This window comes from Lynx canadensis, chromosome B3 (genome assembly GCF_007474595.2).
Source record: "Lynx canadensis isolate LIC74 chromosome B3, mLynCan4.pri.v2, whole genome shotgun sequence".
NCBI classification, from domain to species: domain Eukaryota; kingdom Metazoa; phylum Chordata; class Mammalia; order Carnivora; family Felidae; genus Lynx; species Lynx canadensis.
This window is the reverse complement of record NC_044308.2, coordinates 2,602,159-2,671,430: the sequence shown is the minus strand read 5'-3', so window position 1 is coordinate 2,671,430 and position 69,272 is coordinate 2,602,159. Positions and strand designations below refer to the sequence as shown.

The window sequence follows — 69,272 nt, the reverse complement described above, 5'->3', positions numbered from 1 at the left end:
ACATGCTCCCTTTTCCAAAGACATTTTCTCTCACTAACACAACTTCGCTTTTAGGGGCGCCCGGGTGTCCAACTCTTGGTTTCCGCTTGGGTCGTGATTTCCCGCTTTGTGGGTTCGGGCCCCGGGTCGGGATTCTCTCTCTCCCTCTCTCTCCGCCCCATCCCCTCCTTGCTCTCTCTCTGTCTCTCTCGAGGGTAAATAAATAAACTTGGAAAAAGTTGTTTAGGAAACTTCCCTTTTGAGAATGTCACTTGGAGGTGAAGTCATTTGGCCGCTTCACGGCGGCCTCGGAGTGTTTTTAAAATTGCCCCCCCACCAGATAAGCAGCATTTCTTAGCTCCCAGATGCGTAGCACTGAGCGTTTGGAAAGGGTTGGATCCAGATGGAAAAAGCGGTGCTTACCGGTCACATGGTTCTCCGAAGGAGGCAGAAGCCCCCGAGGTCTGAGACCACCCGCAGCCTCCTCTCTCCGAGAGCTGCTTCCCTTCCCCGGACAGGGCTGGCGTTTCTCAGGTGATGTGCACGGAGCCTTCCTCGCGGACCCGGCGTCTGCCCTGCCCGAAGGGAGCCCTGCGCCCACGGCCTGGTGGCCCGGGTCACACCGCGGCTTCCCCCTCGGGACCGCTGGCTCGGGGGGGGGGGGGGGGGGCGTGTCTCACCCGGGCCCGGGGTCAGATCCACGCTCTGCGTGGCGTGACCTCCTCGTCCTCTTCACCACTGCCCCCCCAGGCCCCTGCCGGCCGCCACTGTGTTCCCTGAGCCTCGCTCCCGCCAGAGCCGTCGAGCTGGATTTCGTTTCTTTCTTCTCTCTCCCTCTTGGTGTTGTCGGAGGGGCCTCGGGGCAGCGGGCCTTTACGTCCCGGGCTTTGTGGCGTCTTGAGCAAGTCAGCCCCTTGGCAACCCGCCTCCCACACAGACAGGTGCCCCCCGGCGTCCCCAGGCTTGGGGATGGATTCAAGCGGCCGTCACTAGCGCACTCGAGATTATTACCTCCTTCTGTGACTCAACCAACCGTGTCTGCTGCCTTCCTTTCACGGTATGTTTCCCTCCCAGAAGGTTGTTCAGAATCCCCTACGGATGGGGGCGGGGGGGGGCAGGGATGGCCAGCCCCTGGCAGCTGCGGGCCGGCCCGGACAAGCAGCTTTGAGTAGTGGTCTCTCCCCAGCTTGGCCGTGCGTGCTAGAATGTACGGTGGTCATACGTGCACCCTGGGCATCTTTCTAGAAACCTCTCCCACGGAAGCATCACACAAGCCCGCAGAGGTATCCGCACGGGGCCGTGTGGAACGGCCCCCACTGGGAAGGCTCCGAATGTCCATCCGGAAAGAGCTGCTGGCTCCGCGGCTGGTTGAGGGCCGGAAGCTCCTGAAGGGTACGAAATCCCAAGATGCTATACTTGGCCTGAATCCGTTTTTACCACGTACTTAAAACGTGCGTGTACGTCGTTATCACGCGCTCCGTAAAAACCCGGAGACCTGGCTACGGACCTGTGAAATTTCTTATTGACGGGGGCGTAATTAACAGAGCGGTTTCCTTTCTACATTGTTTTTCTGTAAAGTTTTCCTTTGCAAATCCAGCGTGTAGTACTTTGATGATCAGAAAAAGGCGATTCCCTGGGATGGAAAAGCTAACAAAGGGGTCCCGCACCGCCGCCTGGTTGCCGAGGGCCCGAGGGGCTCTGCGTCCGCAGTGAGGCGGGCGGTGGTGGGTGGGGACGTGCTTGGTGCCGCGCTGAGAGCCTCGCGGGCCGAGTCGAATGCACCAGACAGGCCAGCACGATGCCGGCCCTGACTTCGGGAGGGCCGGCGGATGCCCGGTCGCCCCCAGACAGGGCAGCCCCCGCGTCTGCACCCCCCACGCCCCCCATACAGCGTCTTCGGAGGGGAAGGGCACGGGATGCTCCTGTCCCAGGAGTGGGCGTGTTCTGAACCACGTGGCTACACCCACGGGTCAGAGATCCAGGCACACTGATGATGGGTCTCAGGAACTTGAATAGGCAATCGGGATCAAGAGCCAGCTGGGAGAGGAAGAGGAGGGGAAAGAGAAGACCCCCGAGGGGCACCTGGGGGGCTCAGCTGAGAGTTTTTGAGAGAGAGAAAGAGAGAGAGAGAATCCCAAGCAGGCTCCGTAACCGGATGAGCCACCCACCCAGGGTGAAATCTGACTCTCGATTTCAGCTCAGGTCATGATCTCAGAGTTTGTGGGGTCGAGCCCCACATTGGGCTCTGCACCGACAGTGTGGAGCCTGCTTGGGATTCTCTCTCTGCCTCCCTCTCCCCCGTCTCATGCTCTGTCTCGTTCTCTCAAAATACATACATAAACATTTAAAAGAAAAAAAGACAGAGGTGCCCGTGAGAGGCCTTGGAGGTGGCAGGGTGGTGAGTCACCAGAAGCCCTGTGCTCGGCTCCTGGGGCCGGGACCTCGGGCCGCTCAGACCCTAACCACACGTCCCCTCCGCCTCCCTGCGCGGTCCTGAGGCCTGGTCCCCTGGGGACCTCGGGACAGTCGCCCAGCTGATAACCTGTCTGGCTTCCCCGGCGAAGCCCTCCTCCGTAGGGAAACCCGAGGGGGGTCTGCTCCCCCCTAAAATGGGTGCACATGGAGTCCACCCACCCCTGGAGCCCCCAGAGTCCCTTCTGGCCAGAGTGCATTCTCCGCGAGAAACCCAGTGTGGAAGTTCCAGTGTAAAAACAATCCAAGTGCAGCCGCCCCGTTGGGAGCAGGGGGGAGGGGGGAGGGGAGCCTCAGACCTGGCCCCAGGTGCAGGTGGCAGCTCCCTGAGGCCCCATGGGAATTATGGGAATTCCCGGGGGTCTATAGAGCGCATCTGAACACCCACAGCTGTGGGTCCCGCTCCCGAGACGTGCCCGGCGTCCCTCTTTGCACGCCCACCCCTTCCCTGGGGCCCCAGAATCGCACATCCGTGCACCGTGGCCACGTCCACTGCCACCGGTTGTAGGGCACGGCGCCCAGATCAGGGGCCGCCGGCTGGTCACCAAGCTCTCAACATCTGCAAGCCCCAGGGGAATTTGGGCGATCAGGTGCACACGTCCCAGGGGTCAGTGGTTCTCAGAGAATTCGCCGCAGACCAGCAGCACCAACCTGACCCGAGAGCCGGTCGGAAATGCCAATTGTCAGGCCCACCCGACACCTACTGAATCAGAAGGAGGGGGTGGTAACCCCCTTCATCTTCCCGGCAGTCCTCACTTCACACGCCGGGGGGCCTGAGAACCGCCATCCCAGGCAGTGGTGGGAGAACAGCTCTGAGTTCACCTGCTCTGGAGATTTGTCTCCGTGGGAGGAAGCAAAGCAGAGCCCCCGCCCGGAACACACCTTGGTCTCAGCACACAGGGCTCCAGAGGACACGGCTTCCTTTCATACGTTGGGCGCCCCACCTCGGAGATGCTCCCAGGGAACTTCAGGGACAAAATCGGGGGCCCCTTTCCAAGGGGCAAAAGTCACTGCAGCAGACAGATTGCCCTGCATCTGTTTCTCCACACTGGTTTGGCTGGCAAAGCTCCCCTTGAACATAAATGGTACCTTTTCTGAGTCTTACAGGCTCTGGAAACACACACACACACACACACACACACACACACACACACGCTGATTACTAATTCTTTCATCGACTGGAGCGACCCCTGGTCACCTTCCCTCTGGGTTTTTACATTATTTATGTGCAAGAAATACAGGTCACAGGGCACAGACGCCCTCACACAGTTCTTGGCTCTGGACAGGGTCACTTAGCATCACAGGGATTCCTTCTGAGATGGGTGCTGGTCTCATACATCACATGCTTACACTGCCCATGACCATTCAGCATTTTTCTAACAACACCAGTCGTCATGATAACACTCTTTTGGAGCCCCCACCGTGTGCCAGGCTCCACCCCAGCAAGTTGTGTGATTACTCCCGGTAAACATCACCGTGATTCCCCGATAGCCCCTTCTGATAGATGAGAAAACCGAGCAGATTGGTTAGAGACCTTTTGCTCAACCATCACACAGCTGTTGGCACACGGTCCATTAAGTTGGGGATCAGAGGGATGTTTCCTCCGTTCTGCTCTTCTGTCAAGGAAGGCGCTGTGAGCTTCTCAGGTGCCTGATGCTAACTGTTGTCAAGCGGATTCTGCTCTCCTAGTGTCTCAAGTCACGGATGCGATGGGGAGCGGGGGCAGGGGGTGGGGACAGGTGTGGCACGAGTGGTCCAGGGCGGGGGGCCTCGGACACCCCCTTTCCTTGCGGGTCATGACTCGAGGGCCACCACGTTTCACCAAAGAGGAAAACGGTCCCAACCTGCCTGTAACTTCCAACTTCTCACTGTCAACTGAAAAGTACACTCCCGCTTTGAGCTGAGGACAGGCCAGCATTATTGACTATTGCACTACTGCTTTTCCTCCGTTTATCTCCAGCTGTGCGGTTGCACTTTTCAAACTGGAGTGAGAAATAGTAATTCCTGCGCAAACCCTGGGTCTCCCATTCGGCCGTCTCGAATCTTGCACGTACCTGTGGTGGAGGCAGCTAGATCAAGGGGCTGAGGAGGTGAAGACCGGATTGAGTGGGACCAAAAATTACACTACCACCCGTGGCACAAACAGGTTGACTCGGAGAGCCCCGGCTGCCCTAGCCCTCGGCAAATCAGAGAACTCGTTACAATAATAGCAGAGGCCGTGCGCTGAGCCCTTAGGTGCTGGGCGCCGTGCCCAGCAATTTACAATTAATCCTCCAGAAGCGTTAATAATTTACTCTGTACCAGGCATTCGCACGCCTCCTGACACTTGTCTAAGGCCCCTACTCATCTTACAGATGAGGAAACGAGATGCGGGGAGATGAAGCCAGCCTCCCAAGGCCCCGCAGCCAGCAGGGGGCGGCGCTGAGATTTGAACCGGGCACCAGACCCCAAGCTTCCAAACGCCAGGCGAGCCCGCCGCCTGATGGGACAAAGTACGTACTGGTTATATTTCCCATTTACAGACGCCGCCCGAAGCATCGGCGGAGCGTGGGGCTAATCCCTGAGCGGCTGTGCTCACCCGGCACCGCACGGGCGTCTGCGTGCGGTTTCCCTGGGGGGGTCAGGAGGGCCGGAAAATGCACAGAAGCACAGCTAGCCGGGCGCCTTCCGCCAGACCAGGAAGACCAGGCTGCGGAGAAACAGGACACTTTGTCCTCCTTCATCAGAAACACATTGCTTCCAGGAAACCCACCCAATCTGGTTTCGGCAGAAGGACGCGCTATACGCGCCCTGGGATCTGCCCCGGGCGGCCCCGGTGGCCACGGAGGCACCGGTGCCCGTTTCCACCGTGAGAGGCCAGCCGGGTGTGTGCTGAAGGGGACTGAGCTCCAAGGAGTCGCCTCTAAAGGACTCCAGGCCGTGGGCTGTGGGCGGAGAGGGAGAGGGAGGGGGTCCAGTGAGAGTGAAGGATCGGGAGGAGATCCCTTCAACAAAGAAACATTTTCTGAGCTCCAGCCCCGGGCCGGGTGCCTGGCAGCCAAACAGAACGTCCCCGGTCGGGGAGGAAGACGGTCCAGCCATCGAGGGTAAGTGCCTTTGAGGAAAAGACTTCAGGCCCAAGGCCCTGACCTACTGGGGGTCAGAAAAGCCTCTGCTGAGACTGGGGCCCTTGGGCATGTCCAGGCCTCTGCTCTGCAGGCCACCAGGGGCCTCTACCTGCTCCCCCAGCAGAGTGACCCGAGCTGCTTGCACTTGACCTCCTCAGAATTTCCCCTGGTCCCTCCAGCCTCGTCCTTTCATTGCCTCCCCTCCTCCTTCTCCTCCTCCTCCTTCTCCTTCTTCCTCTTCTTATTTTGAGAGAGAGAGAGAGAGAAAGAATCCCGAGCAGGCTCCGCTCTGTCAGCACAGAACCTGACGCAGGGCTCGAACTCATGAGCCCTGAGATCATGACGTGAGCCCAAATCAAAAGAGGGAGCCTTCACCAACTGAACCCCCCAGGTGCCCCACCACGCCTTCTTCTTACAGGTGGGCTGTCCGCCCCCCCCCCGCTCCCCCTGGTCCCTTAGTCACCACCCTGGGGGGGGTTGGTGAACAGGAAGGAGGAGGGGGAGATCCCACTGGGCCCCTCGAGGGCGCCTGCGGGCACCGGGCACCACACCCGCGCTGCCGGGAGGAAACGGCCCCGTCAGGCATCTCCGCGACGGTGTCCCTTCCCGCGGCCTGTGAGGCCAGGGTCTGGCGCAGCCTCCCCGGCACGATGGCGGGACACCGCGGGACACGGGAGGGACCTGGCCGCTGGGCGTCTCTCTCTGCACCCGCGGGCAGGCGCTCTCGCAGGCACCGCCGAAATGCCTGGTTTGAGGTTCTCCCCAAGCTTGAAACTCTTAGCGGGTGTACATGGTTCTGGAACTTTCCCGGCTTTTCAAACCAGTGTCTTGTGGGAGGACCTAGCACAGGACTGCACGGAGGATGATGGGGCCCAGTGCGTGGAGACGCTGCTGTCGTCTGGCAGGTGGAGGCTGGAGATCAGGGGGCAGGCCCCACAACAGTGAAGTGTGCGGACCCCAGTGGGGTCCTGTGATCCACGGTCCTATTTGTCCCAAGACAAGACAACGTGAAGACCACAACATTCCCATCGGGGAGCCCGCGCCCACAGGGCTATTCATTCCTGGACGCACGCGCCGTCCAGGGCGAGGCAGCTGTGGACAGGACCGAGGGTGCCCGGCGCGAACGGGAGGCGGCCGGCACTCCCCGCGCTCCCCGCGCTCCCCGTGGCTAAACACATGGTCTGAATGAGGCCGTTCGAGATGGTTTTCAAACCACGCCGCTCCGTGCGCAGACTCCGATTGGATCCTGGACCCAGGAGACCAAGCGCAGGACACGTGCTGGAGACGCCGGGGGAAGCCTGGGCACAGCCGGCGTAGAAGGGGATGAAGAAGTCGGCGCTCGTCTTGTGTGCTGTGGTGACAGGGTTTTGGCTCCAGCAGGGCCGTGGCCTTGTTTCCTAGACGTGCAAATCGCAGTGTCTGACTCGAGATCGGCGTGGCCAACTGTGGTGTATCCTCTCCGCAGTGTATTGTCCTGCCCTTCCTCGTCTGCTGAACATTTGCATGATGAAAACTAAAGAACCAGACCAAGGTCCCGTGAAAAAGGAAAAGAAAATGCTCCCGCGACGTTGAGGTCAAGGAAAAGCAAGTGTGATGTGGGGAGAGGTCCAGGTCCTTCAGGGAGGGCAGCGCCCGCTCCCCCGACCTTCGGGGCTGGACGCGGCTTCCTTCCTGCCTCGGACTCTTCTCCTGAACGTGGAGACCCTGTTGCCGCAGAGACAAACTCCGGCGGGTCCTCCCTCCATCCTCTCGTTGGGCAGTTGGTTCGTTTATCCAGTCACTCAAGTACGCTGGTTTGCTGCTGTCTGTGCCGGGTGCTGGGCGTGCGGTGACGGTGGAAACAGTCCCTTCCTCTCTGGAGCTCCTAATCTGTGCGGGAGGCAGGTGTCAGTCCGAAAGCTGCCAGGATGAGTGTAAAATGACAAGCAAACCAAATGACAAGTGCTATAAAGAAGAGTATGGAAGAGGGGCGGGTGGCCGAGCCAGGAAGACCCAACAAACCGAGTTTGAAGGGAAGAGAGGGGATGTGCAAAGGCCCTGTGGCTCGGCTGGAGGCAACATGGCCGCCGTGAGGGAGGACAGGGGTACCCGAGAATCGGAGAGGACGGTAGCGGCACAGGTGGGGATGCTTGGTCCGCGGGCTACTTCGGCTTCTGTCTCCCAGGTTTGGCGATTAACTTCAAGTTTGTCTTCTGTTTTGGTCGCCGACTTGCCCCTACCCCAACTCTCCGTGGTTCTGCACGGCTTCTGAGCATCAGACACACCCTCCACCTGGCCCCTACTAAGATGTGCGCTCTGTGGCCTCTGTGGTGGGGTCCCCTCGCCCCTTACCAGGCCAGGTTGCTGGGTCTCAACCCGAGGTTCTCATCCGCTGGCACTGTGGTCGTCTGTAGGCTGGGGGAGAGCCGGGCAGCCCCACCTCAGGCCTCGTCTCTACCTAACCCCACCGCCCTGCGTTTTCACTCGGCCTGACTGTTCCATGTAAACGTGACAGGTTCCCCGCGAGGGACACTGTCCCCAGAGCTGCACCCCCAAAGGAAGAGCGCGCCAGCCTCAGCCCATTTCAATGCCGACCCTGCCACACCCTGGGGTTGGGCTGGAGCCGGGAAGCCATGGCTTCTCCTCTGTCTCCCTTCCTTCCCGGGCCTATCGAGTGTCCTCTTCCTGTCTGGAAGTTTCCTGGCACACCATCTCCTCGTCCCTGCCCGGGTCCCACACCCCATGACTACTAGGGGTATCTTCCCCACGTTCCAGAACACATTCTGTGGACCTCAATCTACAGGTTTGGCTCTAGATATTTCCACAAATAAGAGAGTATTGGTTTGGGGCACCTGGGTGGCTCAGTCGGTTGAATGTCAGACTTCGGCTCAGGTCATGATCTTGCGGTTTGTGGGTTCGAGCCCCGCGTCGGGCTCTGTGCTGACAGCTCGGAGCCTGGAGCCTGCTTCGGATTGTGTGTCTCTCCATCTCTCGGCCCCTCCCCTGCTCATGCTCTGTGTCTGTCTCTCAATAATAAACGTTAAAAAATTAAAAAAAAAAAAGAGAGAGTATTGGTTTAAGGTCCCCCAAACCACATCTTCTTAATAGCAGCACATTCAGTGAGTAGCACTGGTTAGGATCAGGCCCCCTCTGGAAGGTTCCTTCTGGACTCCATAGAGCTACTTCCTTTTTGACCTTAGAGCCATCCTGGGCTCGTCCTCACCTAGATGTCTGCCTCTGGAGTCTTCAGTCTAGTGGCACCAGCTCCTGACTCGTGACGGAGCCCGGAAGGGTCTCGCAGAGCCTCTGTGTGCCCGTTGGGTGTTCCTGCTCGGGCGGGCAGGCATGCCGACCCATCCCAGGCCGGGCCCTGGATCCTGGCTCTCTGCCCCCCTCTGGTGGTGCCCTGCCATATTGCCCTGCCTGCCCTGGCTTGGCCCTTGCGGGCGGGGGGGGGGGGGGGCACCAGCGGCCAGCCCCAGCCATTTGGCCCCATGGGAGAGGCGTGAGAGCGGTTAAGACCCCATCAAGGTGGCCCTCGTCATATGAAACGGTGTTTCCCCCGCTAACTTGTTGCCAGGATAAAAATCAGGGAAGGGTAAAAGCCAAATTACTCACGGAGTCCCTGGCACCTGCCAGGCCTTTAGTGAACACGTGCGTGTGTTCCGCAGGAAGGCAACGAGGCCGGTGCTGGTGTGGACAGAGCCGAGCTGGGAAATGAGCGTTCCAGGGGCTTGTCTGAGTCAGAACGTGCGTGAGAGGCAGAGCCGGGATACAGGACCACGGCCCGGAGCAAAGAGATGACAGGGAGGGCGCGGACTTTTCCTGCTCTTCGTCCCGAAGGAGGCAGGACAGCAGAATGTCACAGGCTTCCTTCCGACGGGGCGGCCTCCTCCAGCTCGCCCCTCCCTCCACCTGCCGCACGCGCAGAAATCCGCATCCGTCCAGGCCCGGCCGCGCCAGGCCGGCGAGCTTGGCCAGCGAACAGTCACGGCTGTGCTTCCCTGTGTGGGTCCCACGTCCCGAGTCATACCATCCCAGGGCTTCAGTGGGACGCCACCTTGTCCCTCATCCAAGTGTTTTGACTTTTTACCATCTGTTTGCTAGTGAGAACTGGACTTAATGAGAGAGATCTGGAGTTCAATCCTGACTCTGCCTTTTACCAGCTACGGGAGCCCGGGACGCTTCACCCGACCTCCGAGCACTTCGGTTCGACATCTGTGCAAATGGAAATCACGAGCGTGTCGCTCACGTGCTGTTGTGGGGATTAAATGAGATAAAATATACCAAGGGCTTAGCACAGCTCCGGGCACATAGTAAGGGCCCGGTAAACGGTAGAAGGTAGTGTTAGAATAAAGACCACTTCTCTCTCTCTCTCTCTGGAGCTTCAGTTGTGTTTTTGTTTTGTTTTGTTTTGTTTTTCTGGTCATATTTGCAAGAATTGCATAGATTTGAACCCATAACCATTCCTTTTTCTTAAGTTATTTATTTATTTTGAGAGAGACAGGGTGCACACACAAGCAGGGGAGAGGCACAGACAGAGAGGAGAGAGAATCCCAAGCAGGTTCTACGCAGTCAACACAGAGCCCAACGTGGGGCTCAGTCTCATGAAGTGTGAGATCATGACCTGAGCTGAAATCAAAGGGTTGGAGGCTTCACCGACTGAGCCACCCAGGTTCCCTGAATCCAAAATCACTTCTAATGTAAATATGTTTTGCAATCAACTTTCTCCCTTTACATTTAGTTTGGTTAGATTTCGCTTCTAAAAGATTAACATCTCTGCTGTTAATTCTGTTCGTGTTTTCTTTGATTACTTGAAACCTGAGAAAATTCAGGGCACCTGGGTGGCTCAGTCGGTGAAGCCTCCAACCCTTTGAGCATCCAACTCTGGATTTTGGCTCAGGTCACGATCCCAGGGTCCTGGAATCCAGCCCCGGTTCGGGCTCCAGGCTGAGCACGGAGTCTGCTTAAGATTCTCTCTCTCCCTCTCCCCTGTTTGCATTCTCTCTCTCTCTTTCTCTGAAATTAAAATTAAATAAAGCCTGAGAAAATTCTCAATCCTCCACATGTCTGATACATCACTCTTTTCTTAAATAAGTTTATTTATTTTGAGAGAGAGAGACAGAAAGAGCTGGGGAGGGACAGAGAGAGAGGGGACAGAGAATCTGAAGCAGGCTCCGAGCTGTCAGCACAGAGCCTGATGCTGGGCTCAAACTCACGAACTGTGAGATCATGACCTGAGCTGAAGTCGGATGCTTAACCGACTGAGCCACCCAAGCACCCCCATCCCTCTTTTATACTCCTTGTCGTGATAAAGCGATATATAAGTGAGCAGTCAGTGAGTGGAGCTGGGAAATACATGAGCTGGTTTCCCCAGACGTATCATGGGGGCCTCCCCTGCCAAGGAGGTGACGGAGATTGATAATGGAGAGGAGGCCCTGGGGCAGGTTTCCAGCTCAGCACTGGAGACATTTGGGGGCCAGATGACTCTTTGTTGTGGTGGGGGGGAGCATCTATCCTATTCATGGTAGGATGAAGATACTCACCATCCTGGCCTCTGCCCACTAGATACCAGTAGGTCCCTCAGTTGCGCCAAGCAAAAATGTCTCCAGACATCGTCAAATGTTCCCTGGGCGGCAAAACCACCCTGGGTGGGACCCGGCCAGGCTGACCGTTGCCCTGAGGCCTCAGTCTTAATGTGGCAGTGCCTCAGGGCACCCAGGTTATCACAACCAAAAAATCAGCTGGATGCAGCCGTTGACGGAGCAGGAGGCCTGCTGTGGGCACAGGTGAGTGACGGGGCCGCGGTCCGACTGAGGGAGGATCTCATCGAACATTGCTCGTTAGAAAGTAAATATTGATCTTTTGGGGCAAACTGCTTTCAGGAACTTTTCCCGGTGGTCAGTGTGTTCAGGTGATGCCGATCCTGAAGACGGCTGTCTCGGGAGGTCTAGAGACACAGTGAACCAGGCAGAGGCAGGCCTGGCTGGGGTGGGATGTGGTCTCTGAAGACGGGCTCCCCCCCTCCGCCCCTGCCGGCCGCCTGCTTGCTCTCCCCTCCCACTACATGTGGTTTCAGCCATGTCCTGTTGTCCAACACTCTCCACTCTACCTCCAACGGTGACCATTAAACAGACTCGTCCTTTGGAGAATGAGCTCCCTGCCTCCGCTCCCTCCAGCTTAGGCCATGCTCTCCGGATGCCCGGGGCCTCGGGACCATAGCCCATTCCCACGGCTGCTGGTCCCACGCTGGACCTCGGAAGAAAGGTGGAAAGTCACAGTTCAGTGTTGGAGATTCTTGAACCGGTCCCAGCCCCAGGGTTCCTGACTCAGTGAGTCTGGGGTGGGGTCAGGGGATTTGCGTTCGTTCCTAACGACTCCCCAGACACTCCACTTTCTTTGATAACCACTACCTGAGCAACGCGAAGAACACGACGAAACTGGGGACAGCCGGGTGATGCGCCAAGCTAGGCGGAAGATCTGGCCCAGGAGGCCCAGTCCGTCTCTGGCCTGAGGGCGCTGCAGGGCCCCAGGGGCAGCTTCTGGCGTCAGGATTCCCATGTGCCGGCGCAGGGGTGCAAGCACCTGCCTTCCAGGCCGGGAGAGCCCAGGGCCCGCGTCCTGACCTGCAGGACGCGGGACTTCAGTGCCACATCTGGGAAAATCCGGGACATACCACCCCGCAGGCGGCTGCCAAGGGGTGGGGCTCCACGATGCCCTGCCCATTTGGTGGGCGTGTCGACCCACAACCCCGCCCCTCCCTGCCCCTCCAATCACAGCTCTGGAGCCTTGGGCCAGCCTCTCAGGGAGGGGCCGGAAGAGGAGGGTGCAGCGACACAGCAGCCAATGGGAAGCCAAGAGGTAGGGATGCTCGGTCAAACTCCTCCAATCACCTGCGGCGTAAGCTCGGGGTTTCACCCCCGATTGCAAAGCCGCGAACCTGGGCGTCCTCCTCGGTCGCACCCGGACGTGGATGCAGGGCCGGGCTGTTGGGTGTCAGAGTGATTAGTACTGGACCCTGGGGTCGGAGAGCTCAGCGTCCGGGTCCTGAGGCGGCCGCTTGCGAGCTGGATGGGCTTGGGGCACGTGACCTCCCTGGTAGGTAAAAGGCGGTCGTACCCCGGGTCCGCGGCGTGGCGTCGGGGGCACGCGGAGCCGCAAGCGCAGGCCCAGCGCGCTGTCGGGGCTCTTCCCTCCCCTCGCGCTCACCGAGGGCCACCTCCGCCTGTGTCGACGACGCGGAGCGTGCTGTGCCCCCAGATTCCCAGGTTGAAACCTACTTCCCGGTGGGGTGGTTCCGAGGTGGCGCCCAGGGAGGACATGGGGTCACATGGGTGGAGCCTGCGGGACTGGGGTTAGTGCCCTTCTAATAGAGACCCCAGAGAGCCCGGGGAGGGGGGCAGGGTCCCACGTGGGGGCACAGCCAGAGGGGCGGCGAGCGGGACTCTGCTAGCAGACACCTTATCCCGGACCTCCCGGCTTCCAGAACCCGGAGGTGCCAGCTGTCACTCGCGGAACCCCGAGGTGTAGACTGTCACCTGAGCCCCCTGCCTGTGGTGTTCTGTCCCAGCAGCCGCGGTGGACTTAACACAACCTCCCCCCGCCCATTGCACCTCCAGCCCAATGCCACAAAACCCCGGGTCACTCCTGAAGAGACGGTGGCCCCGATGGCCCCGGGGACTGATGTGGGACTGCCTTCCAGGAGCTCGGACATGGAGGTCGCCAGGACGTCCTTTCGTAGACTTCCTGGAGGTGGTTTGTGATGAGGGTCCTGAACCAGAAACAGATATTGGGGAAGGAGGGGTCAAGTTTCGAAAGGTGTCCCCAGATCTTCCCTGGGGCCCTTGGAAGGTGGTCGAGGAGAACCTGCCACCTCCCCTCCCAGCTCCCTCTCCCCATTACCTCTGCTCTTTCCAGCTCTCACGTCCCCAGGCTACGCAGGAGCCCGGTGTTTGTCTCTGTCCCTCAGGTCAGCACCCACCGAAGAAGGCTGTCTCTGAATCCAGCTGTGGATGGGCCTTTGGGTCCCTCGCCCCTCCCCCTCTTTCAGGTCTCTTCCTTTTCCCTCTGCCCCTTTTCCACCTCGGTTCGGCTCCCTCAGTTTCCCCTCTTCAAGATCCGGTCGGGTTTTGTTAGGAGAGGAGCTGGGGAACCACAAGATGGGGGACCTGGGATGGCCCACAGCTGGAGGGGACGCTGGGCCAGGGATGGGAACTGTGTCATTAGGCTGTAGGGTTAAGACGTTTTTCCTTTCTATGCTTTCTGACCAACTTTTTTTTTATTATTTTTATGATTTGTCATTGTTGAGATGGGGCAAAAGTCACATTCAGTCTACGTCACACGTCGGTGGTGTTGAGAGGCAAGCCATCCCAGCAAGAGGGGATCCCTCGTTCCCTCTTCCCAAATTTCTTCTCCTTTGCTCTTCACCGTGCCCTGCAGTCTCTGTTCCACTGTCCTGTCCGTGCGTCCCGGGAATAAAAGGAGTGACCAGTAAAACCCCGGCTGGCGGGGAGCAGGGCGGTAGTGTTTCCGTGTGTGTTGTCGGGCAGGGAGGGTGACAGTAGCTCCCAGATCCTGGACAGGAAATACCACAAGCTTTTGTCCCTTCCGGGCACTGGGTGCATCCTGCTGCCCGCAGGGGTGACGAGGGACACGGACCCAGCGGAGCACTGCCCAGGCACAAATGCCATTCTTAGGAAGTAAGTGTCCTTCGTGCCAGGCCGGCCGGGCTGAGGCCTCTGTCGGATGCTCGAAATGGGACATCAGTGGTGTCCTGGGAATCTAAGGATTGAAGCTGGACTCTGTTACCGTTGCGGCCCCACAGCGGACGAGATGTTCACTGACCTCACGGCCACGGCGGACACGCAGAGGCTGTGTGAGAGCTTCTGGACGCACGGAGTGGCGGGCAGAATGGGAGACCAGGTGAGCAGGGCCCCGTACTTGTTGGTGAGGAAGGACACCAAAGGCAGGGGTGCGTTTTGAGGAGGACGTTGTTGCTGATGCCCCTGTAAGGCGGGCAGAGGGGAAAGTGGGGCCGCTGGCGGCTCCTGGGGATTCATCTGAGAAACTGGGGCGGCCTGGGCCGGTGTCCAGCCGTGGTCTGGGCAGAAGGCTCGTCTCTTGACTCTTTAGCGTGTCTGTGACCAGAAGAGAGCTTCTCTGTTGCCTCTCTTCTACATCAAAATACAGGATTGTGGCTAGGTAATTAGAAACTTGGGGTTTCTTTCCCCTGCTGGACCGCAGGACCAAATTACTCCCATTCTTAGTGTGGGCCGCTGCTGGGCCATTTTCCCGAGTTCGGAAATGTTACATATTTGTCCTTGTGATGGTACCGTTTGTGGTGGTGAATGTGCAGTTATCCAGGAAGGTCTCGCATTGTTTTCTTTTGCTTTCCATCGCAGTTCATCCCGGTACCTACCGGAAGGCCCACGGGGTCATAGTGTCCCCAGCTGACCCGGCACCCCCACCCCCACCCCCACCCCAAGCTGGGTCCTCCTCTGGCCTTTCCCACCTCGCTGCAGGCTGCCACCCTCCACCCAAGCGATCCCTCTGTCCTCACTCGCTTCCTCACCCATGCAGCGTACCCACCACGTCTTGTCTGCTCTGTTCCTGAGTATTTCCCCAAACCACTCAGTTTTCCCGCCTTCTTTTCAGGTCACGCTTCGGTCACACCCCCTTAGTCCTGGTGCCCACAACCTGCGGTGACCTCTGAGCTCCAGCTCCTTAGACGTACCCTCATCTCTTCCCCTCTGTCGCCCCAGCCCCCTGGCCCTCTGTCCGTGGCCTGCTTGCCTCCTCTGAAGCTTCCGGTCCCGGGAGCGCACGGCTGGGATGGAGAAGGTCCTCAGGGGCGCGGGTCGTGGAGATGGGGTTCCGAGTCCATGGGCAGTCCTGGATGAAGATGGGAAACCGTCCCTGCCCGCCCCAGTTGGAGGGGAGGGATTTAGGGTGGGTGTGCGGACCAGCTGCTCCCGGGCACGGGGGTCACTGAGCTGCTCCCTCGGTGTCCACAGCCCTGTCTGGATTTGCCCAGGCTCCTCGGCACCTCGTCCCAAAGACAGTCGCACGTGGGGATTCGTGAGAGTCGGTCGGAGATGCTTTTGGAACTTCTGAGATTCAGCTCCTGCACGTGGTTACCGGTCAGCAGAGGCAGACAGAGCTTAGTGGGGTCTGCAGCTCATGCTTGAGGGGTCCCCCAAGAAAACACAAATTTTCACATCCACGGTGCAGAGCCGTGGGGGACCCCGCAAGCCTAGTTGCCTTAGCTTCCGGGTCAGTCAGCCTTTCTGGTCCGAGGCTACAGCTGAGGACAGTGACAGCAGGGCCACGGGACCCCCGTGGTCAGGGCGGTGCTGAGGTCGCGACAGGCCACGGTTGCGCCAGGACCTCCGACTCGGGTTGGGCAGGCTCGGGGCGCCGTCTAGGCTCTGTGTGTGTCATTAGCTGCGCGGCCGTGGAAGATCGTTTCAACTCGGCACCTCGGGTTCCTCTTCTGAAATTAAGTGGGGTCACTGTTCTAAAAGGTTCCCCATTCCCCTTCCAGAAACGCATTCTTACAGCTGAATTCAAATGACTCCAGCCCGTTTTGTGCCGGTGAGGAAAGAACCAAGTGCTTGTAGTGATGATGATAAAAAAAATCTGGGGGCCCCTGGGTGGCTCAGTTGAGCATCCGATTTTGGCTCAGGTCATGATCTCACAGTTTGTGGGTTCAAGCCCCGCGTCGGGCTCTGTGCTGACAGGAGCCTGCTTTGGATTCTGTGTTTCCTCGCTCTCTCTCTCTCTCTCTCTCTGCCCCTCTCCTGCTCGCGCGCTCTCTCTCTCTCTCCTTCAAATATAAACATTAAAAAAAACTTTTTTAATTTTTTTTTTAAATCTGTAGCTTAACTATCCCAGGCATGAAAAGCATGGTGTAACCCTCACTCCCGCCCCACTTGGGAAAAGAGCACTTCGTCGTGGGCTGGGGACTCCCTCTGCTTATCTCAGGAGAGTTCCCTGGCCACCGCACTAGCCCTGAGGGCGAGGGCTGCCTCTCCCCCCCCCCCCCCAGTCTCTCTCAGACCCAGCCGGACTGGAGTCCAGCCTCGTTCTTTTGCCTGCAAATAACCAGGTTCCCAGCGCCAGTTATCGAAGAGACTGTCTGTTCCCCCCGAATATTCTTGGCTCCCTTGACAAGCATCAGGTGGCCACTCAGGCACGAGTTTCTTTCCGGGCCCCCCATCTTGTCCCCTGGTCCAGGTGTCTGTTTCTGTGCCAGGTTCTTACCATTTCGATTACCAGAGCTTTGTAATATATTTTGAAATCAGGAAGTGTGATGCTTGGTACCTTCTCAAGACTGCTTGTGACGCTTCAGGGTCTTCTGTGGTTCCATAGAGGTTTTGGGATTGTTTGTTCTATTTGTGTGGAAAATGCCATTAGAATTTAAAAACAAAAATTTTTTTTAATGTTTATTTATGTTTGAGAGAGACAGAGACAGAGTGTGAGCGGGACGGGGGCAGAGAGAGAGGGAGACAGAATCCAGAGCAGGCTCCAGGCCCTGAGCAAGCCGTCAGCACAGAGCCCGGCGCGGGGCTCGAACTCACAAACCGCGAGATCATGACCTGAGCTGAAGTTGGAGGCTCGACCGACTGAGCCACCCAGGCGCCCCTGGAATTTTGATCAAGATGCATCAGGTCTATAGGTGACAGCGGGTAGGATGGACATTCTAACAATATTAACTCTTCCAGTCCGTGTAGACTGGCTATCTTTCCATTTGTGTCTTTGTCAGTTTTTTTCATCACTGTCTTACGGAGGTCAGTGTAGAGATCTCTAACTTTTGTTTTTAAAGTTTAATTATTTATTTTGATAGAGACAGAGACAGCGCAATGAGGGAGGGGCGGGGGGGGGAGAGAGAGAATCCCAAGCAGGCTCCACCCTATCAGCGCAGAGCCCGACTCAGAGCCTGAACCCATGAAACCGTGAGATCACGACCTGGACCGAAACGAAGAGTCTGACGCTCAGCCGACTGAGGCACCCAGGGGCCCCGAGATCTCTCACTTTTTGGTTAAATTTGTTCCTAAGGATGTTATCGTTTTTGGTGCTATCATAAATGGCATTGGTTTCTTTATTTCTTTTTCGGGTAGTTCACTGTTGGTGGGTAGAAACACAGCTGATTGTTGTGTGTGGATGTCGTGCCCTCGCGGCTTCGCCGCATTTATCCGTCCTGACGGTTACTCGGTAGAGTCTTCAGGATTTTCCTCACGTAGGATCACGTCATCGGCAAACAGATGACTTTCCTTCTTCCTCTCTGATCTCCGATGCGTCCTTTCTCTACCCACTTTGTTGAGAGTTTTTATCCTGAAAGGACGTTCAGTCTCGCCAAATGCTGTTTCTGCTTCAACTGAGATGATTGTGTGATCTTTATCTTTCGTTCTGTTAACATGGTGTCCTATATCACTCACAAAAATTAACTTGAACTGGATTAAGGGGTTAAATGTAGGACTCAAAAGTGTACAACTCCTGGAAGAAGACATAGGAAGAAAGCTCCTTGACCCTGGTCTTGGCCAGGATGGTTTGGAAAGGGCACAGAAAGCACGTGAAACAAAAGCAAAACCAAGTAAGTGCTGCTTCGTGAGACTAGAAAGTTTCTACACAGCAAAGGAAACCATCAACGAAACGAAAGGGCAGCCTACCAAACAGGACACAGTGTGTGCAAACCATCTATCTGATCAGAGGTTGATTTCCAGAATAGATGAGGAACTCCTACAGCTCCATCGCGGAAAGATAAAAATCGGACTTCAAGATGGGCAAAGGATCTGAACAGACCTTTTCCCAAAGAAAGTATGCAAATGATCACCAAAAGCCTGAAAAGGTGCTCGACAACACCAGTCAGAGAAATGCAAATCGAAACCACAATGGGGTGTCACCCTGTGCCCCTTAGGAAGGTAGAATCCAAACAAGAGACAGCAAGTGGCGGCGAGGACGTGAGGACGCGGAGAAAGGGGAGCCTTCTGGCTGTGGGTGGGAACGCGAACCGGGGCAGCCGCCCTGGAGCACAGGATGCAGGTGCCTCAAGAAGTTAAAAACAGAACTGCCCTCATGACCCAGCAGCCACACTTCTGGGTATTTACTTGAAGAAAATGAAATCACTAATTGCAGAGGATATGTGCACCCCCATGTCCGTTGCAGCTCTGTTTACAGTAGCTGAGCTATGGAGACAAGATAGGGAAGGACCCTAAAGGCGCACCCAGGAGCGGATGGGCGAAGGAACGCGAGGTATGTTACCTATTATTGTGTGTCATCAAGGAGGAGATCCTGCCATTTGTCGACGTGGATGGACTTCGAGGGCATTGAGTTTCCGGGAATAAGGCAGACAAAGACAAATCCCGTAGGATTGAATGTGTGTGTGGAAGCTAGAGGTGCTGAACTCCCCGAAGCAGGGAGTGGACTCATCATTGGTCACTGCTGGGGGCGGGGGGCAGATAAGAAGACGTGGGTCAAAGGGTACCGGCTTCCAGTGTCAGATGAGTAAGTTCCGGGGAGCTGACGCACAGCATGGTGACGGGGGCGAACACTACTGTGTTGTGCGCTCGAAAGTGGCTAAGAGGGGCGCCTGGGTGGCTCAGTCGGTTAAATGGCCGACTTCGGCTCAGGTCATGATTTCGCGGTCCGTGAGTTCGAGCCCCGCGTCGGGCTCTGGGCTGATGGCTCAGAGCCTGGAGCCTGTTTCCGATTCTGTGTCTCCCTCTCTCTCTGCCCCTCCCCCGTTCATGCTCTGTCTCTCTCTGTCCCAAAAATAAAAATAAACGTTGAAAAAAAAATAAAAAAAAAAAGAAAGTGGCTAAGAGAGTAGATTTGAAATGTTCTCGCCACCACAACAGAATGGAGATCATTTGAGGTGAGGGATGTGCTAACTACCCCTTTTGTGGCAAAGATTTTATAATACGTGTGTATTATCGAGTCCTCATATCGCACGCCTTCAACTCACACGGCATTATGTGTCAGTTATATCTCAGTGGAGCTGGGGAAAGACAGACGTGGGGTCGGGGGCCGAGAGGAAAGAAAGAGAAGAGGAACACGAGGAGAGTCCCCTTTTCCATCCCGGGTTCATATGTGACCCACAAAGTCAAGTGTTGATGTAAGCAGAGTGGGTCTTGACCCCCTCCCTGTGTGCTTCTTTCTTTCTGGGGCCCCTGCCCTCGGTCCCAGAGGCTTAACATTAACCCCCCATGACCGCCTGGGCCTCCCTGACCACACTCGGTGGCCCTTGTCCCTGTCGCATCCCACACGCGCCCTCCCCGGCCCTCAGTCCCTGTGACGGCAGCTGAGGGCTTGCAGCAGAGAAAGCCGGTTGAAGTGGGGGTTTCATTCTCGGGCACCTTATCCCCGGGATGTAAGTAGCACTTCTGGACCCATCTACATGGGTTCCTACTTGTGGGGATATCGGACAGAATAAGGAAACGAATGTGAAACTGGGCTGAGTGGACGAAGATCGTTTCTGGAAAGGAGGGTCAGGTGCCCCCCTAGAGACGGACTTGTATCCATGGCGCCTCCCCTCTACCCCTCACATCCTCTCGTTCTCTGAATATTCCAGGCCTCTCCCCAGATGGAGGGGGGCGGCAGGGTCTGGGTGGGGAGGAGGGGGGCAGAGGCTGTTCACAGGTGCGGTTCGTCTGCAGGCTGGACGCCCCCTCGTGAGATGCGGGTCTCGGGGACGGAGGCAGAAGGGCCGTTGGGGAGGGTGAACGGGCCCGAGAGCCCAGAGCCTTGCTGCCTGGAGGTGACCTCAAAAGCTCTACTGACTTAGAGCCATGGTGTGAGCTGTTAGAAGTTGCTTTTAAGGGGGCACCTGGGTGGCTCAGTCGGTTGAGCGTCCGGCTCCTGATTTCGGCTCAGGTCATGGTCCCGGGGTCATGAGTTCAAGCCCCATGTTGGACTCTGTGCTGACCGTTGAGCCTGCTTGGGATTCTCTCTCTGCCCCTCTGCCCCTCCCCTGCTTGCTCGCTCTCTCTCTCTCTCTCTCTCTCTCTAAAAAAAAAAAAAAAGAAACTTTTAAGAAGGATCCACTTGCTGGGGATCAGGTCTGACTGCCCAGCTCAGGGAAGGGAGAGTCAAAGCTCTGAGGGTGGTTGTCCCAGGAAAGCAGACGTGGCCAGGGAACACCGGTGCCTTCCAGGGAGACACTGGTGTTTGGAGGGTGGGGAAGAACATTAGGATTCTCGTAATACTGGCAATGGTCTGAGGACTAAGGCTGTCCTCGGCAGGGACGGGCGCAGGCCGACAGGGCGGGGGACGGGGGAACCACGTAGCCAACAGCTCAAGGGACCCTACGGCACACTCTGCTTGTCACTCACACGTTCCGTCGTGGGTCTGTGTTCATACGGGCACACCCGTGTGTGAATGTTTCCTTCGGGTAATTTCTGAAAAGTGGGGTTAGAGTATCAAAGGGTATGTGCGTTACTGACCTTGGCAAGACCCTGGAAGCATGCTGGAATGAGAAACCGCATTTGATGAGAGTGGGGAGAAGCAGGCATTCCCTGTCGCCGGTGGGATTGGAAGATGCCCCCTTTCTGGAAAGGAACGTAGCAGTCCGGCAGGCTTTGGCATCTAGCGCGATCCGCGTGCCTGTCCGGTGTTTCCGTTTGGAGTCCGTCCCAAGGAAGTAAAGTAAAGGTGGGCAAAGATGTTTTTGCTAGGCTCTGGGCAGCACTGTATGTGGTGGTGAGAAATGAGTGAAACCCCCCCCAAGTTGTGGTGTCAGGGGACTGGTGGAGTAACACAGGACACGTCTGGGCACTGGAGTGCCCTTCCTTCAACGTCGTGCTGTTCAGGTGTGTTTACGGACGTCGGTGGTCTCCACACAGCGCGTGCGAGTCGAGGCTCCTGGGGCTGAGATGTGCCCGCCGCCCTCAGCTCTGGGCCCCCATTTCCTTTCTGAGTCAAGGTCAGTGGTGGGGCTCCACGGGGTCCCTGCGGCCCCTCCCCGGGCCGGATCGGCCTCCACGAGGGCTGATTGATGGCTGGGCGGGGTACCCGTCTGCTGGGCTCCCTTTCCCTGGGTTTTGGGGAAATAGGGACACTTTCCCCTAGCCGTTCCCAGCACTAACACGCCGTGTCCACTGTTCCATCCATGTGGACATCTGGGTCCTGGGGGAGGAGAGACCCGAGGCTCCGGGCTCAGAGCGGTGTGTGGGAAGGGATGCGGGGGCTCCTGGCAGCGTGGGCACTGGCTTCCACGGGCACTTCTGCGCCCCCACCCCCTCGCCGGGACTGATGGACACTCAGCGGTCAGAATTTTATCCCTATGTTCTTATCTCCTCTGTACTTTCTCTAACCTCAGGATTGGGGTCGTGTCTAACCCTCCCCCCCCTTTTTTTTTTTTTGCTTCTGAGAACATCTCGATGTTTTCCCTTGAAATCTAAGGAAATCGGTGGTGCCCAGTGCCCACGCTCCACAGCGTTGGAGGAATTCTAGGACCCGTGGAGCTTCAGGGGCATGTGGGGGCGTGAGACCGGGACGCCCAGCGGGACCGGGCCTGTGGGCTGTGGCTTCAGTGCCCGCACATCCCTCCCACTGAGGGAGCGAGGGCTGGGCTGGGCGGTGACCAGGCACGCCTCGGTTGGCCGGGACTCGCTGATCCGCGTGCGGAACGTCTTTCCCAGCAGCGCCCGGTAGTAGACCGGACGGCAAGGTGCGATTCCTCTTGTTCTAGGACAACTGATTGCGAAGACAGGGGGTATAATGTGTTTGATAATTTGAGTTAAAGTAATAGCAATAATACTAATAGCCATGACCGTTTGTTGAGAAACATAACATACTGTATGTTACCTGTCAGACACCATATATTATGCGTTCTGTGCTACATACACGTTAACATCGTTACACCTTACGTGTTACTTATTATTTAGAATATATCGTAGCCAGACACTAGCAATTGTATCCCTCCTGCCTGAGCTTTCCTCATTGCTAACTCAAATCCAAATGTGAGTGGTTGGGTTTTGGGGGGCGGTGATGGTGGCCGGCAAAACCCTAGCCGTCAATTTCTGATGATCCGTTAGGGTTTTGTGTTTTCGGGATGGGGAAGGCAGGGAAGTGGCCTGAACCCTGGGCCTGGGAAGAGTAATGAGGCGGAGTTATTGGGCTGGTGGGGACTCTCTGGGTCGGGGGCTGGGAGGGGCACTGTGCGTGCAGGTTGGTGGACCCTCCGGGTGTGGGGCTGGGACGGCCGCTGTGCGTGCAGGTGACGGTCTGGACAGGGGCTGTAAGTGGCCTTGCTGAGAACCGCGAGGAGCAGGGGACGGGGCCAGTGCTCACCAGCAGCCAACGTGGGAGCCCAGGGCCCCTCCTTGCTTGGGAGTTGGAAGTTGGGGCACTTCTTTTTTTTTTTTTTTTTTTTTTTTTAATTTTTTTTTTTCAACGTTTATTTATTTTTGGGACAGAGAGAGACAGAGCACGAACGGGGGAGGGGCAGAGAGAGAGGGAGACACAGAATCGGAAACAGGCTCCAGGCTCCGAGCCATCAGCCCAGAGCCTGACGCGGGGCTCGAACTCACGGACCGCGAGATCGTGACCTGGCTGAAGTCGGACGCTTAACCGACTGCGCCACCCAGGCGCCCCGGAAGTTGGGGCACTTCTTGAAGGGTTATTGTAGGGTTCGCTTTGACTGTCGGTTTGGTTTCCCTGAGGGCCAGGTGAGATATGCGATGACAGAATTAGGGTTCAGGAGAGACCTCAGTGGGCCTGACTGCTGACAGCCGTGTGGCTCCCAGAACCAGGTCCCGGCCAGGCGTCCCGTGCAGCCATGAGAGGGAGCCGGAGAGTGTCCCACTGGAGAGGAGACGGGGCCTGAGCGTCAGGGCGACCCAGATACTGGCCCATGGGGCGTGTCCAGGGCTGGCGAGACCACACCTGGATTTGTCCTTGGCTCCGAGCGCCCCAGATGCCCCCTTTCTCAGCCCCCCGGGGACCCTCTCCCCTAAGCCCTGCCCTCTTTCCTTCCCTCCCCACCCGGGTGGCCCTGAGCCTCCTCAGCCTCCGTGTCCTGCCTCCAGCCCCTGGAGCCCAGCCGGGAGGCTCCACGACCCCCTCCTCCCCAGAGCCCCCTGCCGGCCTTCACCCCACCGCCAGATGAGTCTCCCTCCGTGGGAGCATCGGTGGATGTGTGGCCCTGCGTCTCCCACCCCCGCCAGCTCTCCGTGAAAGCCTGGCCTGTGCGGGCCGTTCTGAGCCAGGCAGGGAGGTGCGGGCGGGGCGGAGACCGCACGTAGGGCTGTGGCTGCCTCCCCTGCGTTCCACTCCTGGCCCACCAGCATGCACACGCTCCGTGGACCTGCGCGCTGATTTCCAGGCCCGAGTACCCGCCGGGAAGGAGACAAACAGCTGTTTTCCGAGGGTGCTCATGAGCGGCTGCTGTGCTCGTGGTCACCCAGAAGACACGACTGTCTGCAGCAGGGCCCACGCACCCCCGGATGGAGGGCACGGCGTGGCCCCGTGGGCTGGCGTGCTCTTCCGGGCTGGCTGTCCTGTGGGAGGAACCAGCTGTGCTGAGGGCCTGGGCCGCGCAGCCCCTGTGTCGAGAACTCGAGTGTCCGCGAGCTCCGGGCACCTGTCTTCCCCAGGGTGGGGGTGGGGGGGGCCCTGGGCGCGCTTCCTCGGACCTGGTGCACCTGGTCCCCGCTGGTCGCAGGGACCCGGTCACCTCTGCGAGCCTCTCCTGGCCCCTGGCATCCCCTAGGACATGCAGGCTCCCACGCCTGTTCCACGCAGACCCTCCAGGAAGGACGCGTGGAAGTCTCCACGCTCCCCAGACGCCCGAGACCCCGAGGGGGCCTCCCTCCCCACAGTCAGCTGCCCACGCCGACCGAAGCTCCGTCTCCCGCTCTGTGCCCCGCAGGTGCTCCCGTATCCCCACCAGAGTGATCCCCAGGCACACACGTAGCCTGGTTTGTCTGCCAGTGGCGCGGCCCAGGACGTCCCGGGCCATCACGTATCAGCAGAGCTTCTTCGGGGAGCTGTGGGCCACCCATCGGTTCCTGCAGGGGGCCACACGCGGACAACTTACGGCCCACCCTGTGACGTTCCCGTTGGCCAACCTGCCAGGAGGGCTGTCCCCGGCCCTTCGGCCCTTGGGCCCACGCAGCCCTCAGCCTCGGCCACTTTGCTGATTCGCTTCCCTCTCTCTCCCAGCCACCCCTTCTCAACTCCGCTCCTGCGTATCTGCAGCCGTAGAAGTGGCTGGAGAACAGAGGGTCTTTACAGGACCGGCTGCCTCTTCCTCAGAAGGCTACTGGGGTTATAAAAGGCAAAGAAATCGTCTTCCTTTACAGAGTCAAGTTTAACGAGCCAGGAGTTCCCCATCTCGCGGGTTGACGTTGTACGCGAGGGACACCGACACGGTGTGCACGTGGGTCGCTGCGTGGGCTCCTTTCCTGGACTCCCCCCGGGAGTTTGCTCACTTCCCCACAAGCCTCGGAGCGTGAGGGCGCCTCATTGCCCCCAGCGGGGTCCCCCCCACCTTGTGTGCTGACCGTGCCCTCCCTCAGGCCAACCCTTCATGGAGGCACTAAGGATTCTCTCTTCTTTGTTTTTTTTTTTTTTTAAATGTTTATTTTTAAGAGAGAGAGAGAGAGAGACATATCGTGAGCTGGGGAGGGGCAGAGAGAGAGGGAGACACAGAATCTGAAACAGGCTCCAGGCTCTGAGCTGTCAGCACAGAGCCCGACGCGGGGCTCGAACCCACGAACTGTGAGATCGTGACCTGAGCCGAAGTCGGACACTTAACTGACTGAGCCCCCAGGCGCCCCAAGAATGCTCTTTTGTCCTCCTCCTCCACCTTCCTTGTTAAATTAATGGACTGTATTTTTTTTTAACGGAATGGTCTTATATTTACAGAAGTGAGTGAACAGAACGGAGAGCTCCCGGGCACTCCCCTGCTGCCCCACAGACCGTCCCTTCTGATCATCACCGGCTTGCCTCACCATCGCGGTACATGTGTTAGAATTCGTGGAACAATTCTGGCACGTTATTGTTGACTAAAGTCCAAGTTCACGGGCAGGATTTCCCCTAGCGTCTCTTCTCTGCTCCAGAACCCCATCCAGGACACCACATTACAGTCCTTAGTCCTCGGGTCTCCTCAGGCTCCTCCTGGTGGTGACAGTTCCCGGACTCTCCTTATTTTTGGTGAGCTCGGCGGGTCCACTCTTTTGCAGCACATGCCCCTCTGTCGGAATCTACCGGACGCATTATGCACCATCAGACCAGGGCTCTGGGCTCTGCGAGGAAGGTCACGGGCACCATCGCACTGTCTTCAGATGCCATCGGCGTTAGTGGCACACGGGCTGCCGACCCTGGCCGGGCCACCTGGCCGAGGAGAGCTGTCAGGCTGCCCTGGGAGGTCGCTCCTCCTGCCCCTCCGCCCGCCGTGGCGTTTGAGGGGGGAGCACGCGGCCGCCATCAGGGGCCTGGGACCGAGGGTCCTGTCCACCTGCCTGAGGGCAGGGAACGCACACGAAGCGTTTGCAGTCCTTCCGCGTGGGACAGTTGTCTCTTCTCTCATGTATTGCTTTATCCCATCACTTACTTATAGCAGGATGGACTCAGCGGTATTTATTTTACGCCCCGGCGTCTAATCCGATACTGCTTCACTGACTTTGTTGCTCGGGTTGTTGGCGCTCCGGCTACGGGGGCTCTCTCAGTCGGTCTCCCGGCCCTTTGACGATCCCGCGTCCGCGCCCTGCGTGTTTCCTCACTTTCCTCGTGAGGCGAGCTGCTCCCTTCGCTTTTTTTCATCCCTGGCCCTGTTCTCAGCTCTCTGTTTTCACAGCGAAACGTGCCTCAGCTGCCCGGGGCCCAGAGCAGGTCCAGCCCTCTCCCGTGGCCGCCCGGTGGCTCTGAGCAGGAGTCACCCACTCCTCCTCGTCACCGCACAGGGACTTGGCCAGGCGGAGTCGGCAGAGGACCGGAGTCCGAGCCTTCCCCTGCGGGGTGCGGCCGCTTCCTTGCAGGTGGGGGGGAGGGGGGTGCCTCCGTAGCCCCCACCTGGAGCAGCCCCCCGCACTACGCCGCCCCCCGGGGGAACGCGGCCGTGGCCCCTCGGCCCGTCCCCACCGGGACACCGCCCGGCCTCCGGCTCGGCTTGGGCTGTCGGCAGTGCCCCTCCCCACCAGGTAACAGAAACACGCCCTTGGGGGTATCTCCCCAGCAGCCAGCCGTGGGGGCAGCTCTGAGCTCCGCTCCCCGCCCCCCACCATGGAAAATTGTCCGCTGCGGCCAGGGGGCGGTGTGACCCCCAGGGGGCGGTGTGACCCGTGTTGAGTCGAGGTTACTCACCACAGGGTGGCTTTGGGCGGGGGGGGGGGGGGGGGGGGGGGGGTGGTTTCAGTGACATTCAGCAATGGGAAAAGACACAAGCCTCAACTGCTCTATTTTTATGCGAGGGCGTGCATATTTATATATCGGCCTCATCTTTAAATGTTCCAGTTTGGGCTATGGTTTTTTGAAAAAGTACTATTTTTTTTTTCCTTTTTATAGAAACAGAGTTCACTTTGAATTGTGGCAGGTTTTTTTGTTTGTTTGTCTTTCAAAGAGAAGTCCGCGTTTGAACTGCACGACAACCACACGAACAGGATTTCAAGAAATCCTACGGGACCCCACCAGGAAGGGAACGGAGGGGTTGTCTGCTGTGTTGCTCACGGCTAAACGTCATTGTCACTGGGGCCTGTGGTCCCGACCACAAACATGTGACCGAGGACACGGATGGGGAGGCTGAGCTGAGTCAGATCTTCCGCTCGCCTCAGCGCTGGCTCTGCAGAGGGCAGCGTGGGCCCCACTCCCGGGCCTGACTCCCCGGGGTCTGACTCCCGGGGCCGGGGAGTGTGGGCCGCGCGTCGCTGAGCCCACCAGGAGGGTGGGCGTTAAACGCTTCCGCGGCCCCAGTTGGGGGCCAGACCCTCGCTCGCGTTGAGCTCGGGAGGGAGGATGAACTCGGGTCTTTGGATGCTGGGGCGAAGAAAACCACCCCGTGGAAGTCCACGTTCCGCGGACCGGCTCCCTGACGTCCGGGCCCCACGTCCCGCGCTCACACTCGCCACGGGATGGGCCCGCGGTCGCCCTACCAAGCGCCCACGGTTGCGGTGTGGCTCCGCGTGCCGGGCACCGTGTCAGGTACGCCGCGGGTTTGTGTGACCCCACTGGAGCCTCGTCCCCGCGTCCCCGTGTCCCCGCGAGCAGGTGACATCGCGCTCCTCCGTCCACAGACCACCGAGCAGGGGCTCGGGGAGGTCGGTGAGCCGTGGGGCTGGGGTCAGAGCCTTCACCTGCCCCCCCGTAACCACGGGTCCCGGCGCAGGAACCAGAAGACCTGGAGCGCGGTTCCGTGTCTGCCCCTAACTGGCCGGCTCGGCGGGAGCAAAGCCACTGGCCACGTGTGACCCCCGATGCCCTGCGGGTCACAGGGAGCCGACTGCCCCTGCCCCGTGCCCGTCAGGCTGCTCTGAAAACACACGTGTGTGCACGTGACGTGTCCCCGCTGCCAGTGGTGACGGGCCTCCGTCAAAATGTCCCCTCTGGAGGCACCTCCTGCTCTCCAGGGGACGCTCCCACGTACCGTCCCCAGGGCAGGCCTGCGGGCGCAGCAGGAGAGGCGGCACCTGCCGTGGGCGCCGCCGGGCCCTCGTGCCCCGGAGCTGGTCGGGGGAGGTTCCGTGGCTCATCCTCCGGACCTCACCCGCGGTCAGACTCTGAACTTGCCCTCCTCCCAGCGGGACGAGACTGGGATGAGCCCACCCAGTCCCGGAAGTAGGCTGTCCTCCTGTCCCACCCTCCCCGGCAGGAGTTCGTATCTCCGGCAGCCTGTGTCCCCGCCACGGGGCCAGTGCCCACTGTGCCCTTGCCAAGCCACCCTCCACCCGGCCACGTAGACCCCTGCCCGTCCCCGTCTGTGGCCCACCCCCTTGCAGGGCAGCCCCATCACCCTGGCTGCCGCCTTCCCCAGCCTCACCTCGCACCTGCCCCCGCCAGCCTCGCTCGGGCTCGGGGGGGGGGGGGGGGGAGCTCAGGGGGCCCCCACCAGCCTCGCTCAGGGGCTCGGGGGGGGGGCTCAGGGGGCCCCCACCAGCCTCGCTCAGGGGCTCAGGGGGGGCTCAGGGGGCCCCCGCCAGCCTCGCTCCCTGCTCTGCCTACCCTGACCGTCCCCTGGAGCTCTGCCCCGGCGACGCTCTTCCAGAAAAACCTCTGTTCCCATCACCCCTACTAGGGGCTTCTCCTGGAGCTCCCCCTCCGCCCCCCTTGGACTTTGTACTTCTCCCCTCCATGAGGGCAGGGACTTGAATGGACAGGTCCTTGTGCCTGGTTAACGCCGGCAGAAGGGATGTTCTCGGCTGGGTGGGTGACCGTGGGGCCGGGCACGCGGTGGCTGGGCCTCTGGTTGGACCCTGCTCGTGCTCCCCGAGGCCGTGTGGGGTGCTCCACCCCCTCTCGGGGCCGCCCGCGCCCTGACCCTCCCGCCCGTCACCGAGCCTGCAGGCTGGCCCTACACAGCAGCGCGAGCACAGGCAGGGCCCGCGAGCAGCAGAGGTGAAAGGTGCCAGCGTGGGTGCCCGCTGGCCCCGCGGGTCGGGCTCGGGGAGGAGTCTGAGCGGCTCTCCTCCTTTCCTGGCGGACTCGGGGTAAATCCCCATCGCTGGCCGGCATACAGATAGAAGAAACCAGCTGAAAATCCACCCGCTCCCCTGACGCAGAAAACCATCGGACTTTACCACATTCACTTGAGCGAAGAAAACGTCAGATTTGCTCAGAACAGGATAGAAAAGTGCGTCCCCTCCCGTGTGTGCAGTTGCAGCCACGTAATGCGTGATCTCCTGTCTCGGGGCAGATTCCTCCCTTAACACAGGTGCCACGGAGGAAGAGCCACGGCCGTGGTACCCGCAGCCTGGATTCTACTGGGACAGGCCTGAGGGGGACGGGCGAGGACAGACGGGACGGCGCCTCCTGCCCGAGACACTCCGTGGGCACTTGCTGTGAGCGGTAACCTCTCTCGTGTCTTGCCACGGACCTGTGAGGAATATAAATGCTGGTGGATGGGAGCAGGGCCCAAGCGGACTTCGTGGACAGAAATGTAATTCTTATGGAATGCAAACCAACAAACAAACTCAGCAAAATTCTCCGCAGTCTAGAATCTTCTGGGAAAGTGTTGCCCTAAATTACGGAGTCTGTTCATCGAGATGAAAGTCTGTGTCTCAGGACATAATTATTATTTTAACCATTTTGGAAGGAAATGATTCTCCCTGAAGGCTGAGCTCCTTGAAGGCAGAGTTGTGTCTGACTCCCCACATCAGCCGTGGGGCCCGGCTGTCAGGATTGTCTTGCTGACACCTCTTTCTCGTTTTCTTCCTTTCTCCCAGAACCTCCGCGCTGTTGGGGGCTTTCCTGGGACCCTTCCTTTCCCCCTTCTCCTTGCACATTGAAACAGTCAGTGAGATATGAGCAAGATTAGGTAAACCTTCCATGAGAGCTGTTTCAAAGAGTTCAATTCAGATGGGAAGTATGCCTCCCTGTCCCCAACACTTCCCTTTCCTCCTCCCTGCTGACTGGAATTTAGATGTGATGACTGGAATTGCAGCAGCCATCTTGTGATCACGAGGTGACTTTGAGGCTGGAAGCCACGTGCTAAGAATGGTGAACAAGAAAGATAGAAGGTTACCGATGAGATCAAGAGCCACCCCAGTGTTGGACTCCCTACCTCCAGGTTTCCTGGTATGTTGAAGAAACTGCCCCCCCCCCCCCCCGCCCTGCCAGGCTTGGTTCAACCGCTTTTGTTTGGGGTCCCTGCAACTAGTGGCCAAAGCAATGGCTAACTAATGTGCTCGCAAAGAGCCTGACGCAGAGGAGGGACTTGGTAGACCGGATGGGCCCATGGTATGGTCTTGTAATGAGCCCTCAAGACCTTGAGGGATGCAAGGCTATTTGTCTTGTAACCTGATGGCCCAGATTCCGCACTGACTCCTCGTTCACGATCTTTCCCGTCGGGACTTTCCGGCGTGTTGGGTGCCACTTTCCAGCCTGTGCTGTTGGCACATTCCTCCGTCCGCTTCTAGTTTGTTCCTTCTGATCTGCTGTGAGTTTAGAAACCCTCCCTCTGATTGTGTTCGAGCTGCACGTTGAGTAAGAGCGCAGGGGCTCTGGGTGAGGTGGACCGAGAGGCTGGCCTTTGAATATGGGTGAGGAAAATGCCCCTGTGGGTGAACTGTGTTTCGTTTGGGCTGCTCAGAAGCCTTTGTAGTCATTTCCCCCCCTGGCCACATTTCAGGCCCGCCAGTTTGCTGCAGAGGTGGCTCTAGAAGGGTGTGAATTCCGAGAGCTGCAGCCCAAGCTTCTGAGAGCCCGTGCTCGGGGAGGGCGGGGTCAGCGTCGTGAACAAATAAATACTCAGTGAGGCTTCGAGCTCCCGTCAGCCGGGCCGGCTTTGGAACTAGATCGAAGTTCCAACGAGATAGGTGACTTAAGTCACTGGTGGTTTTCAGGCCTTTCTTCTTTGTGTGCTTTGCAGGGTCCTGCTGAATTATCGCTAAAAACAGTTCCAGGGCAGAGACGGATCTAGAAAGAGGCCATGACACGGACAGGAGGCGTGGACACAGGAGAATTAAGGGTGGATGAAGCAGAGACACGAAGACCAGCGTGGACATTTCCTAATTGGTCCCGAGTGTGCTTCCACTGACCCCTCCCATTCAGCCCCGAGGGCTCCAGTGAGGAGACCCGTGCAGACAGGGCCCTCCTACACAGGCGGGGCCGAAGGAGTCCCAGGCCCACGCTAAGGAGGCCCGTGTGCTTGCGGGAGGAGGCCGAAGATGCCTGGGCACTTCTTACGGGGTGGAGACAGGTAGTGACCTGTGCCGGGCGGGTCACAAGGCGTGTGCTTGGCATAGCGCGAGCGCCCGCGTCCTCTGCACGTTTCAGTAATGCTGGGGTTCTAGACGCCGATGCCGATAGGGGTCCGTGTGCGGCGTCAGAAGGGGGAAGCAGGGCCCCGAGAATGATACGGGCCAGAGACACAGGGAGACTCCTGCTCAGCACGTGGGACGTGTGCGTGTGCATGCACACGTGTGTGCACGTGGATGGGTGTGTGTGCATGTGCGTACATGCGAGTGTGTGTGTGTGCTTGAACACAGTCGGTGACATGGACCCGGGCCGGGAAAGGGATCAGAACGCGGTTCCTAAGTAGGACAATCAGATCTCTCAGGGTGGGGGTCTTGGGGCCTAAAACTTCAGACTTTGGCCCACTCACCACTCACTGCAGGCCAGCAGCGGGAGGTACCAGAGCGTGGCCTCACCTGCTGTGGCTCTTGCCTGCACATGTGTCCCTTTGGTTGGGGGCCCTGTGGAGAAGGAGTGGAGCAGGTGTTTAATTAGATTTTACTTCCATCTAATTATAGGCCAATGTCTTCTTGGTAATCGTTTCATTCAAAAATTAAGACAAATTAAAAAAAATTTTTAATGTTTATTTTTGAGAGAGAGAGAGAGAGCGCGCCTGTGCGCGCGCACGAGTGGGGGAGGGGCAGAGAGAGAGGGAGACCCAGAATCCGAAGCAGGCTCCAGGCTCCGAGCTGTCAGCACAGAGCCTGACGCGGGGCTCGAACTCACAAACTGAACTGCGAGATCATGACCTGGGCCGACGGACACTCAACCGACTGAGCCACCCAGGAGCCCCTTAAAATTAAAACAGATTTTTAATGTTTATTTTTGAGAGAGAGAGAGAAAGACAGAGCACGAGTGGAAGAAGGGCAGAGAGAGAGAGGGAGACACAGAATCGGAAGCAGGCTCCAGGCTCCGAGCTGTCAGCACAGAGCCTGATGCGGGGCTCGAACTCACAAACTGAACTGTGAGATCATGACCTGGGCCGACGGACACTCAACCGACTGAGCCACCCAGGCGCCCCATCATTCAAAAATGTTTAAATTACAGAGGTTTTCATGTGTGATGCAAACCTTTTAAGCAATCCAGAAGCCAGTGCAGTAAACAGTGAAAATCTCCTGTTTCTCCTCTACTCCCCTTCCCGGTGCAGAGTGAACCCTTATGTGGAGTCAGACCTACACTTCCAGACCTTTCCCTGGGCAAACACACACACACACACACACACACACACACACACACACACGCACACACACGGACGCAGTGAGATGATCCTGTATGTATCCTAACCTACAACTGAAGAAACCTCAGTCTATCGTGGTTATCTTTCCGCGTTGATACATGTATATTTAATTCATTCCTTTCTTACCCGCTCTGTCCTGGTCCATTGTGTGGACCGTTGGTAATTTGTCGAGTCACCCCTTATCAGGAGGCATTAGATGGTCTCCGGTGTTCTGCTGTTAGAGACAAATTAACGAGGGCACGAGCAGTGAGGTGAGCGACCGGCGCTTCGTAGGACACGGTCCTGGAGGAGGGTCACCGGATCAGAGGGTGTCCCGGCCACGGCCGGTCGACAGGCACCGTCGCAGTTCCCTCCCCACAGCGTCTGTGCCTTTGTTCCAACGAGCAAGCGTAATGAGTAGCAAGCCCGAGCGCGAGCCCCACGCTGAATGCCCGTCCCCTCTCCTTCCCCACGCCCCTTGTTGGCCGACAGTTTGACCTTCGCCGTCACCACCAGCAGCAGCCAGCCCCCGTGTCGACACGTCTGAGGACTGCAGGCTCCGTGCCCGGGGTTCCGCACGCTCCGTGTCCCAAGGGAGTCTGCCCCACGTGGCCTGCCCCTCGTGTTCCTCCGGACGCCGTCCTTGACGTGCCCGCAGACCCCGCTGCCCCCCACCCGTGCTTCCACCGCGGCACCCCCCGCCCCCGAAGCCGTTCGTTGGGGTCTTTACCCGTTTTTCCCAGGAAGTCGGGGACGGAGTGCCGGCCCCCCGAGCGTGGCGCACGCTGTCGAACGATCCGACGATGACTTCCGGGTGCTTCTCGGTCCACATTGGTGTTTGTTTTCCGGGCGCCCCCAGCCCACCCTGAGGCTGGTGGGTGTTCGGGCCAGGCCGGTTGATCGGCTCAGTCGTTCTCAGGAACGTGAGCCAGGACGGGCAGCCCAGCGGCACGCGGGGGCGAGAGGTGGCCGTGGGGGCTGGGCAGGGGTCAGCTAGTGTTGTGGGCGCAGACGAAAGTCGAAACCGTGTGGGTTCTTTGGGGTGCGAGGAGAAGAGTTCACAGGGAGCGACCTGACAGGAAAGGTCAGACGTCAGGGGGCTCCTGGCATAGTCAGGGGGACTTCCCGGAGGAAGGGGACTCGGGCGTCAGGCGGGTGCAGGTTTGAGTCCCGGCTCTGCCACTTATGAGCTGCGCGCCCCTGAGCCTGGTATTTAATAAGCAGTGCCCCCCCCCCCCACCCCGCGCTCCCGGTATGGTGCACTGGGCGCTGAGAAAAGAGTGGGAGTGTGTCTTTTCTCTGCTCAGCACCCTTCAAACAATTAGCCGTGTAAATAGAATTGCTTATCTACTCTGTCCTCTAGAAGGGACCCTAAAAGACTGGCAGAGATGCATCGGTACTCCTGAAACTCCTTCTCCAGACCCAACACGCCCGGCGCCCGTCTCCCGGTCCTCCGACCCCGTCTCCCGGTGGTCCCCGGAGGGCGGCCCTGGGGTCCAGTGTTGTGTGGGTGCAGCTGACGAGCCCAGGCACAGAGGGCCCTGTCAGCCACTCCTACTCACCCCTCGTCGTCAGTGAGCGTTGACAGTCTTGCTTTTAATATTCTGGTCGTGCCGGTTGCCTTATAGTGAGCTCGTGGAGGTCAGAAACTCTTTCGTACTCACTCTGACAACGTTTTTGCTCCTAGAGAAATCCTTTGCTGCCACGTCCCATCTTGATTGGGTGAGATCCTCCTGGTCGTCGTCTCAGCTTGGTGGTGTATCTTGGGTCCTCATTCCTCTGTCCGGAGACGCCTCCTCGAAGGTGGTGGCTGCAGCCGAGACGATGGTTCCTCACCGTCTTTGCCCCCTTCCTCAGGACGGGAGGCCCCCCCAGGGCTCCCCCAGCGTGCCCCCCCCCCCTCCACGCCTACCGTGTGCTCTTCCCGATGCCTAAGTAGAGTGAGATGCTCTCAGGAGGTGGCCGTTCCTCTTTACTTGTCCAGCCTGAGACTGTGGCCCTTCTTGGCTTCCGCGGTATCTGCTCTCGAGCGGAGTTGCAAGATCTTTCTCCACGTGAAATCTTCCACTCGCAGAAGCTACCGTCCGGAAGGCCATGGGCCGCCTGGAATGTTTACTGAGAGCCAGTCATTGCCCCAAGGGTGGCCCGAGCACACACGCAACCACGGCTTGTCGTTTCCAAAGTGGAAGCCGGGGAGTCGGGCAGCGTCAGAGCACAGCCCTCCCCGGCTCAGGGGGTGGAGGCGGAGAGATCTCTCAGTCTCTCTGACTGCGGAGCGGAGCTCAGCCTCAAGTCCCAGGGACAGAAACGCAGCGCACTCGCAAAGGTCTGAGCAAACGCGGCCCAACAAAGAGCGTTCCGGAATCGGCAGGAAACGCGTTTGCTCCAGGAGCACCCGTCCTCCGGGCAGGCGTTTGTGGTTCTCACACGCTGCTCGCTGACCGTTCGCTTTTGGCCCCTTCCCAGCCCTGCGTAAATAAAGACGATTTATCGCGTGAGACGCAGGACTTTCCCTTCATAGATCGCAAGAACGGAGTAACGGGAACGAGGAGAGGCCGATTGTCTGGGAGAGGCATGGAGTCACCTAACAGCACGGCCGCGAGCCGTAAAGGGAGGAGTTGGCATCAGAACTGTCTGAGGGCACTCTCTGGGGTGATGGAAATGTCCTGTGATGTATGCTGTCCGGTGTGGTGGCCGTCGAGCACCTGAGAGGCGGCCAGCGCGACACAGGCCCTGAGTTTTTGACTGCGTGGCCTGTTGGTGAATCTTAAGTGGCCGCACGTGGCCAGACGGCGTGGCTCCGAGCCACGGAGCCGCAGTGTCGCTCCCTCAGCTGTTACTCAGGGGAAGTTCTCTGAGCAGCCTCCACCTGCCCCATGGGAGCTGACCGCGTGCGCCTGGTGCGGGTCACAGGCCACGGCCCCGCTGTGCAGAGAGGTTAAAGTGTCTGGGGGCCGAAGGACGAGGAAAGAGACGGGCTGGTGAGTGTGGAAGGTACCAGAACACCGGTGCGCGCACAGCAGGACCCTGAGGGTGTCTGAGGGGCGCTAGGAGGGCTGCACAGAAGCGTGATGTGTAACCTCGTGTTTGGGAAGGGCTCCTGGAGTCCTGGGCCTGGTGCTCGCGGTCCGAAGGGACCCGGAAGCTGCGGCTGTAGCCCGCCCCCCTTTGACCCGCTTTGTGACTTTTCATCAACGTCTGCAAACCATACAAACACTTTTGTCTGTTTTGGTGTCGTCCACGAGCCCATTAACCCAATACCGACAGGAGGTGCGCTTTTCCCGCCGATGAGCCCCCACGCGCCCAGTGTCTCCTGGTCAGCAAGAAGGCCCAGGGGGCAAAGTGGTGTCACTGGGAACGCAGATGGGGTCTCCAAAGCAGGGTGTGAGTGGGTGGGCTTCAACAGAGAACAGGTGCGGGGCGGCACACGGCGTCGGTTCCCTCCACACGGCGCGTCCAGGGCAGGCGCATCCGCGGAGGTTTCAGGGGTTGGGAGTGGGGGCTGGGGGGAGAGCAAGAGGCAGAGAGGAGGGTCCGAATGGGGTAGAAGGAACCGTGTAGGTAGGTTTTCTGCACTGATTATTCCTCTGACTGTCCTCACCTCTAGAACAGGGACCCTACACGTGCCTACTTCGGAGGGTCGCAGGGAGGAATAAATGAGAAAATGCAGAGTGTTTTATCACAGTGCCTGGCATACAGTCAGGGCTCGATGCAGGGTGGTTTTATTATTATTCTCGCAGGTGCTGAGGGAAATGCAGCGTAAAACAGTGTTGGCGGATCGCTCCACGCCTGCCGAATAGACACCTGGGACCCCTGCTGCCCAGCACACGCGCAGATCGTAACCCAGCGTGCTTTGCGGGAAGAGCAGCGTGGCAGCGCAGAAGGGCCAGAGCCAGCAAACACGGTGACGAGCTCCGAGCCAGGACTCCCGAGGACGCCCAGGGTCCCAAGTGAGATGGGGCCTCGCCCGCCAGGTGCTTCCGTAGTTTAGAGTCAGAAGCAGGCTTACCAGCCGTCAGATGAGACGTGTTCCGCCCTCCCTCCTGACAGACTTGCGCAGCACTTAGAAGGCCAGGCTCGGGTGTGAAGTTCTCAGACTCTGGCCCCCAGGCCCGTCCTGTCCCCGGCTCCTGGGTCACCTGGCATCGGGAGCGACCTCGTGTGGCTGCGTGTGGGCAGCCCGGCTCCCACGTGCGGACTCGGTCCGCTGACCCAGGGCGCCTCGGCCACCCCTCACGTCCACGTCTGTGCCCACTGCTGGTGAGAATGGACCTCAGGAGGAGAGATCCAGAACGCACATCTGGAGATGAGCTGGGGGCCGCTGGGGCAGGGGCTCCTGGGAGGGTCCCAGGTCCCTGGAAGGAGGGCTGTGGACTTGAAGTGGGCAGGCTCCTTTGGGGACTCGTCATCACGTGGGGAGGGACGCGGCCAGAAGGGGCCGGGGGAACCGTCTTGCCTGATCTGAGTGTGGCTTTGCTTTGATCATTTCCTTAGAACGTCTCTGGGGAAGATAAAGGGGGAGAGTTCGGCAGGATTGAAGAACCCCGGGCACTGCCGTATATCTGACATTGGGGAAAACACACAAACAAAAACAACCCGGTGCCCGAAAGGAGGACGTGTTAAGACAGACATGGGGAAGCTGTTCAGGGAGATCGCCCACTACCGGTGCCACTGGGGAGTACCCACACGGCAACATGGGGTGATGTACGTGCAGGTGTAAGACAGCTGTGGGAACATCTGTGTACCCCAGGGGAGGCCTGGCAGCCGGTCTGCAGACGTGACGACAGCTGCCCACAGGAGGGTCTAGGAGATTTCTTCCCCGGGCTGTCGGCTGTGGCTGGGGAGAGGCAAGGACTTCGGGGTCTGGCAGGTGGGGCCCCGTGGGCAGGAGCCAGCTGGTTGCGGGGGCCGAGGGGCTGGTTGTGGCATCTTGCGCCTGGTTGCTCGGTCCTGCTCCTGGTTGCGGGGTCCGGCGGCTGGGTGCGGGGTCCGGCGGCTGGTTGCGGGGGTCCGGCAGGCTGGAGCGGCTGGTTGCGTCGCTGGTTTTGCGCACTCTGCTCACGGCTGCCGGGATGCACAGACAAGCGTCTGTTGGCAGCCACTCGGGAGCCGAGGAAGCACTTCAGGCCTTCGGCCCGCTCGGCGCAGGGGGAGGCGTCGTGAGTCCCCCGGGGACCCCGTTCGGCCCCGCGCCTCCCCCGGATGCCGGCCGCGCCACCAGCCGTGCCTTCGAGCCTGCCGTGGAGGCTCACGCTGCTCTCTGCCGCACTTACTGAGCGCTTACCGTGCGCCGGTCCGAATGTGCCCGTGTCAGAGCCCCGACCGCCGTGGTGAGAGCGAGCCTGGGCACCGCAGGCCGGCGGGGAGCAGCGGCCCCACGTCGCACACCTGGGAGGGAGAAGCGGGACTTGGAACTGCAGGTTCCAGCTGTGCGCATTCACCCGGAAACCAAAAGGCAGATGCCCCAGCGCCCCTTCGTCTGGAGGCCGGAGGCGGTCGGGGCTCACCCCCCGCGCCGCGTCCCCGCGGACCTCAGACGGGTCAGGCGGTTAAACGCGAAACCCACCGGGCGCCTGGGCGGCTCAGTCGGTTGAGCGTCTGACTTCAGCTCGGGTCACGATCTCAGTTTGTGGGATCGAGCCCCGCGTCTGGCTCTGTGCTGACAGCTTTGCACCCTCTCTCTCCCTGTCTCTCTGCCCCCCTCAGAATAAACACTAAATGCGAAACCTACCAAGCAAACCATGGACCAAGTAGAAGAAAAAGCAAAGGCCTGCCCGCTCTTGGGTGGGGCCTCTTCCTGGAACCCCGTCTTCTGCACACCTTCCCCTGTCAGTGTCCCGGGACACCAAGGCTGCTGGCCTGCCTCCTACATCTCCGGCCAGCCTCCCAGGCCAGCTCCCTGTGCCCGGCCTCTGCATGATGGAGCCCTGGGGCCTCAGTTTCTCACTTCTTCTCTTTCATACTTTCTTCCTATGTGGTCCTCGGGGCTCTGGCCTTTGTCATTATTACTGCTGCCAACGCCTCCCCCCAATGCCTGTGACTCCAGCCCTGACCGCCAGCCTGCAGACACTTAACTATTCTCCATGGAGAGACAGGAGGAGTGACAGAGGAAAGGAGGATAAGGTGTGTGTGTGAGTCCGTGTGCCTGTGCAGCTCCTGTGTTTGAAGATAACTCAAAGTTGGGGCGCCTGGGTGGCTCAGTTGGTTGAACTTCTGACTTCGGCTCAGGTCGTGATCTCATGGTTCATGGGTTCGAGCCCCGCGTCAGGCTCTGTGCTGACAGCTCAGAGCCTGGAGCCTGCTTCAGATTCTGGGTCTCCTTCTCTCTCTGCCCCTCCCCTGCTCTTTCTCTCTCTCTCTCTCTCTCTCAAAAATAAACAAACATTAAAAAATTTTTAAAATTAAAAAAGAAAAAGAAAATTCTCAGAGGAGAAAATGTGATTAGTAATCAAACACAGGAAGACGTTCAGTCTCAGCCAGAATCAAGGCAGCAGGAAACAAGACGAGGAGATACAGAGTCACCTACAAGGTGGGCAGAGACCCCGGAGGGCGAGGGAGGGGAGGCCCTGGGGGAGGCCAAGTGCAGCGGGCGGCTTGGCTTCCCGGCTGGAAGCCGTGTGCAGCCTTTGGCCCAGAAATACACCTGTGACACACTCAACAGAAATCCTACTGTCCACCCAAAAGCAGGTTTTCTAGAAATCACCCAGTTTAGAAGCAGGCTAAATTAATCCCTGATAAATTGGTTAGAATTTGGAATTTCCCTGATGACGGTAACAGCCACTCAGACACTTGCTATGTGGCTCCTCCTGCAGATTGGGGCCCCGTCCCTGGGAAATCCTGGTGCGGTCGGGCTGCGGTGGTGCCCAGGAATCTGCATCTCAGAAAGATGCTTCAGGCGATTCCTATCTTCAGGCCACTTCGGAAAATACAGAGGAAATAAAGTGATGTCATTAAAACTGACGTTTACCCAGGGGCGCCTGGGCGGCTCAGTCGGTTAAGCGTCTGACTTTGGCTCAGGTCATGATCTCATGGTTCGTGAGTTCAAGCCCCTCTGTGCTGACAGCTCAGAGCCTGGAGCCTGCTTCAGATTCTGTGTCTCCCTCTCTCTCTGCCCCTCCCCTGCTTATGCTCTGTCTCTCTCTGTTTCTCTGTCAAAGGTAAACAAACATTAAAGAAAAATTGAAATAAACCGAAGAGGATGTAATTAGACTGAGAAATACTTGTGACATAAGCACAAAGAATGACAAGTGTGCGAAGTATTTGTCTGTTGGACGAGTACGCATCGAACACCTACTATGTGCTAGGAGGGGAGGAGACAGAACGAAACCAACACCGTCCATCTTCATGGAGCTTTGAGTCTGACGGGGAGATGAACAGTGAAAGTAAGGAAAAAAGAAACTGAGAGGTTCTGCTCTCATCTAACTGTGGTGCGATCTAGCCGTCACACGCGTGTCTCCCTGGCTCGGCCGGGAGCTCCCGGAGAGCCGCTCAGCTCCTCTCTGTGTCTCCATCGCCTGGCCCGTGCTTACTGCTCTGAGGTTTTGGAGGAAAGAGTGTGTCCCATGGAGCGGGCAGAAGGGTAAGAACAACCGGGCAGGAGCAGAATGTCCAAAGCAATTGCCGAATTCTGCAGCGGGGGGCAGAGGACAGTTCTCTTACGGGGCCCTCCAGGCACCTGCAGACCAAGGTGGGCAGGCCCAGCAGCCCTAGTCTGGAGAGACCACGCGGGGCCCCAGAAGCCGGTGTCCTGCGTGAGAAGTACAGCACCTGCCCACATCCAGGACCAGTACAGATCTAGGACCAGCCCAGCCGCCCGCAGGGGTAGAGGGCCGCGAGCGGTGGCCTCCCGTTCAGGAAGTGCCTCAAATTTAGACCTGGGGTTATCTCTCAACGAGGTTATAAATACGGACACGGAGAAACACCAGTGGGATTGGAGAAAAAAAAGCTTAATGTTTTCGTGCCTGTGTATCATGACCAGACTATATTGCTTCCCACGTATTGTGACACTTTTGTAAATAAATCCTGTCGTTGTCTGGGAGTTACTGTGATCCAATTGCACTGTCGTTGATTGATGCAAAACGTTTAACGTAGATGTTCTTTTCTTGTATCAAAAAACATACTGGAGTCCTCAAACACGAGTCCGGTTTAAGTCTCTCTTGATTCTGATTGCACGTTCCAGGGCAAGAAGGCTGCCCGGGGCCCTCAAAACTCTGAAGAAGAGGGGCTCATGCTTATTTCCTTCAGGTCAGCTTTGTGTAGGTCGTCTCTGGTGTTAATTTGGCCCTTGTCGACTTCCCAAATTATTAAGGGTGCTATTAAGAAGAGAAGTTGCTGAGTGGGGAGAACCTTGGGGTCACGCCCCCAGTGTCCCCCCAGGGACCGTGCCTGAGGGGTCAGATTACAGGATGTCGAAGAGCTGGGATGTAGGGGGAGTGCCAGCCCTTGAGTGATCTCAGCCTTCCGACCGTTTCCTCACCCCGGCCCTTCCCACTGGAGATTCCAGAAGGGAGGTTTATGGGCCTGGAGTGGGTGGTCGAGGTCCTGAGACCTGCTGGTCCTGCTGGGGGAGGGCGGTGGGGACTGGCTGGACGCTCTCGGTGCCCCCACACACACACACACATGTGCAGCAGGGAAGATGCCCCGGTCGTCTGTAGCGGCCTGGGCAGCCGGGCGTTCCGCTTTGCAGAAAGTCGCCCAGTCCCCACGCCGGCCCGTCTCCCTGTTGACGTGTTTCCAAGTGCTCTTTCCGTTTGTTGGGTCCCCGGGGCCTTCACGTTACGTCCAGTTTCCTTCCAGACTCTCGTTCCCACCAGGAACGTACTCCTGTAATCCTGAAGCACCAGTCGAACAGAGTGGCAGACGCCCGTATTCTCAGAGCAGAGCCCCAAGTGGAGACCGTTGTTCACCGTAGTGCTTCCAGAAACTAGGAAGAACTTCGGGAGGGTCTCGTGGGGGCACGCTGTGCCCGGCCGGGGGCGGTCCTGTGAATAGAAACTTCAGTGCAAGTGCGTCTCCAGCTGCTGGGACGGCCGAATCCCCGCTGGTGGTGAGACACCCACCTTTCCCGGACATGCTGAGTCCCCGCAGCCCGGTGGCCCCGTGCCTCAGCAAACAGCCACCGGGCCTACAGCACTCTATACAGTGCTATAGACACTCTAGTCAAACCGAAATACCGACACTCGGTGGAAGCCAGTGCACGGGTTGGCCCTGCAAACTTAGTTCTAGTCGCCTGTGTGTTAACTCCGGCCGGGATCTGCCCGTTGGCCTGGCCCTGCCCTAGCCCTCCCACAGCCGCGGCCCCCCTCGAAGGGAGAGGGTCTCTAGGACCAAGGAGCACAACGCCTGAGCCCTGCGCGCCCTCTCCCGCATTTTAGGCCACGTTCTGGGTGCCCGTGATGCAGGAAGTCTCTGTCCGAGTGCCTGAGGCCTCTCGTGAGGACTTGCCCAGGCTCTTCTCCTGAGTCCGTCCTCCTGAGGGCAGAGCCTGAGTGGTGAAGAAGGGGCAGTGTCGGGATGGGGCGGGGGGGGGCAGCGGAGCTCGGATGCGTGGGGGCCGAGATGCTCACCGCTTGTGTGAGGCGTCTCTCCGGGCAGGATGGAGCCGGACAGGAAGGGAAGGGAGGTGGGTCCGCGCTGGCGGCTGGCCCTCCCGCGCCCTCAGGGAGAATTCCAAGCTGCGGAGGATCCTGCACTCGGACCTGGCCTTCTAGGTCGAAAACGAAGATCGTGTCTGTCACCGTGGAAGCGTGGAAGCACGGGACGCGCCGTCTTTAATGGCTTGTGAGCTCGGTTGGTACCTTGTGAACGTTTGGACACGTGACGTGGGTCCCCACTTGCACGCTCGCTCTGGGCTGCGAAGTTCGGGCTCGGTCCCCAAGGCCTGGAGCTCCTGCCAGCAGCCAAGCCCTGGGCCTCACGCACTCTCCTGGCTTTCCAGCTCTTGCCTCCTGTGAGCGTTGGCTGACGGGGCCGAAACCCACCAAGAACGATGAAAGTCGTTTCTTTCCGTTGGGTTGTAGGTTCGATCCCTCTGGCTGCAGAAGGGACAAACTGGCTGCAGCCAAGAAACTGGCTCAGCGGAAGAAAGGCTCTCGGGGTCCACTTGCTTCACGTGTGTGCGGACCGAGCTGCTCAAACCGCGGCGTCCGTCGATTGTCCATCCTGTTCTCGGCTCTGCTTTTCGTCTGTGCTGCCTTCATTTTGGGGCAACCACGACGGCCATGGGCGGCTCCAGCGGAAAGAGAAAACCCCTTTCCTGACAGGTCCACCGAATGTCCTGGCTGAGCCTCTCCTTGGCCCCCTGTGGGTCGCATGCTCACCCCCTGAACCCGAGTCACAGGGACCCAGTGTCCAGGCAGGTGGGCGGAGTGGAGTGCCGCAGCCTGAGCCGAGCCGTGCGGACAGTGTGGGGCGAGGGGGGCTTCCAGAAGGCGAAGGGGATTCTGAAGCTGGAAAGAGGAGCCGTCGATGATGCCGGGCAGGCGAGAACAGGAGATTCGTCCGGCGATGCCTGCCACTTGGGCCGGGAGGACAGAGGGGGGCAGGGACGTGTGCCTGTTTATGCAGGACGGAGCCGGGCAGGGAAGTGACACAGTGGGGGTGCGTGGCCGCGGGGCAGGGGGTCAGGAGCCCCGCACTTTGCTACGGCTAACGGGCGGGACTCGAGCTGGACAAAGCAGATGGTCGCTACAAGAAACTTCGCGACTCAGAGACTCTGGGAGCCCCCGTTAGGTATTTGGGCTGGGGAGCCAGGCGGACATAAGCAGAGGAAGGTGGTTTGTGAGAGAAACAAGCAGAGACGTGCAGCGAACGCCGGGGACCAGCCGCCCCAGGGAGACAAGAGTTGGGCGGTCCCTCTTTCCTCCTGCCACCCGGCGGTCCAGCCCCCCCGCGGACAAGACTGCGCTTCCCGCGCTTGGCCAAGGTTCAGGGTCCTTCCGGCAGGTTCCCCTGTGGGGGAGGGGCTGTGAGGGTGTGGGTGTGTTTTAAAGCTGGACCAAGTCCTTTGCCGCTCCACACACACCACACACACACGCCAACAAACAGAACAAACACACAAAGGCAGGGAAAGAAGCAGGTCTTCCCTCCTCACTCCACTGAAGAACACAGTCAGGTGTTTCCCAAGAACGTGTTGGTTTTTATCCTCGTTTTCCACGGACCTCAGGAGGAAGGGGCACCAGCAAGGCCTGGCCGTGTTCAAGGTCTGGGACAAGAGGCGGGGAAGGGGGGGACGCAGAGCATCAGGTGGGGGGTTTGGGGACCCTCAGGCCACCGCTGTGGGAGCTGCGCCCTCCCCCGCACGATCTGCGTGCTCCCGAGGTTTCTGTCAAACCCACGGTCATACGCTGAAATCTGAAGTTAGATTTCCTACCCTCTGCTCATAAGTCCTCTTAGAAGCCCTTTGTGAAGCGAAGCACGACCCCTTCCTTGGCATTTCCATAAGATTTTTTTAAGTTGTTGTTTTTTCTAAATTTATTTTGAGACAGAGGGAGGGGCAGAGAGAGGGGGAAGCAAGAATCCCAAGCAGGCTCCACGCTGTCAGCGCACAGCCCCGTGCAGGCGTCGATCCCACGAACCCTGAGATCACGACCTGAGCCGAGACCAAGAGTCGGGCGCTCCACCGACTGAGCCCCCCCGGCGCCCCAAGATACTATTTTTTAAACCAGAAAAAAACGGAGACGTTATTTTTCCTAAAAAGGCGAAGTTAACAGGCCAGGTCCTCTGGAGGCGTCAGACGTCTGCTCCGCGCCGTTTTCCGCGTCGTTGCCGTCGGAGCCACGTTGAGGCCACGCTATGGAGCCCGTGGTTCATGTCACTTAGCGGATCTGTTCCCTGGAAGACCGGGAGCCGGCACTTACTTTTTGAAGGTAAAGTGTGTCTTAAAAGCTCCAGGGGGCTGTGCTATTTAAAGGCACAGGGGGTGAGTGGAGCTCTAACGAGGGGCCCCACTCGGGGCTTTGGCACAAGCGGCTCCCTCTGGGGGCCTTCCCCGGGGCTCGCGGGGAACAAAGACCCTCTGATGGAGAGGTTCTTAACCAGAGTCACCTGGGGAGCTGTGGGCCCTGCCCCCCCCACCCCTGCTCCAAAAGCAGCATGGGAGAGGTGAGGGGGTGGCCCTGAAGCTGAAAAAGCTCCTGGTGATTCTGCTGCAGCTTCTGGCTCAGAACCCCCTCCCCCAGCCCCCCCGCTCCCCGACATGGGGTCTTATTTCAAAGCTTGGGGTTTTACATTCAGCCAAATCCAGCACTTTCAAAGCGGGCCACCCTGGGGGAGTTGCTTCCCTGCCCCGCCCCTTGGTGAGCAGGGGAGCTGGGACTTTGCAGGGGTGGGGGGGCTTCTCCTGGTGCTAACATAACAGGTTAGCGGAGGGAAGGCGGAAGGGGGTGCTGCGTGGGGTCCCTTGACCTGGCACCCAGCTAACCAGCCTTTGACTTAATTTGTCAGGCCAGGTAACAAAGCTCTCACCGAGGGAGAGTTTCTTCACTGAAAAGAGAAGCAGAGAGACTTGAGAAACAGTACTCCCGGCATCATCCGCGCCGAGCGTTACTCATTTTACGGTCGGGAGACGCGTCTGGGTATTTTGGGCTACGAGGAGGGAGGGGTGGGCCGGGCTGGGCGTGGGGGTTCAGCCTGCCCTGTTCTGGCCTCAGCGGCCGGCCTGCCCCTGCCGGCGCGCCAGTGGCGGGAGGTGCTGTGTCCTGCGCGGTTGTTCGCGGCCATCGCACCTGCACATCGCTCGCGTCCTTGCCTCCCTGCCATCTGCCAGCCTCACCCCCTCCTGGCCCAGCGCTCCGCGGGCTCCGAGGCCGGCGCGGTGAAGTCTCACCTAGTCTCCCGGTCGCCCGTGCTCTGCACGTGCGGTTTCCTCTGCGCGGAAGATGGACGGGAGCCTCTCCTTCCCTCCCTTCCCTGCAGCCCCGGACTCCCTCCAGTCAGCGGATCAGTCACCCTCCCATTCTTAGTCCAGTGCCTCGTCTGAAGACCGCTCTGGCCCCACTTGGAAGACAGCCTCCACCTCGGGGGATCCCTGGGGGCCCTCGCCTGCCATCATAGCAATCCAGGGGATCGCGTCAGAATTGCCTGCTGCCGCGTCTTTGCGCCCTCAGGGTGCTGGTGGGGGCCTACTGAGTTCTTCCGCGCACCGGGCACCGTGCCAGTGCTGGACAGACGTCCTCGGCCTTCGCCGGTACCCCCATTGTACAGCTCGAGAAACTGGGGCTCAGAGCTCGGTAACCGGCTCTCGTCTCGTAAAGAGAACCCAGGGTCATCCTGCCTCCCGGTCTGAGCCCACAGCGGCAGAGTAAGCCAGAGTGGGGCAGAGATGAGCTTCTGTGTTTGTGCCTTCAACGGCCAGCCTAGGGGACGGGCTCCGGGCGACTTGCTAAAAGAAGGAATCGGGCTGCGGGCGCGGCCTCGGCAGAGTCTACCCCGCACGTCAGGCCCCGAGGCCTTAGTCACCTGCCGGCTCCCTTCCTAGGACACCTGGGACGCGGGCCTACGCAGGACTTGGAAGGTTTTCACCAGGGTAACGGAAACCTGAAAGGTTAAGGCAAACCGAGGTGGGCTGCCTAGAGCACTGTCAGCTGTGTGTGTGTGTGTGTGTGTGTGTGTGTTTGTGTTTGAAAACTGACTCCAAAAGCTGAGGATTTTAAAATAAATAGGACTCTACTCCGTCTCTCTGAGCCCTGCTTCTTTTGGATTCCTTCCTCTTTTTGAACTTAAAGGGTGCAGGGGGCGCCTGGGTGGCTCAGTCGGTTGAACGTCCGACTTCGGCTCCGGTCATGATCTTATGGTTCATGGGTTCGAGCCCCACGTCAGGCCCTGTGCCGACAGTTCAGAGCCTGGAGCTGCTTCGGATTGTGTCTCCCTCTCTCTCTCTGCCCCTCCCTGCTTGTGCTCTCTCAAAAATGAAGAAACGTTAAAAAAAAAAAATTTTTTTTAAAAAGGTGCTGACCCTGACAACATTGGAATAGGACAGCTGACGTGACGAGAGTGTCATCTGCGTGGGTCACCGCGGTGGGGTCTGCGGGACAGGAACCCTGTTCTCAGCAGGTGCATGACGACGGGTTTAGGGCAGGAGGGCCCCGGCCAGCTCGCGGGCTCTCGAGGTGTCAGAAACTAAGCGTGTGTGACGTGGATACACATAACACCCGCGGGGAGGGCGGGAGGGGAGACGGCGGTGAGGCCGAGCGGGTACGTGTTCCCCACAGACGAGTCTGGGTAAAGAATGCACGTGCGTTCCTTGTACTCTTCTTGTGTTTGCGCTCGCCTGGAAGTCTGAAAGTTAAAACAAAAAGAAGACAGCTGCTGACCTTGGAGCAAAGGGACGCCCAGGGAAGAGGGAGTCGTGCCTGTCTTGTGTGTGAAGTGCGGAGCGCAGGGGCCGGGGATCCCGCCGACTGAGCTGCTGCGTGGCCGGCTCCCCTTCCCGGGGGTCGTGCGGCTCGAGTCCGCTCAGCGCTCAGCAGGCCCAGCTCCGCGGGAGGCGGCCTCGGTGCTCGCGCGCGGCACTCGAGTGGCTTCCTCTGCTGTCCCCACGCGCACGCTGCACGGCCGGCCGTGGCCCCGTGATCCACGTTCTCCGCGTTCCTTCTCCACGGGTGGCGACGGGCGCGGACAGGAAGTGGTGTCTGAGGACACGGGAGGGGTGCAGCCGGGAGCCTCGGGGAAGCCTGCGGCTTAGCGGGGCTGGGGGGCGGGGGCGCAGGGAGGTGGAAAGAGCCACAAAGAACGCGGCCGCGGGGCTGAGGGCGCGGGGGGCGTGGCTGGAGAGGTGGCTTCTGGGTGGGGCCTCGTGGGACGAGAAAAAGGATGCAGAGAAAACAGCTTTTAAGAGGCGGGCGTCGGGGCGGAGGTCCGGAGAGCGGCGCTGGCGGAAAACGGCAGGCGCTGAGGTGGGGACAGCCGGGCACTGTCCCGGGCGCCGTGTCCGCCCGTTTAGAGCAACGGCCTTTCCCTCCCTCGTTCTAGAAACGAGTACACGGAGCCTATGCGGGAGGCTGCGCACATTAGCGTGGCAGGCAAGCCCACCGGCTTGAAAAGCGCTTCGTGACGATGGCTGTAGATGATAATGTGACAGGAGGAGGAAAAAGAGAGGGAGGAGAGGGAGGAGGAGAGGGAGGAGGGAGAAGAGAGGGAAGAGAAGGAAGAGGAGGAGGAGAGGTGAGGGAGGAAGGAGAGGAGAGGGAAGAGAGGGAGGAGGAGAGGGAGGAGGGAGAGGGGAGGGAAGAGGGGGAGGAGGAAGGAGGGGGGGAAGAAGGGGAGGAGGAGAGGGAGGAGGGAGAGGAGAGGGAAGAGAGGGAGGAAGAAGAAGAGAGGGAAGAGAGGGAGGAGGAGAGGGAGGAGGGAGAGGTGAGGGAGGAGGGTGAGGAGAGGGAAGAGAGGGAGGAGAGGAGGAGAGGGATGAGAGGGAGGAGGAGGAAAGGGAGGAGGGAGAGGAGAGGGAGAAAGGAGAGGTGAGGGAAGAGGGAGAGGAGAGGGGGGAGGAGGACAGGGAGGAGCAGGAGAGGTCGTGGCAGTCGTGACTGTGGCGCTGGTGGTCCCGGTGGAGGTGGTGGGTTGAGTCCTGGAACACTCCCGAAGCGGCACGGGTAGCTGGGTTTCTCTCCCACTCTGCCTTAGCCTTGACCAAGCCGGTCATGTCCTTAGTACTCAGTCCCTGCTCAGGCTCATAGGAGAAAAGGTGCTTTGGAGACGAGATCGTCTCCCTTCCTCATACACGTCCTCATTCTTTTCTGAGCTCTGATTCTGGTGATGTTTTCCCAAATTCTGCCAACCACCCCCCCCCCCCCCACCACCACCTGCAGAAAGAAAAAAAAAAACCCACAAACTTCTACTTGTCTTGTGGTTTGTAGGCAATTTAGAGGAAAATCATTCCAGGGCAGGATGGAGAGGAGAGAACCGGACATAGGACTCCTTGGGGGTCGGCTCATTCGCGGTACCCAGGCCAGTCCCTAGTGCCCTCGAGAGACCAACAGAAGCAGAAGACACTCTAGCCAGAGGCAAGAACCCCATCCCAGGGTGAGCCTGTTCCCGCAGGTGCTTTCCTGGCGCACCTGCACCAGACCTGAGAAAGGAAAGTGCAGGAAGGGGTGTGTGTGTGTGTGTGTGTGTGTGTGTAGAACCAGTGTTAAAAATAACATTTCCTCTGCAGGAGATAAAAATTTAAAAAAAATTTTTTAATGTTTATTTTTGAGAGAGAGAGACAGAGCATGAGCAGGGGAGGTGCAGAGAGAGAGAGGGAGACACAGAATCCGAAACAGGCTCCAGGCTCCGAGCTGTCAGCACAGAGCCCGACGTGGGGCTCGAACCCACGAACCGTGAGATCTTGACCTGAGCCGAAGTCGGAGGCTTAACCAAATGAGCCGCCCAGACGCCCAGACATTAAAAAAAAAAAAAAATAATAATAATAATAAAAATAAAGCTGGAATGTTCAGTCTGGGGTGAGGGAGGAGGAGAGGGGAAGATACTCTGCTTTTCCCTCTTGGGGAATATTTGTCTAATTGACCCTTAAGTATGGTAAGGATAGAGTGGTTCCTTTCCCAAGGAAAATTTCACAGGGATTTATTTATTCCTCACCGGAAACCATGAAAACCGTGAGTGAAACGCTCCGAGATCCACAGGCGATCAGAAATCCACGCTGCTGGTGTTCACGGCACAAGTGGATCTTCCTTCGAGGATTCTGTCCCCCGGTGCAAAGCCACTTAGAGATGACCCGTGTCTGGGTCTTCTGTGCCTCAGTCCACGTGGAGGACGTTAACAGTCCCACAAAAGGAAGGAGCTGCAGCCTACCCCCCTCCTGCTTTCCACTTGTTTTGAAGTGACCGCTGCCCGCGCCACACCTCAAGGGCTGGCCCACTAACAACCATCTAGAGTAGGGGACTTGAAAGAACAGCGGCGAAACTCCAGGCGTTATTCATCCCCCCTCTTCCATTTTGTGGTGCAGGGACATCAGGAGGGAACACGAAGGGCTTGGAGACCCCTCGTCCAGCCAACCTTCTGCGTTTCCGTAAGAATCTGGCAGGGGGGTCTCTAGTAAACCCCCCCCCCCCAGTTGGACGGTTGGCTTTGTAACGCCACGGGCATGTTCGCCTCGGAAAGTTTTGGTAACGTTTTACTGCCGCCATAAAGTAGCAGAGTTGATTTAATGAGCTTCTATGCTCGTAGGAAGCGTCCCCGATTCTGGTTAGCCGTATGAGATGCATCCATTTTGAAGGTTTGTGAAAACATGTAAGGCCCCTGGCCTTAAGAGAAAACCAGATTTACATTCCTCCCTGTCTCAGCAGGAAACCTTAAATCAAAGGCAACCCGCAAATCAACACATGCTTATCTGTCAGTGTACTTGTCCCAGTTTGTAATTAGACATGTATTTGTGTGGATCGATGCTGGTCTCCTCATTACGCTGCAGACTGCCTGGGAGCATCTGGCCCTGTCACCCTTGGACCCCTGGGCCCAGGCAGTGCCTGGCACAGGGGCGTCTGAGTGTCCGGAAGGAAAGGAGGGAAGGAAGAGAGGAAGGCAGGCAGGCAGGGGGAGGAAGGAGAAGGGGAGGAAGCCAGGAGAGAGGCAGCGAGGGAGCCGGTCACGGATGGAAGGATTCCTTACAGCCATCCTGTCTGGCGCGCGAGGCTCACTTGTTTTCCCCCCAGATATAAAATGGAAAGAATAAAGTACTATTTTCAATTGCTACTGTATAACTCAAATAGTTATATGTATTTTAAGTAGTCTTATTATATATATATATATATATTTTTTTTTTAAGTGGTTTTAGGTGTCGGACAAGACAGGCCCCACGCTTTCGAGGGTCCCCACTCTTGCTGCCTGCCCTCTGGCTGTGTCTCTCCCCACGATAGGCCACAGCAGGACCTCCATGCCCAGAAGGCCCCACCCCCTTCTCAGGGTCTGGGGGCCTCTCCCCGGACAGTTCCTTCCATCTTCCACCAGAAATGTGCCCAAGGTGTGTCAAAGGGTGTGGCTGTTGGCAGGGACAGAGCGTGGACGGAGCCGGGGCTCCACACGTGCTCGAGACCCCCTTGTGGTGCGGGACGGGAGGCACGGATCACGGCCAAGGCCAGCTCTCCCTGTGTGGCCAAGGACTGGGGCAGAACCGCACAGAGGCTGGGGGCTCTGAATTCTAACCTGGCCTTCCAGATCATTATGAAGGTCTATTTGTCTAGGTAGGAGTTTACAACATATTATGTACAGCAGGTGATACCTTGACTCATAACTTTTAAATATGTAGCGATATGGTATGGGAGCAAATGTTCGCGTGTGTGTATAGTTCTAAAATTTTGCTGGTATCACATCATGATTAAGTGGGAGAAAAGTTTTTTTTAATGTTTATTTTTGAGGGGGGGGAAGGGAAGGGGCAGAGAGAGAGGGAGACCCAGAATCCGAAACAGGCTCTAGGCTCTGAGCTGTCAGCACAGAGCCCGACGCGGGGCTCGGACTCACAGACCTCAAGATCATGACCTGAACTAAAGTCAGATGGTTAACTGACTGAGCCACCCGGGTGCCCCAGAAGAAATATTTTCTAAGTTCCATTTTTCCATTGGGTTATTGTGTATTTGTTTTGTTTTTGTTTTTAATATTTGGTATTGTATGATTTCCTTATATAGTTTGGATATTAATCTCTCATCAGGCATGTGGTTTGCAAACATCTCCTCTCATGCCGCCTTCTCGTTCTGTTGGTGGTCCCCTTTGCGGTGCAGAAGCCTTTAGTTTGATGTAGTCCCGCTTGTTTGTTGCTGCTTTTGTTGACTCTGCTTTTGGTGTCCTATCCGTGCCTTCGTTGCCAAGACCAGATGAAAAAAAAAAAGGGGGCTAATGACTCGAATAGACATTTCTCCAAAGACGATACACAGATGGCCAGCAGACACGTGAAAAGATGCTCGACGTGACTCATCGCCAGGGAGATGCAAATCAAAACCACCATGAGATACCCGCTCATGCCCGTGAGGACGGCTCTTCTAATTTTTTTTTTTTTTTCAACGTTTTTTATTTATTTTTGGGACAGAGCGAGACAGAGCATGAACGGGCGAGGGGCAGAGAGAGAGGGAGACACAGAATCGGAAACAGGCTCCAGGCTCTGGGCCATCAGCCCAGAGCCCGACGCGGGGCTCGGACCCACGGACCGTGAGATCGTGACCTGGCTGAAGTCGGACGCTTAACCGACTGCGCCACCCAGGCGCCCCAAGGACGGCTCTTCTAAAACAAACAAAGCAAAACAGAAGAAAGTTCTGGCAATTCTATGGCGAGAAAATGTGGAATACACGTAAATTAGAGCATCGGTCAGGCTTAAGAAAGGAAGGAAATCCGTCTGTGACGACGTGGCTGAATGTGGAGGACGCTGCACTAAGTGAAATGAGTCCATCACAGAGGAGGGGATACCGCGTGGTTCCCCCTGTCACAGAGGAGGGGATACCGCGTGGTTCCCCCCGGAGGAGCCTGCCAGGGTCAGACTCAGAAGCAGAGAGCGAAACGGAGGTTACCGGGGTCCGGGAGGAGGAGAAAATGGGGAGATGTTCAACGGGTACAAGTTCTTCCAGTTATGCAAGATGAACCCGTTCTAGATTTCTGCCGTGCCCCACGGCACCTGTGGGGAACAACACGGTGTCGTGCGCTCAGAAACTTCACGGGCTGGATCTCATGCTGTTCTTACCACAGACAAAAGGGACAGCAGGAAACTTCTGGGGGTGACGGATACATCCATCGTCAGGACCGCGGGGACAGTGTCACAGGTGCGTGGACACGTGCAAAGCCGTCAAATCGTACACGGCACACGTGTCCCGGTTTCTGTGTCTCCGTTATTTCTCAACAGAGGGGTTTTTAAAAAAGCAAGAGAGCTCGCGCTTGGACGGCTGGGTGTGCCTGCCGCTGGCCAGCTCGGGCTCAGTTTCCTCTGGGCGAAAGTATAAATAAGTTAGTCCCCATTTCACTGGATTATTGAGATTATTGAATGACAGCACCAGCATCATCCTAGTATGTAATAAGTGCTCAAAAATATCACAACTTATTCTGCCTTATTTTACTTCGTGCATGAAAACATCTTCTCGGCTCGCCAGTTACGTACTTTGAGGCCACAGATGAAGTCCTCTGCGTAGCAAGAATTGCGGGTCCCCCCTTTGCAAGTTGCTTGCACCACGGTCTGTCCTCCGCGGCTGTTGTCGTGATGTGACACAAACGCCTGTCGGTCGGCTCGTCAACGTGCTGTTCCCTTGCAGATGCCCCACCCTGGGTCACCCCGCTGTGTTCCCCGTCCCCCAGCCCGGTGCCCGTGGGACAGACACGCCGGTATCCGCCGCACCCTCATACCGTCTCGCACCGGCTTCTGGACGTCCTCTCCTCGGAACGGATGACACACTCTTGTCCATCCGCGGTCGTAAGAGGGGCTAATGTCTGGTGTCGTGACAGCTGCTCCTAGCCCCCCTTGGTTCTTCTGTGATCTTTCAGATGAACTTCTGAAAGATTCCGTGCCCCCCACCTCCCAAAACAGTTGTCCTTTGACTACTGTATAAACTTCTAATTATAGGGGCGCCTGGGTGGCTCAGTCGGTTGAGCGTCCGACTTCGGCTCAGGTCATGACCTTGCGGTTTATGAGTTCGAGCTCCGCGTCGGGCTCTGTGCTGACAGCTGGGAGCCTGAAACCTGCTTCGGATTCTGTGCCTCCCCCTCTCTCTGCTCCTCCCCGACTCATGCTCTATCTCTCTCTGTCAAAAATAAACACTTAAAAAATTTTTTTAAAAAATTAATTCTAATGATAAATTAATCCTTAAAGAATTAGCCTAATTAGAACATCTTCCCATCGTTTGTCTCCAGTCCTCATTCACTCACATAACATCTGCATTGTACAGTTTACCACATCTGAGCACCAACCGTAATGTTATTCACCTAACAGTTTTGCTCAGACTGACTTCCTTTCAAAACATACATACCAACTTCCGCTTCTCCTTGCCTTGATATCACTGAATTCCAAGGTTTCATATACTAAATATGATTTTGTAATGCAATTAAGATGAACGTATAATAGTTAAAACAGACCCATCTGTGTGCCCCCCAAGGTCACCACTGGCCCGTCTCACACCGGCCAGTCCCGCCCCGGAGACCATGGCCAGGCCCTCGGCAAGGTCAAGTTCTCCCTGAGAACCCTTCCCCATCTCTTTGCAGCGGGCCGAGCAGCCTCCTTGTCTCTCTTCCTACTGACCTGTTGGTATTTGTTTTATTTGGTTGTTATATACTTTTTGTATGCTTTGTCGTGTTTGGTTTTACGCTTTCCACTTAACGATGCTTCTTAACATTTTCCTGCTGGAGACCCCATCTTCTTTCTTTTCTTCGGAGTCGTGGAATTTACATCATGGCCTCTGTGTTACTTCTTCTGTTAGGTTGGTGCTCACGCCTCCCGAAAGGCATTCTCGCATTTGTATTTCTTTGCTTGTTAGAGTCCATGAATCTCCGTATCCTCGTGTACACGTTTTACTACAATGACAGCTGTGGAATTTAAATAAAGCTGTAGATTTGTTTTATCAGCATAACAAAAACGATTCTATTATTAGCTAAAATTTTAATAGCTCTGTTGACATAATTTTTATCTTTTGAACTGAAATGCGTAGGGAAGAAATCATTTTAGCACGAAGTTAAGCTGGCTAGTCATTCAGAGTTAGTTGTGAGACGGTCACAGCTGCATTTCAATTGATTGGCATCTCAACTTGTCATGGTGATGCTGAAAAGGCAAAAATTCTTCAGGTTATAAAGGTATTTCTTTTTTTTTTTTTTTAAGTAATGAGAACAGAGAAGGTGTGGTCATACAAAATGTTGAAAAAGATTAGAGCTTTAAATCCTTTTTTGCTCTGTGTTCTGTCACTTTAGAAGAGGACGAACATGGAACCTTCGTCCCTCAAGTGCGTCGCCATCCCACTGGCGAGAAAGGCGGATAGCCCGCCTTTGTTGCCTCAGTAAGGACTAATATTCCTATGTTATAGATGAGAAAACCAAAGCTAAGAGACTAGCTGACCAGTCGGAGGTCAACAAACTGAGGAAAACTCAAAACGTCACCCCTGATCCGGTGCACCTGTCTACGCAGCCAGTGCGTGCAGCCGTTGTAGACGTCCCTGATTAAGTGGTCCTCGCGTTTCTGGGAGGTGGCCCGCCCCATCTGCAGGCAGCTCCCAGCTCAAGGCGGCTCCTGTCCTCTGCTGGTATCTGCCTTCCAGAAGCATCTACCCTTGCCTCCCCCACCCCCCACTGTACTTTCACAGAAGAAGCCTCCCATTGAGAAAAGTTCCTAAGTATCGGAGAACTATCAGTCCCTCCACGTTCACGGCTTTCCCACTTTTGATCTTTCAAACTCCATTTACTGAGCACTCAGGATCGTGACCCGCTTCAACTTTTATTTAATTTGGTGTTATTGTTTTCTATCTGTCATCCTCAATTCTGACGAATAAATACTTTTAGCCCCAAGACTTTCCTCTGTTGCCAGAGGCCTGGCATTTGGTTGGTTCGTTGGTTGGAGTTGGGGGTCTGGGGTCGCTGGATTCCAATCCTAGTTCCCAGAATGGGACCTTTCTGGAACAGAAACGGCCATCGCAGCTTATCAGTACACCGTGAGAACTGACACTGTCCCGGTGTTCAGCATGGTGACTGACTCGTGCCATATGTCAGCACGTGGTGTTTGTTTTGTTTTGTTTTACTTCCATGGCACGGAAGTCCTGCTAGGAGCTTCGTGCGGGGCTGGGACCACGGAGCTGTGGCTGCCTCACCACCTCCCCCACACAGGGTCCGGCAGCTCCCGGGGCCTTCACCTCGGGGCCCCGTTTAGTTCAGGGAAAGGGGGCTGGGAGCGAGGGGGCTGAGACCGCCTTCCTGCAGATGCCTCGCAGGACGGCCCCCGCCTGGACTTGGGAGGCAGCTGTCCTGTTCCTCGTAGGTTTGACAACAGCAAATGTGACTGAGCCTACCCCACGCCGGCCCAGGACACGCAGAGGGGTGAGCTAGGGGCAGCCTCGATTTCCTTGAGTTACTTGAGAAAGAATGAGCGCTTCATGTGGGAAGTGAGGGCTCCGGGTCCCCAGTCCAGACCCACACTGTCAACGAGCCAGTGAGTCTGGGCCAGCCGCTTCCCGTCCCTCCGCTCCCTGCCACATAGAAGTTTGGGACCACACACTTGCTGGCATCCTGAGGTTCTAACCACCTGCTAGAATTCATCAGTTCATAGAAAGGGGTTCCACCTGAGAGTCTGGGGTCAAGTGGAGGATTCCACAGGTCCATTTCATCCCTGCTCAGGAAGAAGAAAGGGCACCTCCTTCCCGAAGGTCGGCGGGCCTCCGGGCTCCCGGAGTTCCTGTGTATCTTCAAGGTTTTAAAATTACCACCTCTGGTTCCTATTCCTCTCTGACATTGCAGAATGGTTATTACTGATGATTAACCAAATGAACGTTTAAATTTTAGAAGTCAAGCCACTTTTAAAGGCCCATTTTATACAATTTATGACACTTTCTCCCTCTCTACCCTCATAATTCCGAAAGCTTTTACAAGTATAAATGTGTGCTAGGATTCGCTTTAGGTTTTTCCCTTCTACTTACAGCAGGTACGGGTGCTTTTGGTTTTATTAAGCCTTTTAGCGCTGTTTAACTTTTAAACTAAGCATGTATCGCTTTTAAAAACTAATCCAATAAAGACGCTCAGAACTTGAGACATGAAAATAAAACGTGATCCCGCTATTTAAAGAACCATCATGAAAATGCCGACGTATTGCTTCCCGGCCTGTTCGTCTGCCTCTCCTGATGCTTCCTGCGGGTTTAGTAACATACGCGCCTCTTATCTCTTTCTGTTCGTCCAACCCAAGGACAGCATTTCCCATATTATCAAAACATTCTTCAAAAACGTTGTGTCCACGTTACATACATGTTAACAACAGGACATCAAAAACCAAAATGCTTTCAGGTGCCCTCACCCACGTGGGCGGTACAGTCCCGTGAGGGATGCAAGGCTGGAAGTCTGCCCTGGCCTTTATAGGCCCTGAGCAAGGCCATTCCCACCTCCAGTTGAGGATCCACAGCTCAGAGGTGGGACGGAACTTGGGTGGTTCCGCTCACAGACTCGGGTACCATTTATCAGCTGTGTGACCTGCAGCCCAACAGCGAATCTGAGATTTATTGAGTCCAAAGGTCACGTCACCATAGGGGTCCTGCTTAAGGAAAAGAATAAAGACCTCACTCTTGAAAACTTTACTAAAACGTGATCCTGTGAATAAATTGCTTTCACCCCTCCCATGGCCATGCAAAGGCCCCGTGCACACGAAGAGCCCAGAGCTCAGGCTTCACTTGCTTCAAGATAAATAAATCTGCCTCCGCCTGGGCAAGAGACTTAACCTACCTTCATCTGCAAAATGGGGACAACAGAAGTGACTTTACCTTTTCTTAATTTGGGACAACTGAAATTCTCGATTACATTACCAGACCACACTCTGCACTCTGCAAGCTCCTTTCTTTTGCTAATAATAAAACAAAACAAAACAAAACAAAACAAAACAAAACCAAACCATGGCCACCTCGGAAGTTCTTGGGGAAAGCGTCCTGTATCGGGAAAAGTAATTAAGCTCTGGGGTCCTAAAGGAGCCTGGGAAAGTCTAGCCAAAAACTAGGGAGGTGGGTCTATTTAAAAACAGAACTGGACTTTGCAAGTTTTATCCTGTCTTGGCTTATTAAATCCACTAATTGAGAATTAAATTTTCCAGATTGTTACTTTTATAACAGCACTCGAGTGTCAGAAAATCCCCTGACCGGTCAGCACTGGATACAGGCAGAGAAGATACGAAGTGACTGTGGGTTAAGCTCCACCCCACCCCAAACTAAGTACGTTTGCTTAGTGCTTTGTAATTTACAGCGAGTTACCTTTCACCTTCATTATCCATCGGCTCAAACAACCCCCTGAGGCAGGTGGGACGCTGGATACTAGCCTCTTCTCAGAGACCAGCGTGCTGAAGCTGAGCTCGGCTGGGGGGTCGGGTCTGTCAAACATCACCGCTCCCGCTACCACAGTCATCACCCTCCTAGACTCTCAGGAGGCCCTTCGATTTTGTGGGCGTCTTCAGAAAACCACCCGATCTTTGCATAGGTGTTCCTGAAGCACTCTGGTCTACGGAGGGCGGCCCGGGCTGCATGGAATGCCAGTGGGCACCTGACCACAGGCAGCCCTCCATGAATTCGTCGGGTCGGAGTTTGAGCTTATCCTCCAAGTGGGCTCAGATGTGTGATTTCATTGAACACCTGCAGTTACGGCCGGGTACAGATCTGCTGGGGGAGAAGGACACCTGTCAGTTCCACAAAGTGTCACACACACCATCCTGGGAATGACCCAAGGACCCCAGGGACTCTCAACAACATGGGTTTCTGATTTAACCTACCTGAAATCTTAACACTGCAGGTAGGAGGGCAGGATGTGTGCAGGCCTGTCCCCCAGCAGGAGCAACCCTGGGTGGGGGAGCCCCCATTTACCCGTGTGCGGGCCTCACTAGCAGTGGACCCTGAGGAACCACTTTACTTTCATGGTGTTGTTTGAAAAAGGAAACCCCACTTGGCCCAATCGGGAGGTTATTAAATTCCTGGAAACGGAGCTGAGAGGCCAGCAAAAAAGCCTGTGGTGTTGGCAACATGTAAACGCGGAGGCCCTGGGAGTCCTTTCCCTGTCTGCCCTGGCCTTTATAGGCCCTGAGCAAGGCCATTCCCGGCCAGGACCCTCTCCGCGGAGAACCTCCTTCCTCCGGGCACCCCCCCTCATCCACAGATGAGTGGGACGGGAGCCCACAAACCAGGTTGAAAAAGACAAGAATTCACTAGAGTACTAGGCGGTGGCTCTCCAGAGGACTTGCCACCGCCTCTGCCCCATCTCTCTCTCCCTCTCTCTGTCTCACGCACACCCCAGACTCAGGGAAGCTGACACAAACATCCTGACGAAATAACCACCCTGAGCGCCTTCTAAGCCTCATTTCCCCGAGGAAATAATCAGCACCTCTTCTCCAAGACAGCTCCAGGTGAGCAAGAAGGGAACACCTTCCCGTGCTCAAAAGTAAAGGCGTTTGCGGCACTGCCCACTGATTCCCGAGCGCGCTCGCATCTACCGTCACAGTCAATTCTCCGAACCCACGAGGTGGCCGGGGCAGGTACGACCCGCCCCCTCCTTTCACGCATGGCACACCGGGGCCCGGGCGCTCGCGCTCCTCCCGGGCTCACGCAGGGAGAGAACACCCGGGAGCCTCCGCCTGTGCGCCCCGAGCTCGCCCCGCGGCACCGGCAGGCCCCCCGCGTGGGCCCGTCCGCGGTGGCGGCCACATGGCCGCACTGTCCCGCGCGCGCGTCCCGCCGAGCCGCGCGGACGCCGGCGCTCTCCGCCAACCGCAGCCCCCGGCCGCCCTGCCGAACCGCAGCCCCCGGCCGGCCGGGCGCGGGGACGCGGCGAGCCCGGGGGCGCCGGGAACAACGAAGAGGGGCGCGCGCGGGGCCCGAGGGGGCGTCGGCGCCCGTGGCTGCGCAGGGGGCGGACCGGGCGGCGGCCGGCGGGCAGGCGGTGAGCCCCGGCCCGGCCCCCAAAGCCTTCTTTCTTCCCTCGCGCTCGGAGGCGGCCGCGGGAGCTCCGGAAGGGGGCGCAGCTCGCCGTCCCCCTCCGGCCGGTCCGGGCGCGCCCTCCCTCCGCCGCCAACTCCTCCCCGAGAAGCGCACAAAGAACGGCGGGGCGGCGGGCGCACACCTCCCGTCGGGGCGGGGCCGCGGGAGGGGCCGGCGCACGCTCCGCCGCGCCCGCCTTAAAGGGCCCGCCCGCTCCTCGCGCGCACCGCGCATGCCCGGCCGCGGGGCGGGGAGGGACCCGAGAGCGGCGCGCGCACGCCCGCGCCGCCCGCCGGAGCCATGGCCGGCGTCCCCGCGGTGGCGGCGCGGCGCTCGTGCACGCGTCAGCGCCCGCGGGGGCTCGGCCGGCGCGCGGGGCGTGTGCAGGACCCCCGCCCCGCGCCTTCCGGAGGTCGCCGGCCGCAGGGCGGGCCAGGCCCGCGCTGCGGCGGGGCTCCGGCTCTCCGATCCGCAGTTTCGGGGCCACTTGGACGGAGTGCTGCCCGGGGGGACCGAACTGCGGGCGCGCGCGCGAGGAGCGATGCGGGCGGGCCTATGCCTTTGTGTCTCCTGCGCTCCCGCGCAGGTGGGCAACCCGCGCCAGGAGCCACTTTGCCAGTGCGCACCGGGACCCCGAGTCCCGCTTTCCGTGTCCGAGGACTCGGGCCGCCCTTTGGGGCGGACAATAGACCCTTCTCCCAGTGGCACCGTGGGCTCTAGGGGTGGCTTATTTGGGGACGCTAACGGGACTTTCGCAGGACCGCTCGCTCAGAGCCGGGCCGCTGGCAGCAGAGTTGGGCGCGTTTTCCTTTCTCAATCGCGCGAGGGAGGAGATCTGGGGACAGACTGTCCTCGGCCGATAGGTACGCGCGAGTGTCCCGAGCCTGCCGGTCCCGCATTAGACAACAAAGAGAGGCGTTAGCGGCGGCGGGGGAGGGGCGCGGCCGGGAGGAGGACGGGGCGGGCTGCGGCGAGCGCGGGGGTGGGGGGCGCTCGCTCTCCGCTCGCCCTGACCGCGGCCTCCGCCCGCCCCCGGCCCGGCGCGCGCCAATCGCCTCCCCCAGCGATAGTGTCAGTAGCATTGTAGTGTCAGCTCCCGCCGGTGACGTTGCGCCTCCCTCGTCCCCCTCCGGAGCCGTCTGGCTGCAGAGGCTCAGTCAAGAGGCGGGGAGGAGAGGAGGAAAAAGCGCTGAGTGAGGGCGGGCGGGCGGGCGGGAGGGAGGGAGTGGAGGAGCCGGGGAGGGGCTCCTTAAAGAAACGCTGCTGTCGCTCGCCTGCTCGCTCCTCGCTCGGCATTGTGGCCAGCCAGCCGGGCACTCGGGGGGTACGCGCGGCCGCCGCTCGAGCTTTGCCCCCACCCCACCCGCCGGCAGATCTGGGGTGGGGACCCAGGCGGGGGCTCCTGCAGCCACTGCCCGGCGCGGACCGCACCGAGCGCCCCACTCCTCCCGGCGCCGAGAAAGGAGCAACGGAGCCCTCTGCAGCCGGCCGGCCTCCCCGCCCCTGACCACTCGCTTCCCGGCTGCCTTTGTGGCCGCAGCTTCTCGCCGCCGAGCCGAGGGCCGGCGGGGGCGCGGCGCGCACGGCCGAGCGATGCCCAGCTCCCTGTTTGCAGAGCTGGAGCGCAACGGCAGCGGCGGCGGAGGGGGAGGCGGCGGCGGCGGCGGCGGCGGCGGCGGCGGCGGGGGAGAGACCCTGGATGACCAAAGAGCCCTGCAGCTCGCGCTCGATCAGCTCTCCCTGCTGGGGCTGGACAGTGACGAGGGCGCCTCTCTGTACGACAGTGAGCCGCGCAAGAAGAGCGTGAACATGACCGAGTGCGTGCCGGTGCCCAGTTCCGAGCACGTCGCCGAGATCGTGGGGCGGCAAGGTGGGTCCGGCAGGGATGGGGAGCTGGGGGTGGGGTGGGGGTGGGGGAGAGGGTCTCGGGCCACCGCCCCGCGGGGAGGGCGCGGGAGGGCTCGGGATCCGCGGCGCCCGCGAGCCCTGGCGAGAGAGGAAGAGCCGCGCGAGGGGCCGGCGCCCCAGACAAAGAAAGTGCAGGCAGGCTGTCTCCCGGAGCCGCGCCGCTGCCATGGCGGGATGCACTTCATCCTGCTGAAATCACTGCCTTCTCCCCTAGCGCCCCCCACCCAACCCACCCCGGGAAATAGAATTTAAATGTAAGATGCTTGGGGGAGGGGGCCTTTGATGGGTCCTTTGGGAGGGGGAGGAGGAGGAGTGAGCATCGGATGGGAGGAGGATTCTGGATTTCTGCAAAGCGGAATGGAGCCCAGAGGAGGAACAATGGGTCCCGGGACTGCCCCCCCCTCCCATCAGTCCCCCAGCTCTGGTGGTGGTGGGGGGGGGGGAGCGGATCGCGGCTCCGGCCCTCTTCCCCGGACCCCTTCGCCTCGTCTTCAGGGCGGACGGCGCGCCCCGCTGGATCCTAGCGGCATCTCCCCAGCTGACTTTTTCTGGGATTCTCGGGTTCGCTCGGGACGACTGCAGTCACCGGGGGAGGGCTGGGCAGCCAATGGGCTGTTCCTCGAGCGCCGCGCGGGTGGAACCCGCTTCCCAGCCGGTGGCGGGGCCCGGGGTCAGTGAGGGAGCCGCCCCCTTTCCGCCCAAAGCGTGTCCTGCTGTCCCGCAGCCCTGGGCGCGGGCGGTCCCAGGTCTCCGCGGTTACCCCGGGATAATGGGCGTGTCTGTCTCTCTCTCCCACTCCCTCCCCTGCACCCCGGCTCCCAGGTTGTAAAATCAAAGCGCTGCGGGCGAAGACCAATACTTACATCAAGACCCCGGTTCGCGGGGAGGAGCCTGTCTTTGTTGTGACGGGCAGGAAGGAGGATGTGGCCATGGCTCGGAGGGAGATCATCTCTGCCGCGGAGCACTTCTCCATGATCCGCGCCTCGCGGAATAAGAACACGGCGCTCAACGGCGCAGTGCCCGGGCCGCCCAACCTGCCTGGACAGACCACCATCCAGGTGCGGGTGCCCTATCGCGTGGTGGGGCTCGTGGTGGGGCCCAAGGGCGCCACGATCAAGCGCATCCAGCAGCAGACGCACACGTACATCGTGACGCCCAGCCGAGACAAGGAGCCGGTGTTCGAGGTGACCGGCATGCCTGAGAACGTGGACCGAGCTCGCGAGGAGATCGAGGCGCACATCGCCCTGCGCACGGGCGGTATCATTGAGCTCACGGATGAGAACGACTTCCACGCCAACGGCACGGATGTGGGCTTTGATCTGCATCACGGGTCCGGCGGGTCCGGCCCGGGCAGCCTCTGGAGCAAGCCCACCCCCAGCATCACGCCCACCCCCGGCCGCAAGCCCTTCTCTAGCTACCGCAACGACAGCTCCAGCTCGCTCGGCAGCGCCTCCACAGACTCTTACTTCGGCGGGGGGACCGGCGGCAGCACAGCCGCCACCCCGCGCCTGGCGGACTACAGCCCCCCCAGCCCCGCGCTCACCTTCGCCCATAACGGGAACAACAACAACGGCAACGGATACACCTACGCGGCGGGGGAAGCTTCCGTGCCTTCCCCCGACGGCTGTCCCGAGCTACCGCCCACCTTCGACCCGGCCCCCGCCCCCCCGCCTGGGGCGCCCCTGCTCTGGGCTCAGTTCGAGCGGTCCCCGGGGGGCGGGCCTGCGGCGCCCGTCGCCTCTTCCTGCTCTTCCTCCGCGTCTTCTTCCGCTTCGTCCTCCTCGGTGGTCTTTCCCGGGGGCGGCGCCAGCGCGCCCTCCAATGCCAACCTGGGGCTGCTGGTGCACCGCCGGCTGCACCCGGGCACCAGCTGCCCGCGCCTGTCCCCGCCCTTGCACATGGCGCCGGGGACGGGCGAGCACCACCTGGCGCGCCGGGTGCGCAGCGACCCGGGCGGAGGGGGCCTGACCTACGCCGCCTATGCCAACGGGCTGGGGGCGCAGCTGCCGGGCCTGCAGCCGTCGGACACCTCCGGCTCGTCGTCGTCGTCCAGCTCCTCCTCCAGCTCCTCCTCCTCGTCGTCGGGGCTGCGGCGGAAGGGCAGCCGCGACTGCTCCGTGTGCTTCGAGAGCGAGGTGATCGCCGCGCTCGTGCCCTGCGGCCACAACCTCTTCTGCATGGAGTGCGCCAACCGCATCTGCGAGAAGAGCGAGCCCGAGTGCCCGGTCTGCCACACCGCGGTCACTCAGGCCATCCGCATCTTCTCCTGAAGGCGGCGCGCGCCTGCGCGCACCCCGCGGGGAGGGGGTGGGGGGGAGAAGGGGGACCCCCCTCCCCTCCCCTCCCCTCCCCTCCCCTCCGGCCTCGCTCCCCCACCCCCCACCCTGTCCGCGCCCACCCGCCGCCTTGGTGCCCCACCTTCTCCTCCCCGCCCTGCTCTCACTCTGAGGTCCAGAGGAGCTTGGAAAGCTGTAGTATCCGCTCATTTTTAAAATGTAATTTTTAAACAAAGGAACTTGCCAGGATATCTGCATCAAGAGTACTGTAGCCTGGGAAGCCTCTGATCTGAACCACCTGAAATGCATGCTCTATAAATAATAGGAACGGCGACATTCTAGTCATGATAGTTTTTACACTGTACTTAATAGGAAGCTTCCAGAAGAAGAAAACCCCACAAGTTTTCCATTTTTCTTAAAGTAGGAGAAAAAAAAAAAGAACAATAATTATTATGATTAAGATGGTAATAATAGTGCTTATGGGATGTGTGGACTGTTTTACGTGTGTTCCCCTCTGTGGCTGGGTTCCTCCGATGCTTATTCTAGAACACAGTGGATCCTTTTTGAATGTTGTGGAAGGGCCAGGAGTTCCTGTGAATCCAGGATACTGCAGCTTTATAAAAGTTAAACTGTAACATATCTCTTATATATTAAAAACGTTTAAAAGTTTTAAAGAGAAATTGCATTAATACAGATTGAAGTATTTTATTCTTTTTTGACTTGAAAAATTATATTTCATATTGCAAAGATGTTTACAAGTATTTTAATTTAAGTTCAGTGAACTTTTTTGTAGCTGGGTTAAATCTTTTTATTTTAGTATGGCCTTATGGCAAAGAACACTGTATTATTTTAATAACCACACAATTGTGACGAAATTACAAAACCATAAAATGTGTAATGTTTTGAACAGTATTCTGTTGGGATGGAGATTTTATAGGTTCAGACAAATCTTCTAGATTTGCTTCACCCAGCATATTTTCTATTCAGTGATATAAAGCATATTTTATTCTATATTATTACAAAAAAAAAAACGGAAACGTATAAACACGTCAAAAGGAACTGTGGATGCTTTCTAACATTTGTATAAATAGAATTCCGTGCAAGCTACGAAAATTCTGTTGGGCCACTATAGTTTTAGTATTCCTATTTTAATACATTTGTTTACCACTTGTTTATGTATATGTAGGTGACGTTACTTGAGCTTAAATGTACTTTACTGAGCAAAGTTTAAAAAGCAAAGTATATTTTATTTTATGATAAAGGGCCTTTAACCTCATGGTCAAATACTAATATTATATTTGCTGAGACAAGATTTGAAATTGTATCAAGAGTTTTATTTTTCTGACATTTAAAGTTCTACATAATAAAGGTAAGACTTAAGTAATGGTGCTACTTTGTTTTTTAAGTATTTCTATATAAATAAAATATTGAAGAAAATCTATCTTGTGTGGCGGCTTGGTGTTGTTTTGTTTTTGTTTTTGTTTTTGTTTTTGTTTGCTTGTTTGTTTCTAAGCCCCTTGGAGCCCACCTGTGTAAATCACTTTTAAGTGGCTGGTGAAAATGTATTCATTCCAGGCATGTGCTGTCAGTATTTTGTCAATAGAATGGGCTTTCAAAACAGGCCAGAGTTGTGACGAGCTGAACGTATAGACTGTGGGTAACTTTATTTATTTATTTATTTATTTGTAATTGCACGCTTCTACTGAATCAGGGCTCACTTCCCCATTAGACATAGCAGGCACGGTGCCTAGGGCCCACGACACTTTTCAGGGGCCCAGCAAAAAATGTTTGATTGCTTTCAAAATCAGAAGAGAGAAAACCCAAAAGCGATGAAATTCTTCAAAGGAAACGTTTGAATTTTCAGGTCCACGAGAACCTATTAAATTTTCCCGAAACACGAAGGAAATAAAATGTTAAAAGTACTTAAAGTTACATCAAAGATACACTTTAATGTTGATATTATTATGCAGGAAGGAGCCCAGGACACAAGAGTGCTTGAGCCTGGCAAAGCTATAATCCCGCCCTGCCTGGCCCCTTCCGGGGACAGGGAGCCTAAGGGCTGTGTTTGCTGTTGGAAGGTTCCGTGGAGGGTCGCTTCTTGGGGGCAGCTGCGCAATGACGGTTTCTGCTTGCAGAGGACCCCGCTGGATTTGAGGACTGGTCTTAAGAGGCTTCTGCTGGAAGGACAAACTAATTGGTGTTGGCAGGCTGAGGGGGTTAACTGTTTGTTGTTGTTTGAGAGAAGTTTTGTTGTTTGTTTTTAGCAGACTTATACCTGCTGCCTGGCTGTGGGCTTTGTCAAATGATGGGGCCACCGTGTTTCACTTGACCTGAGCTCTGTCTTCTGGAGAGTATTCAGACACGACCAGACCGTGCCCCTGAATTCCCAGCAAACTTTCCAGCGGATCCGCTGCCCCCGGAGAACCGTGTCTGCCCAGACTGTGGCAGGCTTCTCTTTTCATCTGTGCAGATGGGTAACATTCAGCAGGTGAGTCCAGACCGTGGGCTACAATATATATTCAGTGGGGGTTCCTCTTTTCCCTTTGTATTCATTTCTATCTGTCCAGAAATTTAGCAACGGCCTTGTCCATCGTCGCTCCTGATTTGCTTGGTTCAAATGCTGCCGTGTAAAGGCAGGAGGCTGGAATTTGGGGTGGGAAGGGAAAAAGGAGTGGCCCGGCTTGGGAAATTTCTGGCATCATCTCCAGCCTCTGGAACGTTCCCAGATGGCGTTTACCCCCTGGCCGAGGCCTGGCGAGAAGCAGTGTTACAGTGTTCCCCACCTTTCCTGTTAACTGTTCAGAAATGCCTAGAACAGAACCAAGGTTCCTTTTACACTTACCTCTTCGGCCATGTAACTGCTTTTCTGCTCCAGCAGAGTGATTACAGAGAGGACAAGGAAAAAACAAAAGCCTTGACGGGATTTCTCATGGGCTCTTCCTCACACGTGGAGATTTTCTTGGGGTCCATATGCTGCTTTGGAAAATAAAAAAAGATCAGGTCTTGAGGCTGCTGACATACGCTTTGAGTGGCCCACATACCTTTGCGGGGAGAGGTTCCCTTGGTTGACATGGAGTTTGGGGATGTATTATTAATAAGTGTTGGTTTCTCGGGAGAAAGAGCTTTCTCTCTTTTAACCCATTGGTTTCCCCTGCGGGGCAGGCCCTGGTCACCGGCACAGGGCGTGGAAAAGGCTAGTGGGATCAGACTGGCGTTAGCTTTTGATCCGAGGCAAGCCTTCTGTCCCATTCCCCAGATCCCCCAGATGACGACCCTGAAGGTGGCCGCGGGCTGCGCAGGTGACCGTCCTCCAGCTGGAGAGGCGAGAGAGGCTATATTGGTGCCCCCTCTGAAATCTCTCTGGTCTCTGAAATTCCAGCTGGCAGCAGCTTTCCCACGCTATTTCTTTATCTACTGCTCAGCAGGGGTGGGTTTTGCACACCCCCCCCCCCATTTAGGCAGTCTCTGGGGACATTTTTGGGTGTGACAATTGGGGCTAGTGCTCCTGGCATCTAGTGGGCAGTGGTCAGGGATGCCGTGAAATGTCCCACGAGGCACAGCAAGGAATCACGCAGCTCAGGGTTTCAGAAACCCTGGTAGAGACAAAGCAGATGTATCTTTCCTGCTGTTTATTCACCGCCTTGAAATTGGCGATACTGTCCTGGTGTTTGAATGCATCTGGGATTCTCCGCTAGCCAGGGTCGCTCTTGCGGTGTCAGGAATGTGGTGGGGGAGCACTGGGCGTCAACGCGAAGGAACTCGTCTTACCCGCCAGAGTGGTAGATTGCACCCAATTAATAATAATAACGCTCACACGGGATGTTCAAAAGCCCTGTTACCTCCATTCTCTCCTGTGGATCTTACCACAGCGCGGAGGAGGCGCCATTGACATTTTGCAGTGCCTATTTGCGGTAAAATGCAAATACTCGAAATGCAGTCTGCACAAACACAATCCTGGGTTTTCTCACCCGGGCTCACGCTCTTCCTGCCTCGTCAGGCTGAAGTCATTTTATGGAGAATTCTGGGAACGGATCTGTTGTCAGCAGCCTTTCCCCTTTCCCTGCAGCTTGGGTCCCGAGTCGCCTCTCGGGAAAAGCTTTATCTTCGGTGAATTTCAGACACGAGGTAAGCCAGACCTCGTATCTCGAAAGCCTTATCTTTCCAAGAAATGTGAACAAGTTTGCCCCCTCTCAACGGGGTTCTGAGCCCGCTGGGCCACACAGCGCTGGACGTAGTCGTCTGTAAAGCTTTCGGGGGTCAAGGTAACTCGGGAAGAGGTGGATGGCTGGGGGTCACTGTCACCTTCAGAAGGTCATTTCCTCGCCCGCTAGGGAGCAAGGGCCCTTCAGGTGCTGAATGTTGCCTACCTTTGCCTGCCTCCCTCCCCTGATCCGGTCACAACCTGCCCCTGCCCCGTTACTAAGGGCTCGTCCCCCACTGTTAAGGCCCTCCTGCTTTCCAGAAGGGAGGAAGTGGAAGGGGGGGTAGTTAAGCACCCCTTACAGGATTGTGACAGTCTATTGAGCCCTCACTCTGAACTCCGCTCGGCGCTCACCCAGCCCAGGGGGATGTATGTGAGTAAACCCATTTCAGAGATAAGGAGACTGAGTTGTCGAGCAGTTCAATGACCTACCTAGGGCCAATAAGCCCCGGACTAGGATTCCACCCTGGATCCATCTGAGTCCAAAGCCCCTATCTATACGGCTACAAAAAAATGGCTTTTCCAGGACAGCCCTCATCCATCACATAATAGTCAAGCATGGGAATGATGGTTTTCTTTTCTTTCTTTCTTTCTTTCTTTCTTTCTTTCTTTCTTTCTTTCTTGCATGTTTATTCATTTTTGAGAAAGAGAGAAACAGAGTGCGAGCAGGCGAGGGGCAGAGAGAGAGAGGGAGACACAGAATCGGAAGCAGGCTCCAGGTTCTGAGCTGTCAGCCCTAAGTCCGACGTGGGGCTTGAACTCACGAGCCGCGGGATCATGACCTGAGCCGAAGTCGGACGCTCAACCGACTGAGTCCCCCAGGTGCCCCCAGGTGGTATTTTTATGGAGTTTTTTGTTTGTTTTAGACAGGATATTCTGCACTCATTTTATCCTCATCAAAGACATATTTTTCAGTGTTCCTGTGATGAACGTATTACAGAATTGGCTTCATGTCCACTGTTCGGCTGGTCACAAAACAGCCAGGAAATAACAAGGCTTCGGGAAACATGGCACAGAAACGTCCCTGTGCTCACGAGGGGCTGATCGTGTTCTTGGTTCTCCTCGGCAAGTCTGTGTCTGGCCTGGTGTCATGGCAGCAGCTGGGCCCTTTCCCCACTTCTCAAATCAATAAAAGCACTGATCATCAAGAAAGAACCATCATTCCCACAGGGCGCTGGGGGGCTCCATCGGTCAACCTCCGACTTCGGCTCAGGTCACGATCTCGCGGTTCGTGAGTTCGAGCCCCGCGTCGGGCTCTGCGCCGGCAGCTCGGGGCCTGGAGCCTGCTTGGGATTCTGGGTCCCCCTCTTTCTCTGCCCCTCCCCTGCTCGCCCTCTGTTTCTCTCTCCCTCTCAAAAATAAACATTAAAAAAAAGTTTAACAAAAAATGTCCCCTGAACTAACTTAGTGACAGAAAGTTGCCCGAACCCTGACTGAAGAGTAAAACGTAAGCAGTTGTTTGCCTCCAGAACGTGAAGCTCTTTGTTCGCTCCCTCCCATTGGCCCCCTTTCCTAGGGCATTTGTTAGGCCTGTGGGGTCTGGGCATGGCCAGAAAATGCTGTGAGGGGTACTGCCCACCCCGTGAGCCCGTGGGGCCCCTTCCATCAGGAATACCTGTCTTCACAGGAGGGTGGGCGGGACAAATGGCAGGT

At 57.6% G+C, this 69,272-nt stretch overlaps 1 protein-coding gene and 1 long non-coding RNA gene across 4 annotated transcripts; both read left to right on the top strand.

The window, feature by feature from the left end:
• The first annotated feature begins 14,359 nt into the window (after positions 1-14,359).
• LOC115515436 lies at positions 14,360-40,754 on the top strand. Of its 3 annotated transcripts, none has more exons than XR_003969271.1 (3): positions 14,360-14,459; positions 31,057-31,386; positions 39,795-40,754. It is a non-coding gene; the product is annotated as an uncharacterized LOC115515436 (long non-coding RNA). The 3 variants fall into 3 exon arrangements; XR_003969270.1 differs by lacking the exon at positions 14,360-14,459 and adding an exon at positions 18,640-18,788; XR_003969272.1 differs by lacking the exons at positions 14,360-14,459; positions 39,795-40,754 and adding exons at positions 18,640-18,788; positions 34,325-36,056.
• A 19,729-nt stretch (positions 40,755-60,483) lies between these two features.
• Positions 60,484-63,459, top strand: MEX3B (mex-3 RNA binding family member B). Its single transcript, XM_030320252.1, has 2 exons — positions 60,484-61,104; positions 61,965-63,459. The coding sequence occupies exons 1-2, from the start codon at positions 60,828-60,830 to the stop codon at positions 63,410-63,412; spliced, it is 1,725 nt and encodes a 574-aa protein (XP_030176112.1). The 5' UTR covers positions 60,484-60,827; the 3' UTR covers positions 63,413-63,459.
• The last annotated feature ends 5,813 nt before the right edge of the window (positions 63,460-69,272 follow it).

Bases quoted from the DNA above. Each gene is read 5' to 3' on its own strand.
- MEX3B (XM_030320252.1), top strand. From the start codon at position 60,828: ATGCCCAGCTCCCTGTTTGCAGAGCTGGAGCGCAACGGCAGCGGCGGC. The intron at 61,105-61,964 runs GTGGGTCCGGCA...CCCGGCTCCCAG, and splicing joins CGAGATCGTGGGGCGGCAAG to GTTGTAAAATCAAAGCGCTG.